General features: G+C 32.8%; 1 protein-coding gene across 1 annotated transcript; it reads right to left on the reverse strand.

The window, feature by feature from the left end:
• Positions 1–13,078: 13,078 nt before the first annotated feature.
• LOC116422098 (protein mono-ADP-ribosyltransferase TIPARP-like) lies at positions 13,079–38,828 on the reverse strand. The gene is made up of 5 exons (XM_031957236.1): positions 38,186–38,828; positions 28,942–29,098; positions 26,372–26,544; positions 14,109–14,363; positions 13,079–13,761 (listed from the first exon to the last, which is right to left on the reverse strand). Exons 1-5 carry the CDS (start codon positions 38,545–38,547, stop codon positions 13,329–13,331), a joined length of 1,380 nt encoding a protein of 459 aa, XP_031813096.1. The 5' UTR covers positions 38,548–38,828; the 3' UTR covers positions 13,079–13,328.
• Between the last annotated feature and the right edge of the window lie 33,261 nt (positions 38,829–72,089).

Raw genomic sequence — 72,089 nt, forward strand, 5'->3', positions numbered from 1 at the left:
AGCTGTCAGAGAGCCAATGCAAATAAATAAGGCAAAAAGTGAATCTCTGAACTCCAGAATAAGAGGTGACTTGGCCATGTCCACCCATCACAGAAAGGAAACCAGCAGCACAAGTCTAGGGCAGCCACTGTCACTTATAGAGGATGCTAAGGACAATTTCCCCTTTGATCCAAGAGCAGACCTCAACCTTTAAAAAAATGAGCAAAAAGAAGGAAAAATAATTCTGACCATAGATAATTTTTATGGAGAAAAAAGATGAGACCTCAAACTAAAAGCAAATCATCTCCAGATGAAGCCTTAAAGCATCATATGAGTTAGTTTCCCAACTTACAAGGCTCTCTTGAAAAAACTCAGAAAAGATCTGAAAAGACAGTTAGAAGAGAAATGGGAAAATGTAATGAGAATATTTCAGGATAGTATGGGAAAGAAAACAGAAATTATCAGAAGAAAAATACTTACAAAATAGATTTAGCAAAACAGAAAAAGAAAACAACTCCTTGACAAACAGAATTTGTGAAAAGGAAAAAAATCAATAAACAAAATACCTCATTTAAAAGTTGAATTGGCCAAATGCAAAAGGAGCTAAAAAAGCTAACTGAAGAAAATAATTCACAAAAAAAATTAGCATTGAACAAATGGACATGAGTTACTCACTGAGACATTAAGAATCAATCAAACAAAACTAAACAAAAATGAAAACTTAGAAGAAAATGTCAAATACCACATTAGAAAACCAACTGAACCAGAAAATAGAACCAGGAGAAACAGTCTAAGAATTATTGGACTTACTAAAAACCATGTTGAAAAAAAGAGACGAGACATCATCTTTCAGAAAATCTTCAAGGAAAACTGCCCTGATGTGCTACAACCATAGGATAAAATATCCAATGACAGAATTCATAGATTACCTCCTGAAAGAGACCCCAAATGAAAAACTCCAAGGAATATTGTAACAATTTCAGAATTATCATGTAAAGGAGAAAATATTGCAAGCAGTCAGAAAGAAACAATTCAAATATTGAGGAGTCACAATCAGGATTACTCAGGACATAGAAGCTTTTACTTTAAAGGACCAAAGGGCATGGAATCTGATATTGTGAAAGACAAAGGAACTTGGATTGCAGCCAAGAATCAACTACCCAGCAAATTTAAACATTCTCTTTTAGGGGAAAAGATGGGTATTCACTGATACAGTTGAAATTCATTTATTTCTTTTGAAAAGAAAAGAGCTGATCAGAAAATATGATCTTCAAATACAGAACTCAATAGAAACATAAAAAAATTAAAAGGAAATAAAAAAAATAACTGTTTCTTTTAAAAGTTAAAAAGCTTATATCCCTCTATGGGAAGATGATATATTTAATTCTTGAGAACTGTATCTCTGTTATGGTTATACTTAGAGGGTATAATTTGTTTTTATTTTGATCGAATAAAAAAAGAAAAAAAATAGGTGGAAAGGGGATTGTAGTGAAAGAAGAGGAAAGTAAAAGTAAAATGGAGTAAATTATATCTCATGAAGAGGCAAAAAGACCTATTACAATTAAGGGAAAGAAGAGAGAGGTATGAACATTTGTGAATGTTACTCTCTTCAGATCTGGCTCAAAGAGAGAATATCAGACATAGAGAAACTTGTCTCACCCTATAGGGAAGTAGGAGCAGAAAAGGGAAAAGAAAAGGAGAGTCTAATAGAAGGGAGAACAGAAATAGAAGGGGAAAGGTATAAGAAAGAGGGAGTGGCTGTAAAAGAGGAGGGCTGTTTGAGGGAATTGGAGGCTAGAAATAAAATACAGGGGATGAGATAAAAGGGGAAAGGAAAAAGAAAAGCACAACTTGGGGAAAACAAAATACTGGGAAATACAGAATTAGTAATTTTAACTGTGAATGTGAATGGGATGAACTCTCCCATAAAACAAGTGAAAACCAGGCTGAATTAAAAGTTAGAATCCTGAAATGTATTGATTAAACATATTTAAATCAGAGTGATAAAGACAGAGTAAAGGTAAAAGGCTGGAGCAGAATCTATTATGTTCAGCTGAAGTAAAAAAAAAAAAAAAAAAAAAAATCAATGGTAGTGATCCTGATCTCTGATTAAGCAAAAGAAAAAATAGATCTAAGTAAAAGAGATAAGGAAGGAAAGTACATCCTACTTAAAAATACTGTACGATAGCATCCAAATTCCTAGAGGTGAAGTTAAAAGAGTTACAAAAAGAATTAGACAGCAAAACTACACTAGTGGGGGATCTCTACATTGCTCTCTCAGAACTAAACAAATTGAACCATAAAACAAATAAGAAAGAAGTTAAGGAGGTAAATAGAATTCTAGAAAAATTAGGTATGATACAACTTTGGAGAAAATTGAATGGAGATAGAAAGTAACATACCTTTTTCTTGGCAGAACATGAAACTTTTACAAAAACTGGCCATGTATTAGGGCATAAAATGCTAAAAATCAAATGCAGAAATGCAGAAATAATAAATGCAGTTTTTAAGATTATGATGCAATAAAAATTACATGCAAAAAAAAGTCAGGAGAAAATAGACCAAAAATTAATTGGAAGCTAAATAATCTAATCCTAAAGAATGAGTGGGTGAAACCACAAATCATAGATCAAATCAGTAATTTCATCCAAGAAAATGACAATAATAAAACAACATAAAAATTAATGGAATGTAGCCAAAGCAGTTATTAGGGGAAATTTTATTTCTCTAGATGCTTACTTGCATAAAATAGAGAAAGAGAAGATCAATGAATTGGGCTTGCAACTAAAAAAGTTAGAGGAAGATCAAATTAAACCCCCTCCAATTAAATATCAAATTTGAAATTCTTGAAATAAAGGAGAGATTAATAAAATTGAAAGTAAGAAAACTATTGAATTAATTAATAAAACTGAGTACGTGTTATGAAAAAACAACAAAATGGATAAAAACTTTAGTTAATTTGATTAGAAAAAGGAAAAAAGAAAATCAAATTATAAATATCAAAAATGAAAAGGAGAACTTTCCATCAATGAAGAAGAAATTAGAACAATAATTAGGAGTTATTTTGCCCAATTATATAGCAATAAATCTGATAGTATAAATGAAGTGGAGGAATACCTACAAAAGTATAGATTGTCTAGATTAACAGAAGAAGAAATAAATTACTTAAATAAATAAATAAATTAGAAAAAAATAAAGAAATAGAACAAGCTATTAATCAATTCCATAAGAAAAAATCTCTAGGGCCAGATGGATTTACATGTGAATTCTACAAAACATTTAAAGAACATTTATTTCCAATACTATGTAAACTATTTAAAAATAGGGAAAGAAGTCCTACCAAATTCCTTTTATGACACAAATATGGTGATTATACCTAAACCAGGTAGGATCAAAACAGAGAAAGAAAATTATAGACCAATTTCATTACTGACTATTGAGGCAAAAATCTTACATGAAATATTAGTAAAGAGATTACAGCAAGTTATCACCAAGATATTAAACCATGACCAAGATTTATACTAGGAATGTAGGCCTGGTTCAATAGTAGGAAAAGCATTAGCATAATTGATTATATCAGTAATCAAACTAGCAAAAATCATATGATTATCTGAATAGATGCAGTGAAAGCTTTCCCTAAAATCCAACATCTATTCCTATTAAAAATACTACAGAATATAAGAATTAATGGAGTTCTCCTTAAAATGATCAGTAGCATCAATTTAAAACCATCAGTAAGCATCATCAATAATGGGGACAAACTAGAACCATTTCTAGTAAAATGAGGGATGAAACAATGTTACCCACTATCACTCTTCCTATTCAATACTGTATTAGAAATGTTAACTTTGGCAACAAGAGAAAAAAAAAGAGATTAAAGGAATTAGAGCAGGTAATGAGGAAACCAAATTGTCATTCTTTACTGATGATGTGATTTTAGTATACTTAAAGAATCCTAGATAATTAATTAAAAAACTTGGAAACAATTCACAACTTTAGCAAAGGTGCAAGATACAAAATAAAGCCACATAAATCATTAGAATTTTTATCTATTACCAACAAAATGCAGCAGCAGGAGAATTAAAAAAAATCCATTAAAAATAATTGTTGATAGTGTAAAATATTTTGGAATCTATCTGCCAAGGAAAAGTCAGGAACTGTATGAATATAACTACAAAATGCTTTCCACACAAATAAAGTCAGATCTAAACAATTGGAAAACTATCAATTGTCCATGGCTAGGTCAAGCAAATATAATAAAAATGACAATACTAACTAAATTATTCTATTCATTGCAATACCTATCAAACTTCCTAGAAATTATTTTACAGAGATAGAAAAAATAATAAAAAAGTTTATCTGGAAGAACAAATGGTCAAGAATTTCAAGAAAATTAATGAAAAAATTCAAATGAAGAAGCCTAGCGGTGTCAGACCTAAAACAATATTATAAAGCAGTGGTCATCAAAACAATTTGATACTGGCTAAGAAATACAGTAATTGGACAGTGGAATAGATTGAGTTGACAGCAAGAAAAATGTCAATGATTATAGTAATCTAGTGTTTGACAAACCCAAAGATCCCAGCTTTTGGAATAAGAACTCACTATTTGACAAAAATTGCTAGGAAAGTTGGAAAGCTTTAAATGGCAGAAACTGAGCATTGACCCATACCTAACATTATATACTAAGGTAAGGTCTAAATAGGTTCATGATCTAGATGTAAAGAATTATATTACAACCAAATTAGAAGAACAAAGAATAGTTTACCTCTCAGATCCATGGAGAAGGAAGGAAGTTGTGGCCAAAGAAGAACTGGAGTACATTATTGAACACAAAATAGATAATTTTGATTATATTAAGTTAAAAAGGTTTTGTCCAAACAGAATCAATGCAGACAAGATTAGAAGGGAAGCAATAAACTAGGGAAAATTTTTACATTTAAGGATTCTAATAAAGGCCTTATTTCTAAAATATATAGAGAATTGACTCAAATTTTTGAGAATTCAAGCCATTCTCCGATTGAAGAATTGTCAAAGCATATGAGCAGACAGGTTTCAGATGAAGAAATTGAAACCATTTCTAGTCATATGTAAAGATGTTTAAATCAATATTGATCAGAGAAATACAAATTAAGACAATTTTGAGGTACCACTACACACCTCTCAGATTGGCTAAGATGACAGGAAAAGAATATGATGAATGTTGGAAGAGATGTGGGGAAAACTGGGACACTAACACATTGTTGGTGGAGTTGTGAACTGACCCAATCATTCTGGAAAGCAATTTGGAACTATGCCCAAAGGGCTTTCTAACTGTGCATATTCTTGGGTCCAATAGTGTTTCTACTAGGATTATATCCCAAAGAAATCATAAAGGAGAGACAATGGTTTCACATATGCAAAAATGTTTTTTTGTAATGGCAAGAAACTGAGTGGATGCCCATCAATTGGAGAATGACTGAATAAGTTATGGTATATGAATGTTATGGAATATTATTGCTCTATAAGAAATGATCATCAGGATGATTTCAGAGAGACCTGGAGAGACTTAAATGAATTGATGCGATGCTAAGTGAAATGACCAGAACCAGGAGATCATAATACATAGCAATAGCAAAATTGTGCAAAGATCAATTCTGATGAATATGGCTCTTCAACAATGAGATGACTGAGGCCAGTTCCAATGATCTTGTGATGAAGAGAGCCATCTACATCCAGAGAGAGGACTGTTGGAACTGAGTGTGGATTGCAACATAGCATTTTCACTCTTTATTGTTTGCTTGCATTTTATTTTCTTTCTCATGTTTTCCTTTTTCATCTGATTTTTCTTGTGCAGCATGATAATTATATAAATGTTTGTGTATTGATTTAATTATATTTTAGCATGTTTAACATATATTGGATTATTTGCCATCTAGGGGATGGGGGGTAAGAGTGGGAAAAATTTGCAAGGATTAATGTTGAAAAATTATCCATGCACATATTTTGAAAATATGAAGTTGTAATAAAGTTAATTTTTTAAAAATCTGTAGTGTTGTTGTGATTCTTTACCTGAGAGCCTTCCAACTCCTGGCTTGCTCTCTTTATTTTCATTGTCTAGTCTTTCCTCCCCCCCACCCCACCACCAATCTTCAGTCTTATCGTATAGTAACCTAGAAATTCAATCATCCCAGAACACCATTTTTATATTTTTCATCCCAGTGCTTCACTGACTCCTCATAAAGTTCCAACTCTTTTTTTTAATGGAACTTGTGATTTTTGTAGCAAGCTTTTCATGAGTGTCATGTTCATAGTTGTTCAGTTTGTTTGCTTGGTTTGTTTCTTGTAAAATTTCTTTTTTAATCAAATAACTAGAAAGGACCTTAGAAATATAACTTCTTCATTTGAAAGTGGTGAAAACTGAAGTCCAGGAAAGGGAAACAATGTTTCTCCAGCTTATTTGAAGATGAGGAAACTGAGGCAAATAGGGCTAAGTGACTTGTGCAGGGTCATACAGTTAGCAAGTATCTGAGGCCATATTTGAACCAAAATCCCAACTTCAGCCCCAAGGCTGTGTGTACTTTGTTACTTAAGGCACTGAAGTGGTTTCTAATATCCTTTTTGACATCCTCTATCAAATTAGGCTAAGGAAGATTTGTTTCACTAAATTTACTGACTTATTTTCTATCCTACTGTGGCTGAACAAGATTTGAAGAGCTATTTAAAGAGATGAATGATGTGGTAATAATTCCCTTAAGGTTTTAGTTTGTTTAGCTAAACAGAAATTTGAGATTTTTAATAACACCATTTTGCTCTGCTCTTGTTTCAATGACTGTTGAAAAAGCTGGGATTGAATATCTAAAGGGTGCATGCTTTCACCGGGCATGCTATCACACATTGACAATAAAGAGAGAAAAAAAAAAAAGATAAACACAACTCTGAACTTGGAGCCATTGAAGTAAAACAAGTATAAGACCATGAAACTTAAAAAGCTAAATAATCTATCAGACATAAATAGTTACACAATAATAACAGGAGACTTAAATATATATATATTTCATGCTCCATTAATGACGAAGAGAATAGCTATCTGACAACAGGTATCAATCACCCAATGCACAATCATTAAATGTCTGTTATATCAGACATTGTGCTAGGTATCTGGAAGTTTCTATTTTATTGATTTTTTTAATCATATAGTTAAAGGCTTACTCATTTTATTTGTCTTTTCAAAGAATCAACTTTTAATTTTATTTTTCCATGACTATTTTGCTTTCAATTTGTCTATTTATTTCCATTGTAATTTTTATATCTCCTCTTTTGTGCTTATTTTAGGTTTATTGATTGATTTTGTTATTTTTAAAATTGTATAATAGCTCATTATTCTTTTTTAAAATTTTTCTTTGTTTATGTATATTGTTAAGAATATGGTTTTCCTCCTGAACACTGCTTTAGGTGCATTCCAGAAGTTTGGGCAAGTTCTTTCATTATTATCACTTTCTTCTATATAGTTTATTAGTTGTTTCTATCATTTGTTCTGTGATCCACTAATTTTCTTTAGTATTTCATTGTTAAGTTTGCATCTGAGTCTATATCTTTTACTTGTGGTCTCTGAGGCTATTTTCATGAACTATAATGAACATATTATATATTATTGCCTTTAAACATTTGCTTGTAATATCACTACAAAAGTATATAATCATTTTTTAAAAGTTCAATGTATTCTAATTTATATGTCAAAAGTTTTTTAATTCTAGCTCTTCCAGAAATTTGTTCAGTTCCATATTTTCCTTTTTGTTTATTTTTCTCTTAGACTAAAACAAATCTTATAGAGGGGTATTGAAGTCTCCTGTTACTATTGTGTTACTATTTATGTCTGATAGATTATTTAGCTTTTTAAGTTTCATTTTTTGCATTCCTTCACTAAAAGGATTTTTTCTAACTCTCTTCCTTACCTACTCTCTCTTTCTGTCTGTTCTAGACCATCATGCTATGACTCATGAACCCTGTAAATTATCTGGTCTCTCTCTTATCTCTGTACTCTTTATGCAATCAAAACTTCTAATTTATGCATCATAGTCTCTCCCCTTTAGGTGCTTTCTCTTCTGTATCATAGGATTTGCTCTATAGATCCCTTTTCCATTGTGCTTCACTGCCAAAACAAATACAGTTATTATGCAGATGCCAGAAAGGATACTATGCCATGGTAGTGTACTTCTTTACCACATCGTTGATTATAAGACATATAAGAGAAATATAAGAAAAATCATCTTCTTCTCTTAATCCCATAACCTTTCATACTCTCTTACATCCCTCTGCTATTTGCCTTTTAATTTACTTTCTAATGTTGAAATGAAACCTTAGCCCCCAAAAAAACAAACAAACAAAAAAAAATAAAAATAAATCCAACCAAAAAAAGAAACAAAGATTCACTTGGAAGCAGTGTGTTTCCAGATTCTGTCCACAATGTCATTTCTCTGCCTTTTACTGTTCATCACACTGGATTTCTGCCTTGACCCATTTTCTTGTGAACATTTAGAAAGAATTCTAGTCTCTCTTGCCACTCTTGTTTTTCTTTTTTATTGCAATTATTGACTTCTCTTGATTTTCTGTTGTCTGAAGTGTTCAGAAGTTTATAATCTCTTCAGTTACATTTTTCTTTCTAAAATGTTTCAAACTCTCCCTTATTGTTGAATGCCCACTTTTTTGTGTATAGCTAAGTTTATATTTGTGAGATACAGCATCCTGCTCTGCATCCTGAGCTCTATTGCTATTCAAAACACATTATTCCATTACCTCTTATGTTTTCTAGTATAGAATAATGTTGTTATTCCAATGTCCTTTCCCTTGCATTTGAAGCTTTTTTTTTTTTCTAACTGCTGATAGAATTCATTGTTTATGAACTGAATTGTTCAATTTAACAACTTTATCTTCAAATTTCCAGTCATTATTTTGAGGTTTTGTTTTTCAGGATGTAATCTATGAATTTTTTCTATTAGAATTTCATGTTCAATTTTCAGAAGTTCTGGGCAGTTTTGTTCTAATATTTCCTTCTTTAGCTATAAAGTTAAGATTTTTTTTTTAGGGAGAACTATTGTGTTCTAGAAAATCTATGTATTTCACCTTGTCTTCTCTATATATCTCATCTTCAAGATAAGTGTGTTTTGCTTACATGGTGAGCATATTTTCTTTTAATATCATTGCTTTCCCTACTTCTCTTTTTGTGGATTGTCCTTCACTTCTGTGTGGTTGCTTTTTCAGTTTATTTTTCTCTTTTGTTTCTTTGGTGATATTTGCCATTGCAGATTCCACTTTTTCTATTTTGCTCGTTCTTTTTGTTGTGCATGTGATAAACTCTGCTTTCATAATTCTTATTTCTCTTTCAAATCTTTTAAGAGCAGTGTGCTATAATTCAATGTTCTCAAAATCCCTAGGATCCTTTATTTTCTCAAATATTGGATCATATTCCTTTGCTTTGCAGTATTTATTCATAGATGACTAGATCTATTTACTAGATATGGAGGGCATATTTCTTTTTCTTGTCACTATGTCACCTGTTGATTTATCTGCTAATGTTTAAGGTTTTTGATTATTTTTTCTTGAAATCTGGCAATTTCACTTTTTTTTATTTCCTTCTTTTGTTCATTGCTACTTCTCTTCTCTCTGAATATAGATTCTCATTGAGACTATGGTCATCTGGCTGCTTATGGCCAGGGAAAATTTTCCTAATCAAGAAGTGGGATCTCCTCAGCACTTGGAAGCAGGAAGGGAAACTTGGGCCTAGAGGTGGGTTTTGTAAGCTCTTGTTATGTGCTTGAGTTTGCAAATGTACCCTTGCTGTCAGTAGTATAGTATGTGGAAAAGGGGTGCTGAGTGACCTCAGGGTCAATGAGCATCATTTTGTGGGTTTGCATTTTTTTAAAGCTTCTTTTGGATTCTGTGTATACTCGACCAAGGATATAGCTAATAGTGATTTAGTTTTGGTGTATAAATTCTGTTTGGAAAGATCTGAGAGATTTTAGCAATCAGAGAAAATGTCCAGTCCCCTGCCATTGTTCAAGTGACCCCACTGTTTTCCCTATTATATTTTAACCTATTTCAGGCTGTACTACAGAGTTTTTGGCACAGTCATGATTTTGATACCTCTGTGATGTATGAAATTTTCCAATGTATCATTTTAAGAAAGATTTCCATGAAAAGACTTTAAGTTGCTTGCCACTCTAGATTTTTACTTCAGTGACTGGAAACTTGGACAGAACAGCATGTGAAAAGATAGGGAGATTTCAAATGAATCTGAAACAAAAATCAGAAGACAATCAGTATGAGTGGAACCTACCCAATGTTAAAAATTAGAAGCAGATGATTCAAGTGATTCTTTAATCCTCAGTCTCCTTTTTTCTGTTTGTTTAATCATTTTCCATAATTTAACACTTCACTCTCCACAATCTCTCACATCTGTTTCCTTCTCTATATTCAAACCTCCACCTCTCTAGATCAGACCATTATCACCTCTCACCTGAACTCTTAATTGATCTCCTTGAATCAATTCTCTCTATTCCAATCCATTCTTTCTTCAGCTGCCAGAAAATGTCACTTTCCTGATCAATAAAACTTAAAATTAATAGCTCCCTATTGCTTCTAGAATCAACTGCAAGTTTCTTGGTTTAGCTTTAAAATTCCTTTCAGCATGGTCCCAACCTATATCTCTGATATTGTTATATTTTATTTCTTTTACTATATTATATTAAAAAATGGAACTTTTTTTTTACTGATAATCACATTTTCACTGACTAACCCCCATAACTTAAAATTGCAAGTTACTTTCAAAATTCTTCTCAAACAGTACCTAAATAAATCATTTTCTGAATATATCAAGTAAGTACCCTGTTCTAAACTTGTTTGCCTTTGATTATTTCATATACATTTCCCCCCATATTACTTATTTTGTACACAAAACAGGAGAAGAACAAAAATATATGTGTATTTTGGGGGATCAGATAATGTAGGTTCAAATTCAAAATGTTATTACTTTGGATGATCTTTAATCTCTCTCAAAAAGAATGGGTTCAGCAATATGGCTTTTCACTTCAGTTTTATCTGTGATGCCATGATTCTACATATCATCTCTCTGGATATAATGGAGGATCATAGAGGTGAGTGAATATCATGTTTTGTTTTTGTATCACTTGTAGTATTTGACATTTAATAGATGATTGATTTATAATTTGTAGAGAGAATTTCCTAACTACCAAAGAAAACTTTGGAGAGAGAGACAGAGACAGAGAGATTGACACAGAGATTCGGAGAAAGATGGACAGAAACAGAAACAGTCAGAGAGACAGAAATAGACATAAACACATATAGAGAAATAGAAGAACACACAGAGATAGAGATCCAGTGGATGTTTCCAGGGATACCTAAAACCAGAGAAAAAAATTAACTATGGACACAAATAAGAATTCGCCCTAGTAGTATATAGTTGAACTTCCAACAGGAAAAGTTATAAGGAGTCCAGCTGAATAATCTGCTTAATAGAGATACTATGCCCAGAGTGCAGTAGTGTGAACAATTGAAAAGAAAAAAGAATAGTATGGCTTTGTTTATATGAATAAATGAATAAATACACACACATATAATGCACATGCCTTCCAGTATGCTGTTTTTGTGCCCCATGTCTTCCCCTTGTATTTGTGGAAAAAGAAGTTCCAAGTATAGGGGATATGTTTTATACTGACCCTACTCTGAATTCCTTGGTAATTTTTTTTAAGCTTATTGTTTCTGTTAGCTGACTCAATACAATAATACATGTATGGGATCTTAAATTATATCTATATGTATATGAACTTTCAGGGTACCTTTGAATGTAGCAAAGTATTAACCTTCCTGGGGACCTATCCATGCAAATTGCTTGTTGTTTTAGCAAGGGATGATACATAAGAATAATATATCCATAAATAACAAATAATTATTTTCATGAAAATGGATATTTATCTCAATATTTTAGAAGATTTCCATATTTTGTCAATTCTTAATAAAGTACTCTTGCTTCACCTTAATTTTTTAGATTCCTAGTTCCCTTTATAGGTCAGCTTAAACAGTGTCTTCTATATGAACTTCTGATCTACATATTGCTGGTGCTCTCAGCACCTATTTTGTATATATCTATTTTGTACATATCTATTTCATATGTACCTATGTATGCACATTTCCTTGATAGAATTTAAATTCCTTAAATTCCTAATTTTTTTTCTTTGGATTCCTTGCCCCAGTACATAGAGTTTTACTTTCAATCTTGGAAGAAATGGATTAACATGGTAGAAAATGAAATGTGCCAGAGATGCTGGAGCAAAACTTAACCAATTCACTTGGAGACAGAGTTTTCTAACAATTTTAACACAGAAATATTATCAGAGAAAGAGAGGAGTCAAAAGAAAATCTCTCAGGTGGAAGATAAAGAACAAAGAGGAATGACTCATTAGGCAGTCAAGAAGAAAGAAATTAAGGATATCAGAGAAGCTTGGGATATACAGTCTTGTAGGCCCTCATGAAATATATTGAATGAACACTTCTTATCCTTCTCATGTGAAAATTCTCATGGAAGGTAGAGGTTTATGCTCATGCTGGGCATGAAGTCAGAATTTAATCAATGTGTGGATTGACTCTTATGGTTAGGGGAGGCCTGTGATTCTTTCTTAAGGGGAAGTCAGTTAAAACTTCAGCAAGAGAGAAAGAAATCACAACAGTGTGTTTGAAATCACAACAGAAAACTAGGATCAGACCTTTCTGTGAGCAGATTGTGGCAGAGCTCAATTAGTTCTCTTAGCAAAGTCCGGAGGCTAAGGTTAAGGCATCAAGGCTCCATCTCACCTTAAGCAATTCAGGTTCTGAAGAGTTCAGTTAATAAAGAGTTGGTGTGAAAAATTTTTGGTATAAAACATTTATTTCAAAGATTAAAAGCATTTAAATTGACAAATTACAAGAAGTACTACTGTGTAAAATTTGTATGCAAGGATGTCCAAACTCACTTTGCTTTCTGTTGAGTATTGATTCTTGCATCCCCAGTTGGGGAGGGGAATGGAAAAGTGAGAGAGAAGATGAGGAAGGGAAAAAAGGAGAAAGGAGTAAAATGGGAAAAGAGAAGAAGCACTGGAAATGGGAAGGAAGGAAGAACTGAATATTCCAACAATAGCATGGTTTAGGGAATGTCTCAGGAGTATCCCAGGTAGTAGATGGTCTGAAAATAAAAGTAAAGAAATAAATAAGGAGTATATAATAATTAAAAAGTTTAAATAAATAGTTGAGGAGTTTCTGATGTGTGTAATTCATTGGCAAGTGTTGGCTGAGCAATTGCTGAAGTTTGATTCTTTAAATCAGTTAGACATATAAATTGCATCTCTGGCATTCTTATATTGAATGACATAGTAAGGGTAGCAATAATGTCTATTGGACACTGCAAAGACAGTAGGTTTTAGTGTATTGTTTACATGACAATCAAATTGGCTTTCTTCTGAATTAAGAGGTGGAACTAAAGAGTCTGGTTTCTCAATTGTCATTTCTCCAATCAACACTTTTGCTAATACCATGTTATGTCCAAAGAAGGAGGCTTTTCTAGAGGTCATAAAAGTAGAGGCTTTGGCTTCTTGGGTGAAGTATACTGCAATTCCAAAATTATCCACACAAAAATGTTGAGTAGGTTCCAAGCCACACAAAGCTAGATCTTCCAGGTTCATGTCAGTTTGATGGAAGAGGTGGCGCTCTATGCAGTTTAAATGAGATCTTTTCATCACCATTATTTTTTTATTCCTAAGAGGTTAAGAGTGGGAGAATTCATATAAGTACATTATATATTTTCAAGCTCAATGCATTGTCCCTCTGCTTTTTCCCATAATAGTCCTTTATTGCCTCTCTCTGGCACCTCCCATCTACAAATATCTGCTGCTCATCACTTTTGTTTTCCCAAATGCCCAACTTAGAACTTTTTAATATATAAACCAAAAGATTTCAAACTTGGGAAGGACTCTAAACACCTTTTAGTCCAATTCTTACATAAATTGATACCCAGTCCCCCAGTCATCCTGTTTTTCCCCTCCATGCCATAATGGTCCTTTTGATATTTTTCCCCTAAATATTTCTCCCATTTGCTTTCACACCTAATATATTCTTTCCAGAGGTTTCTATTATAAAGCCGGAAGATTCTTAGCACAATAGTTTGCTGGGATGGCATAGAGTGATGAAAGAGTTGGCAACAAGTCTGGTATGCAGGATCTGAAGGTAGCATTTCCGTTAATGTGAATTTTTTTTTCTCATTTGTTTGAATCAGTCTGCTAATTCCTGGATAAGGTCCAAAATAGGAATCTTCTTCTTCTTCCCCCAACAATGGGGGAAAACTGTTCGAATCCCATGGCCTGGGAAGTAAATGGGAATACATCAGAAGGAAAAAAGAGAATATGAGCAACAAATTCCCATGTAGATAGTGCTTTTGAGGGATAGATTATAGGAGAGAATTCCAGAAGAGAAAGATACATATTATACTCAATTACCTCATTTTAGAAAATGTCATACTCTTCCATTTGCCTAGCCAAATAAGTCTAGAAATAAAAACCTTCATTAGCAACATCATTCCTTTAATGTTGCTTTACTTTTGATAAAGCATTCCAAATATCCCACCATATGTGTCTGTGTCTCCATCTGTCTGTCTTTTTCTCTCTCTCTTTCACGTGTCGCAATGAAAATAATAGAGGGAAGAAAAGAAACAAGCATTTACTAAGTTCTTAATATGCAGTGTACTAAGTGCTGGAGATATAGATATAAGTTTAAAGAAAGATAATCTCTGCCCTTAAGGAGCTTATATATTAATAAATAGAGCTAGGAATATGTACAAAAGAATTCAGAAAAGTACAGTAGGAAGGTTGAAATGAAGTGATATAGCAAGGGTGAGGGCATAATTTTTATAGCTATAAATAAGAATACAGAGGAAAATGGAGTTAGGATGACCTTGTACTTTTTACAAACTGGAAGCTTTAAGAGTAGCTCACCAATAGGAGAAAATGAGTTATCTTTACCCATTTTAGAGATGAAACAACTATGGCTTAAAATGGGGAAGTGACTTGTTCAGTATAAATATACATTATATTTTAGAAGCAAGATTTGAATACAGGCCACTTTTAATTCTACCTTCTAAACAATAATTCCTCATCCTCAGTGACACAGAAAATAAAGCCCTAATCTAAATTTAGGAATCCACATACATTTTTTGGGTGCATAGTTGTTTATATGTTGTCCTTCCTTCACTTATCACTACCCTATGATCTCTGTGAATAGAGATGTAATTTGGCTTTTTTTTTTTTTCTTTTTAATCTCTTAGAACAGTGCTTGGCTATGCTTGTCAATTGACAACCTATGGATGTCATTTGAATTCTGGATCACAGAGTATTCTAGGCTTAAAATCCTCATCCTGCTAATAAAAATATTCTTAGTCAAACTATTTTTCCTAAGTTTTCACATATTTAAAAAAAAGTTAGGGGGTTTTGGATGATGTTAAAGTCCCTTTTGACTCTAAATCTTATGTTGTAATTCTAATATATGCCCTTTTTCAAATGTGGAACAATTTGGTAAGGGATATAAGGAGTTGTTCTTTTTGTATGTGGACAGTCTGTAGAAAAATAATTTTTGTTCACAAAACATACTATAATTACAATGTATGAAAACAATTTTTCATATAATGTGAAAAACATTCACAGGAAGACAAATTAAAAAACTGAAAGGCTGTATTTGAGTACAGATAATCAACTGAATTTGGGGGGCATCAGGATTTTTTATCTTATTTTTATGTAAATCAAGAGTTTAAAATTGATAATATGTAAAAATAAAATATCTGATAGGAGTCTATGAAATATTGAATAAGGAACATTGCTTTCATAACTAGCAGAAAAGCTAGTTTTTTCTAGCTTTTACTTCATAAGAGAAAGATAAACCCTGACATGAGCTATAGACTAATGTGGAGATGGACTCCAGCAAAGATAGATTAGGAGGAAGCCCTTACTCAATTCCTTCTACCATACATCTCACTCCAACCTCAGCTATTCCAACAAAAATTTAAAAAGAATGTCAGAAAAAGTAGTGATCTGAAATCACAAGAAGAATGAAGAAATCACAGTAAAATGAAAAATAATGAGTCTTTTTTTCCTAACCTAATATTAATTCATCTTACAAGCAAATGACCAAAGCAGGATTTCTTTTTAACAATGTTGGATTGACAGTGAAACTTTAAAGCCTCAGCCCTCAGGCTCAATCTGGGAGCTTGGATCTATCTCTTTGACCCAAAACTGCAGATGAGAATTTGACAAAATGCATATCTATCCAGCCTGTAGGGGTTGGTCTACAGATTTCTTGTTTGGGACCCAGAACAGTATTGTGAATTCAGTTTCTTATGTTATACTATAGTGTTAGGGCTTTGATCCTCTGGAATGTTTCAGCTAGTTAATAAAACCTGAGGAAAGGAATTGTCTATTGGAACTCCACGCAGAGCCAAATATAATACTTGCTAAGATGTGAACCAGACTACAGGGTCTAAAAAGTCCAACAAGGCAGCAACCAGACTATATCCTAAATAATACCACAAAGGAATCACTAAAAATCAGTACCCAAACTGGCTTGTACCATTCCTGAAATTCTTAAACAACCCAGGATACAATGCCTGGAGGATATAGCTTGCAGGACCCCATATAAGAGAAAGTAGGAACATTAAAAACAAATCAAAACAAAACAAACAAACAAAAAATCCGGATTCCTCAAGAAAAGCCATGGAACTTGGCTATAACAGAAATTCTCAATACTAGAAGAATGATTTTTTAAAAAAATATCCCCACAATAAAAAGTTGTCATAGTACCACAGATGCTCAGTATTTAAAGGCACACAAACAAAATCCCTCTAAAACACCTAGAAGCAAAGACCATAGTTAATTAAAATTCTGTTAAGTGGTAAAATTTCAGTGGCAATGTCAAAATGGCAGAGAACAGGGAGCAACTCAATTGAACTATCCTAAAATTCCCTTTTAAACAACTTTAACACCTCAAATAAATTTATTTTGTGACAAAGACAACAAAAGATGAGGTTAAGGAATTTTCCAATTTAAGACAATTTAGAAAATCAGCAGGACAGGCCTGAGATACTACAGGGAAAGGGGCAGAATGAAAAGGTAGAGACTTAGGTGGTAGCAGTACTAGTAGGCTTTGGTGGAGGTAGTGAGGATAGCAGTAGGAGCAACAGCTTTAGGAGCTCTTAGCCCAAAGAAAGTGAGTGGGTTAAACAATTAATTAAAAAGAGATTACAGAGTGCCTTTTGCTGCTGTAGGTTTCAGGATCTATATAATTCCCCACACACAGTTCCAGGATGAAGAGGAGCACTAATACTTATGGTAGCAGGAGAAAAGGGATCTTGTTCACAACTACAAGGTAGACAGAAGCACTGGCATCTATGGCTGCAAGAGATCCTTTTTCACAGTTCCAGGATGGAGAAGAGAATGGCTGCTGACAATGGACTTTGGTCTGAATTCCAAAGCAAAAAGGAACACTAACCATTGCAGCCACAGGAGAATAGGGAACCTGGTTACAGTCCCAAGGCCAAGTAGAGCACCAGCACTTGTGACTTCAGGGCAATAAGATCTGGTATAGATCAGAGTAGAGATCACACTTCTTTTTGTATCATACCATCTTAAAAACACCAAAATCTTGCATATCCCCAGAACGAATTCTAAGTACAAAAGCACAAAAATCTGAAGCTTGGGACAGTGCTCTTCTCACCCTAAGAATAGATTCCAATTTTGAGATCAAGTTAAAAAAATCAAGAAATAGAAAAAATAAGCATGGTCCTGAAGTCAAGAGGACCTGAGTTCAAATCTGGATCTCAGACACTTAACGCTTCCTAGCTGTGTGACTCTGGGCAAGTCACTTAACCCCAATTGCTTCAGGAAAAAAAAAGCATTCAAAGAAAAAGCTTAATTATAAAAATTGACTATGGTAACAAGGAATATCAAAACACAAAATAAAAAGACAACAATGTCAAAACAACTACAAGAAAGACTCAAAGGCTGAAAAAAAAAAGTATATCAGACAAAATATCTTTGCCTTTGTTATCTTTTGAGTGTATATTTTGGTCTTCCTTGTCACCATAGTAACATTCTATAGTTAGAAACTTTTTCTGCTGTCTGCTCATGTTCCTAGCCTATGACCCAATTTTTAATTCTTTGTTAATACAGGGCTCTGTTTCCAGGGTGGAGACAGCATTTTCCCAAGCTTCAGGGGTTTCATGCAGCTGTTTTCAGAAATCCTTTTAGGCACCTGACCACAAACACTCTTTTCTGCTCTGGAGCTCTTAGGAGTATCCTCGACCCACAGTAGCTGTACAATCAAGTATGCTAAAGCAAGGGTCCTTCCTCAGTGTTAGTAAAGAGACTTCCTGTGAGCTGAGGCTTTTGTAAGCTGCCAGTGTCACCACTGCCCATGCCAGCCTCTGATTTGCTGGTTTCCCAGGACCTTCTCACTCTACTGACAAAACTTTCTTGCCAACATTCCAAGCTGTCTTCAGCATCTCTGGGCTGAGGTGTCTGGAAGTCTCCAGTACTGCTGCTGATTCAGAGGTCCCTAGGCCAGTTCCTTCTCAGCACTGGTGCTGGAGCTAGGGTCAGAGCTTTGTTGGCACATGGTCTGCTTGCTGGGCTCCTACCCTACTGCCACACACCTTTCCTGTTGTCTTTTAAAATTGTCTTTGGTGAGGAAATTGCTTCACTCTGTCTTTTTGTGTGTATTGATATTTTAAAATTTGTTTAGAATCATTATTTAAAGTAATTTTCAGCACTGGGGGGAGAACATGCCAGGTTTCTGGCTTTACTCTGCCACATTGGTTCTGCCTCTTCAATAGTCAATTTTAATAAAGAAGATGACAATAATTTAAAAATTGCCAAAATTAGTGGGATGGAGCCAAGGAAATAGGGGAAAATTTATATTTTTAAATTTTTATCTTAATAAAAGAGGTAAAGAAAAAAAATCAAGAAATTGGTCATGTAATTAATAAAAAAAAAAATAGGAGAAAAGGACACATTAAAAATCCTCAATTACATATGAAAATGATAATCCTAAAAATCAAATAAGAGATTAATAAAATTGAAAGAAAAAACATATTGAGTAATAAACAAAGCTAGAAATTGAATTTATGGGGAGGAAACAGTAAAATAAGCCATTGTTTAATTTAATTTATAAAAAGAAAGAATAAAATCAAATATTCATCTTCAAATATTATAAAGGTGAATGCATCCTCCATGATGAGGAAATTAAAACAATCATTAGGAGCTATTTTAGGCCAAGAATATGATAGCAAATTTGACAATTTAAGTTAAATAAACATTTACAAAAATATAAATTATCAGATTAGCCAAAAAAAAAAAATTAATAATCTACCTTTAATAATCCTCAGGACCAGATGTGTTCACAGATGAGTACTACAAAACATTTAAAAAACAATTTAAATATTTATAAAACATTTGGAAAAGTAGGCAAAGAAGGACACCTACTAAATTCCTCTAACAACCAAAGGTCAAGAATATCAAAGGAATTTCAGGGGAAGTGAAAGAAGGCATTCTAGAAATGCAAAATTTTAAAATGTTCCAAAATATTCCCAAAGTAGAGAAACAATTTAATTATGGCTAACAAAAAGGTTACTGGATTAGTGTAAAAGATTATGTACACATTCAAGAGTATATTAAATTACCATTGCAATATAGTATTTGATAAATACAAAGATCATCTCTTATTTCAAGGAAAGCTCCCTATACCCCTATGCTCTCTAGTGTTTTTAATAGGAATGGGTTTTGTATTTTGATAAAAGCTTTTTTTCTGCTTTTATCATATACTTATCATATAATTTCTTTTGGTTATGTTTTTGATATGATCAATTATGGTACTAGTTTTCCTGATATTGAACCAGCCTTGCATTCCTAATATAAATCCCACTTGGTTATAGTGATTACCTTGCTGATCAGTTAATTTCTTTATTAATATTTTATTTAAAATTTTTTGCACCAATATTCATTAGGAAGGTTGGTCTATAGTTTTCTCTGTTTTGGTTCTTCCCAGTATTTATGTATCAGTACCATATTTGTGTCATAGAAGCAACCTGGCAGTACTCCTTCTTTACCTATTTTTTCATTAATGTTATTAGTTTATATAGTCATGGAATTAATTATTCTTTAAATGTTTGGTAGAATTCACTTGTTAATCCATCTGTCTCTGGAGATTTTTTTCTCAGGAAGTTCATTAATGACTTTCACAATCTCTTTTTTCTAAATGAAAATATTTAAATAATTTATTTCTCATTTTCTAAATCTGGGCAGTTTATACTTTTGTAAATATTTATTCTTTAGATTGTCAGACTTGCTGATATACAGTTGGGCAAAAGAGCTCCTAATTCTTGCTTTAATTTCTTTGTCTTTGGTGGCAAGTTCACCCTTTTCATTTTTGATATTGGTGATTTATTTTTTTTCTTTCTTTTTTCTAATCAAATTATCCAAAGATTTATCTATTTTTTTTTCATAAAACCAACTCTTAGGTTTTTTTTTTTTTGTTAGTTCAATAGTTTTCTTAGTTTCCAATTTATTAATTTCTCCTTTCATTTTTAGAATTTCTGATTTGGTATTTAATTGGGAGTTTTTAATTAGTTTTTTTTTTTTTTTTTTTTTTTAGCTTTTTTCAATTGTTTGCCCAATTTTTTTTTTTTACTTCAGCTGAAGCATAATAAATTCTCTTCTAGCTTTTAGCTTTACTCTGTGTCTCTCTGTGTCAAATGTGTTTCATATAAACATAATGTAGGATTCCATTTTTTTTAATCCTCTCTGCTACTTGCTTCTATTTTATGGGACATGTCCTCTTATTCACATTCACAGTTGTGATTAATAGAGAGAAATACAAAGCTGATAATTTTTTTTAACCCACCACACCCACAACTTATCTTCTATCACCCTTTCCCTTTTCTCTTACCATTTTCACTAGTGTTTTTGCTCTCCCTTCAATCCTGCCCCTCCTTTTACTTTCCTCTTTCTCCTCCTATTTATTTATTGGGTTAGATAAATGTCTATAGGCAACTAAGTGATTAAATTATTCGGACTTAGAGTAGATGAGATCAAGCTTCAGATAATTCATTCCCCTCCCTTCTTTCCCTTGATTGTAATAGACTGGGCCTCTTCATGTTATCTAATTGTCCTATTATAGTTCTCCTTTTCTCTTTTCCCAGTATATAGCCCTCTTCCTATTCCTTAATTTCTATTATTTTGAAGTCATCACAGAGTCTATTTACAGTCATACCTTCAGTCCATGTGATGCCTTTCTTTATCTGTTCCAGTGACAGATACAGTTCTCAAAAATCCCCCATCTAGAATTTCCCATCTAGGGATGTAAACATTTTAATCTTCAAATAATATTTTCCCCCTCTTTACTTTTCTATGCTTCTCTTGACTCCAATGTATGTAGATTAAATTTTTTTGTTTAGTCCTAATATTTTGAATAGAAATGATTGAAAGTCTCATATCATTGAAGATCTATTGCCTCCCCTGGAAAATGATGCTGAATTTTACTGGATAGTTAATTCTTGGTTGTAACCCTAGGTCCTTTGCCTTCTAGAATATGGTATTCCAGGCCCTTTGACTCTTTATTTTAGAGATTCCAGATCCTGGGTAATCCTGACTGTTGCTCCTTGATATCTGAATTGTTTTTGACTGGCAGTTTATAATATTTTTTCCTTGAGATTGTTGTGAAACTTCAGAACTACAATGATCCTTGGAGTTTTTCTTGTGGGATCTCTTTTTGAAGGTGATCAAAGAATACTTTCAATGAGTATTTTCCCTTCAGCTTCTAGAATATTGGGGACAGTTTTCTTTAATGGTCTCTTGATGAATGCTATCCAAGATCTTTTTATGATCATGGACTTCAAGTAGGCCAGTAATTTTTAAATGGTCACTTCTGGATCTATTTTCTAAGCTGGCTGTTTTTCCAATAAGGTTTCACATTTTCTTCCATTTTTTCATTCTTCTTAATTTGATTGATTCTTGCTGTCTCACAGAGTCATTAGTTTCCATTTACTCCATTATAATTTTTAATGTATGATTTTCTTCGGTTACTTTTTAAGGTCTTGTTTTCTTCAGAATATATATATTTATTTATTTTGCTTTTCCAAATTGTTGACTCTCACGCATATTCCCATTTCCTTTCTCATTTTTCCTTCTACCTCTCTTGTTTATCTTTTCAGGTCTTTTATGAACACTTCCAAGAACCCTCTATGGACTTTAGACCAATTCATATCACTCTTTTAGATTTCTTCTGTGGACATATTGTCCTTTTCTAAGTTGATGTTTTGGTCTATCCTGTCACTCTAGTAGCTTTCTATGCTCAAGGTTCTTTTCTGTTTCTTGATCATTTTTTTTTTCTTTTTCTTTTGGTATTACACCTTTTTTTTTTTTTTTTTTTTTTTTTTTTTTTTTTTTTGACTTTAATTGTTGAGCTCTACTCCTGGGGTGAAGGTCTGGGAAAGCGTCCCAAGGTTCCTGTTTAGCTCTGAGCTTTGGCTTTGAGCACAGGGGTCCATTATGTTTGTAGAGGGTAGCTTTGACTTCTCTTTTCAAATAACAGCCTGGTTTCCCAAGATTTGCCTTCTGAGAGCAAACTGGAACAGGAAGCTGCTCCACTGATTTGCTCCAGTACTGAGCCAGGAATAAGGGTCTCAGATGCCGATTTGTTATGATTAAGACTCTCACCAGTTTTTCCAGAGTCAGTCTGAGCTGGACTGAACTTCCCTTTTACCCCAGCAAGACTGACTTTTCTTGAAGTTTGTCTATTCTATTTTGAGCTGAAGAGTAGTTTCATTTATCAGACTCTGTTCAGAGGTTTGGTTTCATGTAGTTTTCAAGGGAAACTAGGAAAACTTGAGTCTTGCTGTGCCATCTTGTCTCCTTCAGTAGTATTTGAGATCCTCATTTTTGAAAGAACAATTCATTATTTCACAAAAATGCTGAGGAAGTTTGACAGAAACTTATTAAAGATCAAAATTGTACACTATGTTTCAAGAAAATGTCAAAATGAACTTATGATTTAGACAATTAATGTAGCCTGAAGGATTTCCTGTTAGAAATATTTTAAGGGAAGAATTTATGACTAAACAAGAAATAGAAAGGAACATAGAAAACAAAAGTAATCATTTTGATTCTATTAAATTTAAAAGGTTTTGCACAAAACTCATGCAGCTAAATTAGAAGGAAAGCAAAAAATTGAGTAGGTAAATTATGGCAAATTTTATTGGTATTGGTTCTTTATATATTTGAGAAATGAAAACAAGTTAAATTTGTAAAAAATAAGATATATTACTTAATTTTAAATGGTCAAATGATATGAACAAGCCATTTTCAGAAGAAAAATAAACCAATGCTATCAATGTTTTCAGATGAAAGATTTAAGCCTGTATATAGTTATATAAACAATGCTCTAAGTTATTATTGATTAGAGAAATGAAACTTAAAACAACTCTGAGTTAAAACCTCATACCAATAAAATTGGATAACATGATAGGAAAAATATGAGAAATGTTGGAGGGGATGTGGAAAATTTGGGATAGTAAAGTACCATTGGTGGAGTTGTGAACTGGTCAAAACATTTTGTAGAATAAATTGGAACTGTGCTAAAAAGACTTAAATTGAGTGTATCCCTTACCACAATAATTTAAAACTAGTGGTTCTATAGCTCAATGAAGAAAAAATGTTACACACACACACACACACACACACACACACACACACACACATGCACACCATAATCATTTGGTATATTATTGTGATAGAATACACTTGTGCTGTGAGACATGATGAGCAGAATGTTTTAACAAAACTTAGAAAGATGCAAGAGCTGAAGCAAAATAGAAGGTGCAGTATCAGAACATTGTACACAGTAATAGTAATACTGAACAATGAGCAATTCTAAGTTACTTAGGTATTCTGACCAATACAATTATCCAAGACATTTCCAAAGGACTAATGAAAAAAAAATTCTATCCATCTCTAGAAAGAGAACAGATAGAGTTTGAGGTTAGATCAAAGCATAATTTTTTTACTTTCTATATATTTTTTGCATTTTCTTATGTGAACCACATAAGAAAATACTTTACGTGATTTCACTTGTAAAATTTTGATCTCATTTTTTGCCTTCTTAATGGATGGGGAAAGGCCAGGAAAGCAGGAAAAAATTTGGAACTGAAAATTAAAGAAAAAAAGAATGTTGAAAATAAATAACAAAATTATTTCAAAATACAAAATGAAGTTTCTCCAGCTTCACTCTCAACAAGCAAAAAAGCAATTATAATCTCAAGGTGAAATGATTTAGAATCAAAAAGACAAGAAAGCATGAACCCTAACACTGTATTAATGTTATGAATTAATACCATAGAAAACTATTCTTTAATGAGCTCACTTAGCATCTTCCCCCACTAACCTCCATCATCTGTTAGATGGCAAAATTAACTCTAGATCTTGTTCTTTCAGGTGTAAACAGCATTTAATATCTTATATTAGAAACTCTGCACCCATTGCTCTGATTTTCCCTATTCCATTGCAACAAGCAATGGAGTTGCAGTCCCTTTTTATTGGCGATTCTCATGTTTGGAATCCACCCTTTTCCTTTGCTACAACTTAGAATATCTAGCTTTTTCAAACATCAGGTCAGTTGTCATCTTGGTTGAGAAACTTTCTGATTATTCTCATTCCACCAGAAAAAAATATTTAATAAGTTTCTACTATCTGCCAGTTACTGTGCTAAGTACCATACACACACACATACTCTGCAAATATACACAAAAACTGATTTGATCACAACAATTATGCAAGTAGGTACTATTATTGCCCTCCTTTCCTAACCAAAGAAAAAGGAAGACCGAGTTTAAGTTACTTGTCCAGACTCATACAACTAGTGTCTAAATCCAGTGCTATTACTATTGTACAACCTACTTGCCTAAAAGAACAGTGGCTGCAGAAAAGATATAGAAGCCGAGCTATAAAAATCTGTGAAAATAAAGAGAACTTTTTTGGTGATGAAACTATTTTCAATTTTATCTTTTGGAAAAAAAATATTTCTTTTCTTTGAAAAAAACTGATTTTTTCCACCAATGAAGACAATTGACATAATGAAGATTATATGATGTTTGTTATGGAATTTCATGCTAAAATATTGACAATAGTTATGTATGCCTATTGATTTCATCTGTTAAATTATAATAATCATTTTAATATTTGATATTATGATATTGCTCTTTATAAGAATTACTAAATAGTAGGTAGAAGGACAGGCATGAGTTTAAATCTGACTTCAGATGCTTTCTAGCTGGGCAAGTCAAATACTCTAAGCTGCAGTTTCTTTATCTGTAAAATGATAAAGAAAATAGCACCTACTCTGGCAGGGTTGTGGTGAAGACCAGATGAGATAAAAATATAAACCATTCAGTACACAGTTCCTGACATATAATAGCTATAAAATTTTAGGTTTTATTATTATTATTGCTATTCAAAGTAGATTAATTAATATGAAATTGGCTAATTAAATTAATGCAATTTAATGAGTTGGATTAAAAAAATGAAAAAAATTGTTAGTGAGAAGGAAAATACCCAAACCTATATCTGTCTCACTGTAGAATTCAGAAATAAATCAAGTGCTAAAAATTGAGCAATGTGTCAATTTCCTGATTTTATTTTTCTTGCTTACAATGATATCTATGACATAGGAAAAAAAGGCAGATTAAGAATATTGTTCAAATTTATATGAAATTAAATGTACAAATAATAGCCTTGTCCATAAATTTCAAACCAAATCAAACAAACAAAAAACAAAGAATAACTATGAAAACAAACATGGAGAGGTACTAAAAATTGCCAATGAATTAGTTACATCACAACTTGACTTAGAAGAAGAAAGTAGGTTGAAATTGCTTTTGGCAAACAGGAAATGTACTATTCTTTTAAATGGGCTTCTTCATATTGATAGGATACTGTATTTACATGATCTACGGAAGCAAGATGTTGCTAATACTCAGTACTTAAGAAATACTAAAATTATTGAAGATGGAGATTATATCCCTAAAGAAAATCTAAAAAGGAGAACATTTTATTTTAAATGTATATTTGGTGGAGAGGGGAATAGCTAATTAAAATTCTTGCTCCAAAGAACTTTTCTTGTGGCAGTGGCCTGTCATTTCATGAGCAATCATCCTGGGGAAATATAGTATTGCATTCTCTTTCCCACTCAGAAAACAAAAGTAAACAAACAAAAAAACCCAGAATATAGGTAGAGAGACTATTCTCCCAAGGAAACATCCAAGGTTGGTAATTCTTACTTGATCTTGCACACAATTTGATGCAATGGTAAATACTCCTGTTTAAGGAGCAGTGGATATTTTGAATTCTTTGTCATTTGCCAGGATTCCTTCAGGTTAAACAAGGTTTTCTCTCCATTAATTGTAATCTGAAACAGATTATCTTCTCCAAAATTTATTTTTTCCTGCACTTCCTGGAAGAGAAATTATGAAAGGAGGCTGACTCTGGGTTCCATGTATCACTTTTTATCACCCCCCCCTTTTTTTTTAATAGCAGGTATTCATGGAAAAACTGTATCATCAAATTGGATAATCTTTGTTTCTGAATTCCTGTGACTTCACTTTAAAATTAAAAGACCCTTACCTCTCAAATAAGATGATTATATATTTATTAGGGCCCATTAGAACCTGACAAATGAACACATTTCCCTAGAATTGCTGTTCTTCCAAGGAATGTATCAGTGAGAACTCTCTTAATATTTTTGTTTTTGTTTTTGTTTTCCTCTAACAATCCAGGGCTTAAATCTTCTTTTAGGCCTCTGATTAATTCTATTTTTAACCTCCCCCCAACCCCCCATATATAAACCCTAAAGCAAACTTGGGGCACTTGATTAGGCTTTCAATCCATTCAGAAGATTTTGCATTGTTTCTTTCCCTAGTATTTGCAGGCTTATTTATACACTAACACCTTTCCGGGAACCTTTAGCAACTTAATTTTTTTTCTTCCCCAAGCCTCTGGCAAGTCAGGTTCCCAGAGATAAATATAAATATAAATACAATTTTAATGTGTGCATATGTACATGTATGTTTGTATACACATGCGTTACCTGCATTTCTGACCTGGTATACAACTTTTTTTGCTTTTTTTTTTTTTTTTTTTTTTTTTTAATCATTGCTCTCTGCTTTTGCTTTGTTTTGTTTTTCAGATAATTAATAGAGTTTACGTGTTCCTATAACTCATGAGTTATATGACTCATTCATGTTGCCTACTTAACTAAAAATTCAAAAAATCTGGATTTTTAAGCCTGCTTCTAACACTAGCCTTGGGGCAATGACCATAATTCTATAAGCCTTAGCTTTTCTAAGTTTTAATAACTATACTTACTTCACTGGACCAATACCTTAGATTTACAAGGCATGTGAAGGTCACAAGAGATAATATATGTCAAGGCCTTAAGAGAAGGCACACTGGAACATTCCTTGGAAGAATAGGAATGAATTCTCAGGATCTGAACCCACACCAAAGGGCCATGCAGGAGACCAGCACAATGTTGGGCCTTGGAAAGAATACAACCATAAACAGACCAATTTTTGATGAGTAGTATTCAAGGAAAAGACAGATTAGCAGAATTTAGCACTGCAGTGAACTACCAAAAAACTAGTCAGTAATTCAGGACCAAATACCAACCACCTTTTCTGGAATGACAACAGCATCTAGATCAAAAAAGACTGTACAAAAAAAAAAAAAAATGTAGATTCCAACCCCTTCAATAATGCCATAGAAGACAGAGTACAGTCCTGATAAAAATTCCTATTCTCAAAACAGTGTTTGCAAATATCACTAAACAGAAGAAAAACGTGAACACTATTAAATACTCTAGATTGAGAAAACTCCCAGTGGTCCCTGTATGGGAAAAAAAAAAAGAATTTTACAAACATAAGCAAAGAGACACACATACACACACACACATACACACACATACACACACACACACACACACACACAAGCCTTCAGCACAATCAACTCTGAAAGTTGCTGGAAAAAATGAAGAGATAAAAAAGTGAAATCAGAGTTCTATTTATTTCTAGAGGGAAAAGAGAAAAGAAGAAAAAATAGCATTGTGAATAGAAGCTGTAAAAATCTTACAACTCTTTGGGGAATAGGAGATTCCTTGGGCAGAACAAAAAAGGTCAGTCAGAACTCAATATTTCTATGAGACAAGAAATTTCTGAAAAAAATAAAAAAGTTGAAAATATAAGATAGATGTCAGAAATAACCTGAAAAATAGGTCAAGGGGAGAAAATTTAAGCTTCAGACTAGTTATATACCATGTCCTAACAAAAATCTGGATATACTATTTCAAGAAACTATTAAGAAAATTTCTCAGCTCCATTAGACTCAGGATATAAAGTTAAATTAAAATCTATTGACTATATCTTTAACAACAACAAAATTAATATACAAAGAAATGAATAGCTCAAATTTTTAACATCAAAATCAAATTAAACATTCTCTGGAAAGATTTCAGGTACCAAAGTAACAGCAATCCAACTTTGCTACCACAAAGACTAAGATGCAATTGACAAAACTGGAATAAAATATGCAAAATGATATTCCAAAAGGCCATATAGTAAGGCTTTATTCTTAAGACTAAGTCACCTTACCAAACTGACTATACAATCCCATAAAGGGTATGGAAATAGATTTTTAATAGAGTATTTTAAAAATTTCTGATGAAAAGACCAGGGAATAATAGACATTTTAGAACAACAATAACAAAGAAAACCAAGAGAAACCTAGAAAAGTATATATTTGCATTTGAGTACAATTTACTATGAACTATACCTCTTCCTACTCTAAAAACACTTACCTTTTTATGTTGAACCCAGAAAAAATCTTGACACCAATAGAGAACTTTGGAATGGAACAATGAACTAGATGGTAAACAGGAGAGCCTCCGAGCAGCCTTGTATAAATGAGAATTCACTAAGTTTAACTGCAAGTCCAGAATAAAGGAAATACCCATGCTGAAGAAAGAAAAAAAAAAAAAAAAAGAAATAAAAAGCAGTATCTAGAATTCTGTGTTTATAACAAAATCTTTTTTGCATTTTCTTCCTGCCTTTTATCCAACTCCCATTATATGATATTGAAGATCCCAAAAAGAACTTTAATGTGTGTTCAAAGGGTAAAGGAGGTTTATTCAGGAAAGACCATGATCAGTTTGGAAAGCTTTCTGGAATAATCTGATAACAATTTAGAGCAGTTTGTTAAGAAATCTGAATATAAAATATGATAGGGCCAATCTCAATTCAAAAGATTTCTCAGTCAAGTTGATGGGATTATACGGTGCTGACCATTAGACAAATCCAACTGATGGGGAATGGAAAGTGTCTTTATATTTCTTGAGCAATCACCTGTCAGGTCTTTAAAACTTCTTTTAGCCTGATTCTGAGTGTAGATACTTAGGTTTTTAAGTCAGCTCTTTCTTGAGTATAAGCACTCAACAATCACCAACTCACTCGTTACTTTTTCTTATATTCTTCTTCCAGAATATAGCTGTTGGATTGATTTCCCTTATCCTCTATTACCAGAACAGAAATGGCAGCTTCCAGCAGTATCACACGACTGTGAGAGACATGTGCTTAAACACACAGCTTTAGGAACTAAAAACTTTGTTTCTTAGAATTTACATAGAATGTTGGAAGTCTATGTAGATTTTACACTTGCTCTCTGGTCCCCACTGCCTGGAGGCCAGGTATATTCAATTTCACCCCTCCCCAGTGTTGGCCAGTATGCTTAAGAGGATTTGGGAGTGTTTGGGCTCTCTGAAATAGTCTCCAACCCCCACTGATAGTGTTCCCATATATGATAAGGGTCTCTTCTCCCCAATTCCATTAAGCTACTAAGAATTTTTTGCAAAGGAATATTTATTTCAAAAAGAATAATCACAAATATACAAATAACTTATTCCCTACACCTGTAAAGCTTAATTCTTCCCAAGTAGTACCTCAGATTTTAGGGAGGGAAAAAGAAGTTAGGTTTAGAGTTTAGTTCAATTCTGATAGTGAATAGTCTCATTTCTAAGTCTAAAACTCTCTTTGTGGTCAAGTACTAGGCACTCTGACTTGCCTTCCAGAAGGCCTGGCTAGCAGTAACATCCCACCTGTAATCTAGGTCCAGTACTGTCATGGTCTGAATTCTCAAATTGGGTGGAAGTCATTACCTCCACCTGAAACTGAGGAGGAAAAACAAAACAGAATGGAAAGAAATATTCCCTAGGCCCATTTCTCAGAGTTGGGGTAAAAATAAAATAGGAAGAAAGATGTTTTCCCTTTCAATTTATGAACATAGCAAGAAAGAGAATGCAGAAAAGCTATAAATTGTCCCAGTCTGACTAGTTTTAAATATTTATACTTTTTGGGCTATCAAACTGTGCATACCCTTTGATCTAACAGTGACTCTACTATCCCAAAGAAATCATAAATAAGGGAAAAGGACCCACATGTGCAAAAATGTTTGTAGCAGCCCTTTTTGTAGTGGCAAACAAATGGAAACTGTTTAATGTGGATGCCCATTAATTGGAGAATGGCTGAATAAGTTATGGCATATAAATGTCATGGAATATTATTATTCTATAAGAAATAATCAGCAGGCTGCTTTCAGAAGATTTACATGAACTGATGTTAAGTGAAGTGAGTAGAAAAAAGGGAACATTATATGTAGCAACAAGATTATATGATGATCAACTCTTTTCAACAATGAAGTGAATCAGTTCCAATTCCAACAGACTTGTGATGGAGAGTCCCACCTGGGTCCAGAAAGAGGACTATGGGGACTGAATGTGGAATGCAACAAAGTATTTTCCCTTTTTTTGTTGTTTGCTTGTTTTTTTTTTTTTTTTTGTTTTGTTTTCTTCCTCATTTTTCCCCCCTTTTGATCTGATTCTTCTTGTGCAGCATAATAAATATGAAAATGTGTATAGAAGAATAGAAGAACATTTAACATATATTCGTTTACTTGCTCTCTAGGGGAGGGAGTGGGAAAAGGGAAAGAGAAAATCTATAATACAAAGTTGAGCAAGAGTGAATGCTTAAAGATATATTTGCATATATTTTGAAAATAAAGCTATTTTTTTTAAAAAGAAAATACATGCACATATTAAAAATATACAAAATAAATACAAAGTAAATATAAAAAAAAATTAAATGTAGCCTTTTTGGCCATATAGCCAATCAAAAGAGAATGGCCTTACTGATGTATTTTGGAAACAGACCTCTATGTAAGGCAAACTGGGCATTCTCTAAAGGCATTTCATTTCATTACACTTAGGATGATTATAGAATCTAGCCTTAACCTTACAAAAGAAACAGGAGATTTCTGGCAAAACACTAACTCTATGAATTGCTGTATAAGTAACTCAACTTCCTGAGTTCCTGACTTTTGAGATTCAGGAACTATATATTCCCTGAATACATATCACTAAATGTATATTACTGAATGTATTCTGCTCTTTTCCAAAGTAGTCTTTCCATATAGTTACTGGATCAACTTACTGGAAGCAAAATGTTCAGTTGATCCAGATACTGAAGGTAATGGGAAATGCAGGTAAGCAATAGCCAGAAATTACCAACAAGGCAGCAGTCAGCAAGACCAGGAAGAGGACATTAGAGTTCTTGAAACATCTGAAATATGTATTAGCTAAGATGTACTTTTTAGGATTCTGTGCCATCTCTAAATGTTCCTCTTTAATAGTATGTGCTCTCATAATGTTTTTGCTGGATTTCTTTGTGAGAGAATGCACAGTAGCTTTAGAGAAAAGATGCTTTCTTCCTATGAAATTTCAATAAATACCTTAGCCTAGAGCTCATAATTTTCTCTAACTTGATTTTTAAAAGCCATATAATACAGTAGAAATTTATAAGCTACACTTTTAGGGAGTATAGACCCACAAAATAACTTGAAACATATATAGCTATCCTCTTGACAATATATCCCAAGTTGAAAGGAGCCCTAAGATTATCATATAAGATATGAGTTGAGGGAGAAAGTCAGATAAAATTTGGATTTTTTTTTTTTGTTGGTAGCATTGATGCTTCTTTTGAATAGAACCAAGAGAACCAAGATTCATGGCCACAGCAAGATTATATGATGATTAATTCTGATGGATGTGGCCCCTTTCTAGCAATTTGATGATTCAGGCCAGTTCCGATGATCTTGTAATGAAGAGAGCCATCTACACCCAGAGAGAGGGTTGAGGGAACTGAGGGTGAATCACAACATAACATTTTCACTCTTTTTGTTGTTGCTTTCTTTCTCAGTTTTCCCTTTTTGATCTGATTTTTATTATACAGCAAGATAATTGTATTAATATGTATGCATATATTGGATTTAACATATATTTTTACCATGTTTAGCATATATTGGATTACTTGCCATCTAGGGTAGGGAATTGGGAGGAGGGGAAAACTGGAACACAGATGTTGAAAAATTATCCATGCACATGTTTTGAAAATAAAAAGCTTTAATTAAAAAACATACAAAAAAAAAAAAAAAGAACTTTCTTCTTTGCCTTTAAAGACATCATGATCTAATAGAGAAAGTAAGTTATGTGCTGTTTGTGTTCACTTGTATGAACAAAAACATGTGCTATAAAACTGTGACAAATGATACAAGAGAGTATTCTATAGTAGGCACTGGAGTTCAAAAGAAGCAGAGAAATCCCTTCTGGCAGATGGTTGGGAAGAATACAGAAAATAATATGTTTTCATATCAGACTCCCCTTTACTGTCAAGTATTTAAAATTTTGAGAGGTTGAGCCAATGATGTGGTGAGAATAGGAAAAGAATATTCCATGTACAGAAAGGCAGAAAGATGGGCACGAGAGCTATATTTGGGTGGTGGTTGTTTAATTATATTTAACTCTTCATGACCCCATCTGAGGTTCCCTGGCAAAGATATTAGAGTAGCTTGCCATATCCTTCTTCAGTTAATTTGACAGATGAGTAAACTGAGGCATACAGGGCTAAGTGACTTGATTAAGGTCACATACCTTGTGTCTGGAGTCAGATTTAACTTAGAAAGATAACTCTTTTTGACTCCAGCCCAGCACTCTATCCACTGCTCCAATTTTCTTTAATTTTCATAATTATTACCATATTATTGTCTATAAAGAACATTTAATCCCAATTTTTGACTTTCTTTTTAATCTAAGAAAATAAGTTCTTGAATAAGTCTCACAGGAAACTGAAAAATGTACATTACTAATATTCTCATTCAGAAGAATCTATTAGCACTGACTTAGTTTTTTGTAACTTTTTATTCTTTTGTAATTTATTTCTGTTAGTTGTCAAGCTTTGACAAAAAAAAAAAAATATGTTATCCTAAATTTGTCTCTTCTCTAGGTTTTGTTTTTTGTTTGTTTGTTTGTTTTGGTTCATTTTAATTAGCTTTTCCTTTAAGAACTTTGTTGCTATGCCATTTGGCACACACATTCAATATTAGTATTCTTTCAATTCATTATTTATATTGACATAAGTAGGTTAGTATCCTTTTTGTTTTTGTTCAATTGTTTAAATTGTCTGACGTTTTATGAACCCATCTAGGATTTTCTTGGAGAGATACTGGAGTGGTTTGTCATTTTACAGATAAAGAAACTGAGCCAAACAGGATTAAGTAATTTGCACAGTCTCACATATCTAGTGTCTAAACCTAGAATTGAACTCAGGTCTTTCTGACTCAAAGTTCAGCACTCTAATTCCTGTGCAGTCTATCTGCCATATATATCATATCTTTTCTTATCAATAGGATATACTTATAAAGCAAATAGTATTGTCTGCCTCAGAATGAAATCTAGTGCATTGAATGTCTCTCCCAATTTACTAACAATAATTACTTAATACATGAAATGTAGAGAAACCCTTTTCCCCACTGGCAGGTTTTACAATAATCCAAATTATTTAAGAAGAAGTTGAGCTAGGTTAGTGATTGTTAGAGAAATTAAATAGGAGATGGAATCAATAAGATTTTTGTGACTTCTAAACTAGGGAAGGTGGAGAAAGAAGGCAAGAATGATTTCACTTTGCAGTGCAGGTGACTGACAATAGTAGTTCCTTTTACATAAATTAACTAAAAACAGAAATAAAATTATCTAGAGGAAAATATTTATTTGTAGTTTGAATATGTTCCTCTTAAATGTCAGATTGCCAGTCATGCAGAGATGTTCTTGGAGATAGTAGGAAATTTGTGGATGAAATTCATGAGTAGTCAATCACTGCTGATTTGAGAATCAACCACAAAGAAGTACTACATGAAACTTTTGAAATTAATGAAAATACTCAGAGCTATAATGCAGAAAGGCAAAAAGATAAGAGATTTTACTATGGAATAGACTGTTAAAAAAGAGAATGTTCATGAAATTATGAGTCAGAATTTCAGGATTCAAATCAAGGTACAGAAATCTATTATAAGGGGTATTGATGAGTGTGACCACTGATTTTCTCTTTCAGCTCTATCTAGGATATCATAACCTTGCAGAGTCTCTAAATAGAGATATTTGTATAGGTAAAAATAAAATGAGCTGGCAAAGGAGAACAGAGGAATGGTGAAAGATTTATGGGGAAAACTTGGATAATATAACATCATTGAATGCAAAGGGAGGGAAAATATTTAAATTATAATATGTAACTGCAAAAAGAATCAAGAAGGATAAAATTTAAGGGAAAAAGCCAATAGAAAAATCACAAGGTACCAGGGTTAGTAAAGTGTTAGTGCTATAAGACAGATTGCAGAGAATTAGTTGATATAGTAAATGTACATATGTCAAAACATTGAAATGAAAGAAATATGTTAGTTCATGGTTAGGCAAAGACCAAGGGAGGAAAAACTTATTTTGTTTCTTTTTTTTTCCTTTTTTGACACAAGAAAGGTAAAATATTTGTACTTATTAGGAAGAAGATGGGGGGATAGAGGGATTGATGATGCATGTAAGGTTAGGAATTATTTATGGAACAATGCCTCCTGAGAGAGAGAGTTATAAAACCTAGATCAGAAGTTAAATGGTTAGCATTCAGCTAGAAGAAGAGTATCTCTTTCCTCTGAGATAACATGGATAGAAGAAGAGATAAAGGTTTACTCAGAAGTTCTGATAAATATACAAATGGCCATAGGTTATGAACAAAATGTTTTCAAAGAAGAAATAATGAAAATGTAAAAGGTTCAAAGTTGCTTAAAGGAGATAGGTTTAAAGAACTAAAATCTTACCTTATAAATATAAAAGTTCAAAATGATTCAATATTGAATGGATTATACACAAACTGGCATAATCATTCCTTGGTGGCGGGCAGTGAATTGGTTCAAACATTTGGAATAATTATATATAAGTTACTCAAGTATTTATCCCCTTTCATTTAATGATCCTATCACTGGTCATTTTTTTTCCAACTGGTCAATCATAGAAAGGCAATATTTACTACAAAATATTAATAGTCGGAATTTGTATTTGTATGTGGGTGTTAGCAAAATACTGAAGGAAATGAAATGCCTATCGACTTGTAACAACTGAGCTATTTTGTAGAAATATATGAAAATTTTCTTACATTATAATATAGATATAGAAAATTTAAAGAAACATGGGAAGATTTGTATAAACTGATGCAAAGTAGAGTACACAGTGCCAGGAGTACAACCTGCACAATGACTGTAATTGCCCAATCATATAAATGAATTTAATGTGAAAGTCAGTTTAGCTGATTATTATTAATGACCAGTCTTTTCCCTAGCGAACAAAGGATAAAACATGGGGCGTTTCTCCATGGGAATTTTGTGGGGCTATGGATGAAGAGTATTGCAAATGATTTCAGATATACTAGCTTTGTTGATTTTACTTACAATTTCTATTTTATAAAGAAGGACTCAACTGTAGCAGAGAAGTATGTTAGTAAACAAAGTAATGTAAAAATAAGGGTATCAAATACAATTTTAAAAAATGAGAGGGAAATTTGATGAAGCTCATGTCAGACAACCTCAGTCTTGTCATTGATGCAGGATGGGAAGGGAAAGAGTTGGATTTAAATATTTAGGATAACCAAATCGAGTAACAATATGAATTCAAAATATGAACAACTAAACTAATACTATTTTAACACAAGGCCCAAACTTGGGGTTGAGAGTCCAGATTCTAATAGATCCAATGAGAATACATATATACATATATATGTAATGTTCTCCAATCCAACAATGACAAGTAGTTCAAAGGATTAGAATTTCACAAGAAACTGATATTATGGGTAGTCAAGGGAGGGAGGAATACATGGGTATCATCTAAAGTATGATTGAAATATGTGGCCAAAATGTCTCAATTTTCTTTTCCATTCTAAAATTTGAATTCTATGTTAGACTTCTCTACCTCTGAGGATGAGGAGCAATATATATCTCTTACAAGGGAAGAACAACTTTAGGACAGTTTTCAGGAACTCATTATTTTAGTTTCCCCATTCTGTGAATAACTGTTACTCTGTACCACTAAGTCAGAACTTTTCTCAGGCTTCATATTCCTTTGATCTTTCTGCATCCCTTACCATTATTCAATGAAGTTTTGTTTCTTGGCTTTAGTCACACTGTATCTTCCTTACCTCTATATTGGATCATGAATGTTTTTGCCTCTCTGCTCTTTAATTATGATTTTACCTCAAGCCTCAGTTCCTTTGATTTTCCTTTTTTTTATAAATGTAGTTTTAAGTGTTCCTCCATTCATTCTAGTTGTTACCATATGATCAACATAAATCTTGAAGTACCTTTCATATGTCAGGTCAACATTTCCAGATGCATATTGGATATCACTTGGATGACTTGTCATTAGCTAGTTCGAATTATGATAAATAACCTATCTTTTCAATTCCTCAAGCAGAAAAAAAAAAGAAGCAAATAAACAACAACCTTGAGCTTACATTTAATCCTATTTTTACTAATACCATTGTTAATTTTCCTTATTACACAAGCTCAGACCTCCAGTGGCATCTTTGCTTTTCTCCCTCTTCAGTTCATCCATGCCAGCCAAAAAATTCTGAAATATTCTCATCAAAATATTTTGTAGTCATCTTCACCTTAGTTATGTATAGGTAAAGCCTTTCTCTGGACAACTCAAATAGCTTAGATTTTCTACATTTAATCTCTTTCTTTTCCCGACTTAAGCCCTTATTACTCCAGTTCTAGTCTAACCTATATTTGGCTGGCAATTTCATCTTCTTCAGAACCTCTTGTTATACTATCACCACTGCTCCAATAGCTCCAAATTGCCTATAGAATAAAATCTCAACTCTTTTTCTCTTTACAATAGGGCATCATGATATTTAAGCTATATAATCTGATAATGTTTTACATTATTAAATTTCCATGACCTTTCTCATAGCATTGTCCTTATCTGGAATATCTCTTTTATTCTTTTGCACATAATGATGCTGTCTATTTTTAAAAACACAGCTCAAGTCATTCCTATAATATATAATATGAAGTCAATTAGCTCACAGAGTAATTGCAATTATAGTTCTGGGTTTCAAGACTCAAAGTTACAGAACCTTTAGGCATTGATACTATATATTGAAGAAAATCAAAGAAATATGAGAGGTCTTCCCAGAGGATGAAACCTTCTTGAAGAAATCTGCCAGTTACTGACATAGGTGATAAGACTTCTTCTGAGAAGGATATGACTTGATAACATTTAGAGAAATGAGATTTATTGTGGTTTTCCTCAAACATTCTTGAGATACACTGCATTGTGTCTTGATCTCACAATATAATACAAGATTTTGAAAGTTAGGAAATAAAAAGGATATTAAAATAATTTAGTCAAACTCTCTCACTTTACAATTGAGGAAACTGAAGATCAGAGGAGGAAAGGAATGTGCCCAATATTCCATAGCTTGTCAGTGACAAAACCAAGACTATGGACAAAGCTCACTGATTTTAAAGCCAATATTTGACTTTCCACTATGGTGTACTGATAATCCCCTCCATCTCATTATCTTTGGCTAACATCCAAACCTTCCCAGAGACAAAAATACCCTAAGTCTCTCCTAACTCATATACATTTCAAAGGAAATCTTTTGCATTCTACTCACATATTATTGAGGTATAGAATTCTTCGGTTGGGATCAGAATAACACATTTCCAAATGAAGCTGAGTTACCAAGGGTATACTGTGCCACGAGCCATCATTCTTAGATTGAAACTGCCAGTGGAAGGGTAGCAGGGTATGGAAGGCAAGGCAGTGTGTCCCCAGAAAGCATATTCCCAACAAAAAATCTTCACAGATATGTAAACGTTCCCCCTTTTTCACAAGCCCAGAATATGTGGCTGACATAATCTTTACTATATCACCATTTTTTCTGTGTAAATAATATGGGGAAAAAAATTGAGGTAGCCACATATTTTCCTTCTCATATGTTGACAGCGCGGATTTAGGATTTGAAACTTTTTCCATGAATGACCTCTCAAATATTTTATCTTGAATAAGCTTTTGTTCTGGGATCTTGGTCCGATTCTCCAGAGGCCACCTTTGAAACTGCCTGAGCTCCTGGGAATTTGTTATAGATGATTTACCTAGCAAGTTCCTAAGTTGATATATTTGATGATAGTGTCCAAAGTAAATGAAGACTCCATTCAAAGTTCACTATTTCAAGGGTTAAGGAAATAAGTCAAAACCATATGTTCTTCACAGACAGATGTTAATGAGACAGATCTTTAAAATAGGTTTTTTTTAAAATCTTCTCCCACCTATTACTTATATTGTAGATCACCTGCCACTTAAAAAAAGTCCCAATTTCTCCTGAAAAAAACATTTATTTTTGAAACCTTTCAGCTGGGACCTTTTTTGATTTAAGAAATCAATTAACCTTTCTTTCCGTCAAAGATGCACATTGACCAAAAGTGTGGTAAATGAAACTTCTGCATATAAGGGCATTATCTTGTGTCTTCTGCTAGAGTTTTTATCTCCTGCATCTTTCAGAGATTAATTAAAATAGAAGAGAAACTGGATCTTTTAAAAGGTTGGAATGATGTTTTAATCAAATCAACAAGTATATTCTGTGAAATTCTTGAGAGTAGAGACTGTTTTCTGTCATTTTAACACCTTGCTATAACATTTAGAAAACTGCTTGGTACATAGTAGATAATTAATGTTTGTTGACTTGTTAAGGTTCATAATTAAGAAAGAAAAATGTAAAAACTTTTATGGATGGGATAGGATTGTAAAGCATTTCTTCCCTGAGTATTCTAATTGGGTTATTAATCATGAGACAGCTGAATTTCATCAAGGTCCTTCTTCACTATGAAAGAAATATATTCTTTTTTTAAATTGTTATTTTCTAATCTATTTATTGACTTTTAATTTTGTCAATGTTGGGATCCCAATACCTATGAGACCATGTCCCGAACCTCAGACTTTTTTATATTGCTGTTTTCACTACAAGTACTAAGATTTTGCAAACATTTGGTGCTTCCAAGGTGGTTTGATTTACAGAATTGTGGTCGCTGCCCTCCCTGTTTTGTTTTTGTCCTTACCCAGGGAGGAGTTCTGTACTCTTGAAACCACAAACACTAGCATTCCTCTCTGCCCTAGAACAGTGATTTGGAACTGGGAATAGGCAATAGATTTAACAGGGTCTGGTCATATGTTTGCTGCTAGCACAGGAGTTCCTTGTAATGTTTTCTGACTATCCAATGCCCTTATCATCTCTGGGCTGAGTTCCTGAAGCTACTTTTGTTGCTCCTGTTGTCTCTGTCACTTCCAACTCCCAAAGCTAATGTTGTCATTCTATATGCTTCAGGACAGAGAGAAAGAGAATGTTATGAAGAGAAGTAGATGATTAATTAGTGAAACTCATGAATATGCTTTTAAATATATTCCAAGTATCTTGTAAATTTGCAACCTTTTCCCTTTGGCTATTGCCAAAATACATCTCAGCAGTTCTACTCCCCCCCACCCTCAACTCACTCAATAAGCTAATTATTGTTGTTCGATCATTTCAGTTCCCTACTCAATGGCTCCCTATAATTTCAATTCAATAATGTTTGGCATTTAAAGTCCTTCCAATTAGCTGCTCCCTACTTTTCTAAGCCTATTATACTTTCTCTTATATCCCCATTGTATGATCCTCTTACTGTTTATCACACAGGACACTCCATCTTCTAAATTCAAGCCTTTGCACTCTTCTCTCACAGAGTTTTCCTTATTACTGGGCTGTTTTCCTTATTACTCTTAGTTTTCTTCCCTTCATTCATAACTCAGCTGAAACTGTCACCTTCTGAAGGAAACCTTTGTTAGTGCACCCAGATGCTACTCCCTTCCCTTTACTATTAGCTTCCATCTATTCTGTAGATATCTAGTATTTTGCCTTTGTATTTTCAGTTATTAGCATGTAGTAAATACTTGATAAATACTTATTGATTAATTGAGAAATATATTTTAATTTTTGCCATCCAAACATATATATATATGCCATATTAAATATACATATATGAAAGCTTTAATATTTTAATTTGTCTAACTTCCAAATTTATTACTATGTAGGGTAGGTAGAGTGTTTATAAATCCACCAATGCTTTGCAATTATCTACAACTTTTGATTTTTTAAAATAAATGACCATTTCAATAATTAGGCAAGTAAACATTCTTTGGTCATTTGTTCCACTGAACACTCCTTGGAAGAAGGTAAAAGTCACGGGCACAAAACAGAAACAAAAGTCTTTTGGATTATATAAGCCAAAGACCAGTTAAATTTTCATATACTGAGCATGGAATGCTGGAAATGGAGAGAGCTCTCCAAGCTTAATAGGGATCTCTGAGATGAGTACTGTTTTGTGAATTGGAGTTAAAGAAAATTACTGGAGATACCTGGTGCCTAAAATAAAGCATGAGAATAGATAATTTTTTAAATGTAATACTGAGGAAAGAGGAAACCTGGAATTAAGCTTCGAAATATCTTTGTTCTTGTTTGTCAAGTTGCAATCAAGTGCCCTCTTCTGGGGTAGAATTACTGCAAAGTAAATTACAGTCAAGAAGCAGAGAGAAAGCTACAGCTGCAAATACAAGGCGCATAGGATATTCAAAAAAGAGCAACATGTCTTAAGTTTAAACCAGTTGGTGTAGTCACAAAGCATGCTGACTTCGCTTGTTGCTATCGAGATTTCTTCAGGATTTGAGGTTGGTGGCAACAATCAGAATCTTATTAAGATAATTTCTTGAAACTTGCTCTCCAGGCTCTTTCTACTGATTATGGTTTTCAGGTAGTCCAATGATCTCTTCTGGATCTATTTTCCAGATCAGTTATTTTTCAATTAAGTATTTTATACTTTCTTCTGTTTTTTCATTCTTTTGATTTTGTTTGACTGATTCCTAATGTCTCATAGAGTCATTAGCTTCCCTAATCCAAATTTTTAAGGAATTATTTCCTTCAGTTAGATTTTTTGCCTCCTTTTTCTCTTTTAAAGAAGTTGTTTTCTTCAATGGAACCCCGCCCCCCCCCCCAATTTCCCCAATTGTACTTTTAAAAAAATTGTTTTCTTTAGTCTATTTTGTTATTTTCTTTCCAAGCTGTTGACTCTCTCTTGCATTCCTTTCATTTCTTTCCCCAATTTTTTCTCTACATCTTCTATTTAATTTTTAAAATCCTTTTTTGAGCTCTTCCACAAAGGGTTTATAAAATAGAAATAATTCATGTTCCCCTTTAAGGATATATATGGAGGTAATTTGACATTGTAGTCCTCTTCTGAATTTGTGTTTTGATCAGGACTTTTTCTGTTTTTTTTGTTTGTTTGTTTGTTTGTTTGGTTTTTTTGCTCATTTTAAAAGTTGACCCCTCCAGGTCAAAGAGGGCACTTTCCCACATTTCTTCCACTGGCATCCTGGCTCCTGCTCACTAGCTTTCTGTTCTGAGGTCAGATGTGCTGGTGGCTTGCACACTAAGCTGGAGTGACCTAAACTAATTGCACCTATTGTGCCAAAGATTCCAAGGTTGGAATCTTTCTGCTAAGTTTTTCTGCTAAGGTGGGAATAGAGACATTACAGCTGGCCTACTGTGTCACTAGCCTACAAGGCCAGCATAACAAGGCTTAGTTTGCTCATCTGTGCTGATCTGAGCCTCCCACTTTATTTCCCAGACACCCCCAATGCTCTGGGCTGTATTTGCCTTTTACCCAAGTGAGACTTATTTCCTGAAGCCCTTCTCAATTTTCTTGAATTGGAAAACTGTTTCATTCTGCTTTCTGTGAAATCTGTCCCTCCAGAATTCTTTCAGAGGCTTGATTTAATGTTTTTTTCCAAAGGAAAGCTTATGAAATTTCTTGATTTCTTTCTACCATCTTTGATTAATTCAAATGTAATCAGAATTAGATAATTTAATTCACATTTATTGCACCAATGTGATTTTTAAGTTTTGGTAGTGACTTAGACTCTGTGTTTTACCTGAAGCTTTTTGATTTAAAAAATGATGCTAGGTGGTACAGGGCCCTTGGTCTAGAATCAGCAAGACCTTCTCATAAGTTCAAATCTGTCCTCCATCATTTGTTGACTGAGGACCTTGAATAGTCTTTTCATTCTGTTTGCCTCAATTTATTCATCTGTAAAATAAATTGAGAAGGAAATGGAAAGCCAGTTCATTACTTTGTCAAGAAAATCAAATGGGATTATGAAGCATCAGACACAACTCAAATGACTCAACAAAAACAACAGTAATAAATGTGTTTTAGGGGAAGCTGGGTGGTGCAGGAAATACAGCACCACGCCTGGACTCTAGGAGATTTAAGTTCAATACAGCCTCAGACACTCATTAGTTGTATATGACCAGGGGCAAATCATTTAACCCTATTTATCTTAGTTTAGCTATAAAATAAGTTGAAAAAGGAAATGACAAGATACTACAGTGTCTTTGCCAAGAAAGACCCAGGTAGGATTACAAAGAGTTGTACATGACTAAATAGCTAAATGATATCACAACAAAACTGATTAAAACAACAACAAAAAATTATTCAGAGGGAACTGCCATTTTCACAGGTGCTAACATACAAACCTCCATGGCTGCTAAACAAATTCTCTTTTATTCTAGAAATATCTAAGGAAAATAGAAGAAGCAGTCTAAAGGAGAAAATGCTTCAACCATTTAATATAGTGAGGCTTAAAATGCTAACACTGCCCTCTCCCTGTGAGTCATGTGCATTTCTAAGTTCAAAATGACTGGCTAATGATTTCTCTTTGGTCTGGTTATTCTACTCATTTTTAATTTACTTCATCATAGTAAATTTAGTGCATAGCTCTCTATCATTTCCACAAGGATATCATGACAAATTTCATCATATGTTTCCCTAAAATATAAGTAAATTACATTAATGGTGTTCTCTATCATCTTAACCTAAAAGCTGTCAGAAAAAGGAAATAATGCTAATTTGTCATGAGTCATTCTTAATGACACCATGCTGGCCTTCAGTGGCCACTACCTTTTTTTAAATGCTCAAAACTTATCTCTTTAGCAATATATTTTAAAATTAGGCCAAGTTTCAAAATCTATTTTTGTTTAAGACATTTTACAAATATATTTGAGAGCATCTAGGCAAATAGCCCTCATTATGAGGGTTATGAACTCACTATGAACTACATGTTTACTATTTTTAGACAAAATTAATTGTTTTTCATTGGTTTTATTTAGTTGTCTAGATTTTCAGATACTTCTTAATCAGTTGTTTACTTTCCATATCTCTATCTTTCACTTGTGAAGCTCATATCTTTGAATAGTAGCACTGAGGAAAATACCAATTTAGTCCTTAATATCTTGAATTCCTTTCCTGGGATTTAATAGTTACTTGTGATATTTTCTAGTTTTCTACTACATATGGCAATTATCTCCTTTAAATTGTTAGGTTTGATGAATCTCAAATTACTTAAAATCCTGGGTTTATGTCCCCAGAGAATATACCTCTTTTCTTCATGTTAGATGGACAAATAGTTTTTTTAGTTTCCCTTATCAGGTTATGTAACAGTGGTACATACAGAGTAGTAAACCTACTAATTTTTCACTCTCATTTTTGGGAGAACAAGAGACATGAATTTTCAATTAAGTCTTTAAAAGTTCATACCAATAATATGGCTAATATTTTGATGCATAGTGAAATACACTATTATTTTTACCTACTATTAAAGGGTATTGTCAAAATTATATTAAGTTTGCTCAAAATGACCATGGATTAAAATTCTGGGTTAAGTAGTAAGTATTTCATTTTTATTTGGGCACAAACACTATGAATAAAATATAAGCTCAGCTTTGGACATCTCATTATCAAAAACATATAGCTGAACTCATTGGAATTTCAGAAAATATTTTCTTTAAAAAGCATGATTAATATCTGGGATAAAATGATCAGTGGAAAAATATGTTAAAAATTTCCTGAATATGTGGTGAATGACATATAAAAATGTATGAATAATAGATTTCTCACAGAAGGAGGACTGTTTGATGTATTTTATAGTTAATTGTTTCCATGTACAGTAGTGAAAACATTATCACCCGAGCCTGACTTGATTGATGTTTGTTCACACATCAAGTATGAAATGCAAATGATGGTAAGTAGAATGTAATCAGACCTCTATTTTATATTTTTCTGGGTATTGGGGAAGGATATTGAAAAAAATAGAAAAATAAATCTTTAGGCTACTTAAAGTATTGATTAGTTTGTTACTTGGAAGCAGAGATATATAAAATAATCTGTGCAAAGACAGAAAGGTAGAAATGGAATATGATATGTGAAAAACAACACATCAGACAATTTGGCTAGAGTAAACAGTAAGGGAAATGACTAGAAAAAACAGTTAGAATAAGTCAATCAATAAACATTTATTAAGCAGCTATTATGTGTCAGACACTGTCCTAAATTCTGGGGATATTAAAAACATACAGATCCTGATCTCAAGGAGCTCATTGCCTAATCAGAGAGTACTGTTAAGTTATGAATATCAGGAAGATTCACTCTTTTTAAAATTTTATTTTGTCTAGTAAATTTATTTATTTTTAATACATATTTCTTTAAAAATAATGTTGGGAGAAAAAAAATCAGAGCAAAAGGGAAAAACCATGGGAGAGAAAAAAAACCCAGGAAAAAAAAGAAATGAACATACCATGTGTTGATTTACATTCAGTCTCCGTAGTTCTTTTTCTGGATGCAGATGGGATTATCTATCCAAAATCTATTGGTATTGCTTTGGATCACTGAATTAGTTAAAAGAACCTAGTCTTTAATACTTGATCATCATATAGTCTTGCTTTTATTGTGTCCAATGTACTGCTGATTCTGTTTGCATTGCTTGGCATTAGTTCATGCAAATCTTTCCAGGACTTTCTAAAATCAGCTTGTTCATCATTTTTTTATACAATAATATTATTTCATTATCTTCATATACCACAACTTGCTCAATTGATGAACATTTGCTCATTTTCTAATTCTTTGCTATTTCATAAAGCTGCTACAAATGGATTTAAACATATAGGTCATTTACCCTCCTTTATGATTTCCTTGAGATATAGACTCAGTAATGGCACTGTTGGGGTAAAGGATATGCACAATTTGATACCCCTTTGGCATATTCTAAATTGCTCTTCAGAATGATTATATCATTTCACAACTCCATCAATAATGCATTAGTGTCCCAGTTTTCTTACATCTCTAACATTTATCTTTTCTTGTCATTTTAGCTAATCTTAGAGGTGGAGGTGATTCCTCAGAGATGTTGTAATTTATATTTCTCTAATCAATGGTGATTTAAAGTATTTTTTCATATAAGTATAGATGGCTTTAATTTTGCCATCTGAAAAAATGTATAGTCAAATCCTTTGACAAATTATTGAAAAATGACTTGAATTCTTATAAATTTGACAGTTCTTTCTACATTTTAGTAATGAGACATTTATTAGAAACATTGGCTATAAAGATTTTTTCCCTTTTTTTTCTTTTCCTTTATTTTTTCCTTTTTTAAACTTTTTCTTTCATTTTGTTTTTGTTGTTTTGTTTGTGCAACAATTTTTTAATTTAATGTAATCAAAGTTGTCCATTTTGCCTTTCATGATGTTTTCTAGTTCTTCTGTGACCCTCTCCAAAGATCTGACAGGTAAATGATCCCTTGCTCTCCTGATTTGGTTATGGTGTCATCCTTTATGCCAAAATAATGTACTCATTTTGAGTTTATTTTGGTATGGGGTGTGAGATGTAGACCTATGCCAAGTTTCTGACAGATTATTTTCCAGTTTTCCCAGATTTTTTGCCAAATACTGAGTTCTCATTCCAGAAGGTAGAATTTGGGAATTTATCAAATGTTAGATTGCTATAGACCTTGATTATTTTGTCATGTCTATCTAAACTATTCCATGAATCCAGCACTCTATTTCTTAGCCAGTACCAATGGTTTTGATAACTGCCGCTTTATAACATGGTTTTAGGTTTGGTATTGTTAAGCCCCATCTTTTGTATTTTTTCATTAATTTCCTTGCTATTCTTAACCTTTTCTTCCAGATGAATTTTATTATTTTCTCTTATTTTATAAAATATTTTGGCAGTTTGATTTGCATGGCATTAAACCAAGTAGACCAATTTAGGCAGAATTTTCATTTCAAATTAGCTAACTTTCTCCATGAGCAATTGATATTTTTCCAATTGTTTAGATCTGACTTTATTAGTGAGGGAAGTATTTTGTAATTGTATTCATATAGTTCTTGGGTTTGGCAGGTAGATCACTAAGTATTTTATTTTATCTACAGTAATTTTAAATGAAATTTCTCTTTCTATCTGTTATTGATGGGCTTTGTTAGTAAAGTATAGAAATGCAGATAATTATTATGGGTTTGTTTCATATATTGCAATTTTGCTATTCTTTTTCTTTTCTTATTGCTAAACCAACATTTCTAATACAATGTTGAATAATAGTGGTGATAATGGACATCCTGTTTCATCCCTGATCTTTTTGAAAATAAATGCAGTTTTACTCCATTGCAAATCATCTATTGTGTTTAGATAGATACTACTTATTGTTTTAAGGAATGTTCATTTTATTTCTATTCTCTCTAGTGTTTTTTAATAGGAATGGGTGCTGTATTTTGTCAAGAGTTTTTTATGCATCTATTGACATTATCATATGATTTTTGTAGTTTTGTTATTGATAAGATAGATTGTGGTAATAATTTTCCTAATATTGTTCAAGCATTACATTCTTGGTATAAATCCCCTGCTGAAAGTTGTTGCAATCTCATTGCTAATACATTATTGAAAATTTTTGTATCAATATTCATTAGGGAGATTGTTCTGTAATTTTCTTTCCTTTTTTTGGCTCTTCCTGGTTTTGGTATCAGTATTGTATTTGTGTCATAGAAGCAATTTGGAAGAATTCTTTTTTTAAAGTATTTTTTCAAATAGTTTACTTAGAATTGAAATTAATTTTTCTTTAAATGATTGGCAAATTTACTTGTGAATCCAACTGACCCTGGAGATTATTTTTCTTAGGAAATTCATTAATGCTTTTTTTTTTTTTCAATTTATTTTTCTAAAATTTCCTGTTCTGTTAATCTGGGCATTTTATATTTTTGTAAATATTCCTCCATTTGGGTTAAATTGTCAGACTTGCTGCCATATAGTTGGGGAAAATAGTTCCTAACTCTTGCTTTAATTCTTTTTCATTGGTGGTAAATTCATCCTTTTCATTTTTGTTGCTGGTGATTGATTTTTTTTTTCTTTTTCTAATCAAATTAAACAAAGCTTTAGCTATTTGGTTGTTTTTTTTCATAAAATCAACTTCTTAGTTCAATAGTTTTTCTTTTTTTCTTTTTTCTTAGTTTCAATTTTATTAATCACTCTTTTAAATTTCAGAATTTCTAATTTTATATATACTTTTTTAAAAATTTGTTCTTTTTTTAGGTTTTTTTTAGTTGCATACCCGATTCATTGATCTCTTCTTTCTTTATTTTATTCATGTATTTATTTAGAGATATAAAATTTCTCCCCAAAACTGCTTTGACTATTTCCCATAAGTTTTTGGTATATTGTCTCATTATTGCCATTCTTTTGGGTGAAATTATGGATTGTTTCTATGATTTATTGTTTGACCCACTCAGTTTTTAAAGTAAGATTATTTGGTTTCCAATTAGTTTTTAGTCTATCTTTCCCTGCCTCTTTATTGAAAATGATATAATTTTTATTACATTGTGGTCTGAACAGGAAGAATATACTATTTCTGCCTTTCTGCATTTGATTGTGAAGTTTTTATGCCCTAATATATGGTCAGTTTTTGCATAGGTGCTATGTCCTCCTTAAAAAAAAAAAAAAAAAAAGATATTTTCCTTTTTGTCCTTATTTAATGTTTTCCAGAGTAGTCTATGATATCTGTTTTTTAGGATTCTATTAATCACTCTAGTTTCTTTCTTCCTTATTTTGTGATTAGATTTGGCCAATTCTGAGAGGAGAAAGTTGAGGTTCCTCACTAATATATTTTGCTATTTCTTCACGTAACTACCTTAAAATATTCTCAAGAAATTTGGCTGCTCTACCAGTGAGTGAGTACATATTAAATATAATTGCTATTCCATTCTTTATGGAAAACTTTATCAAGATGCACTTTCCTTCCTTATCTTTTTAAATAAGATCTATAATTCCTTTTGCTTTATCTGAGATCAAAATTACTACACTTACTTTTTTTTTTTTAATTTCAGCTATAGTATAATAAATTCTGTTCTGGCCTTTTATCTTTACTCTGAATTTGTTTCTTTGTGTCAAACTTGTTCTTGTAAACAGCATATTGTAGAATTCTGTTTTTGAATCCATTCTACTCTATTTGCTTTCATTTTATGGAGTTCTTTCATTTCACAATTATGATTACCTGTTCTGTATTTCTCTCCATACTATTTTCTCCCCATATATGTTTTTGTTCTCTCTTTCTGCTCTGTCTTTAGATGTGTTCTTTTTAAACCCATTCCACATACTACCTTTTCTTTTAGCATTCTTCATACTTTTCTTACTAGTGTTTTTGACCCATTCCTTCTACTACATTATCCCCTATCACCCCTCCCCTCTTTATGTGAATTAATTGTGTGCTTATATCTTCTCTTTCTTTTTTTCCACAGCACAGACCTTTAATATCTTTTTTAATTTAATCACATCAGAGGCAATTCACAACCACACTCTCAGTACATATAGTGACTCAGAACATATAGTTCTGTCCCAGTAACAGATATAGTTCTCAAGAGTTACAGAAATTGCTCCCACCTAGGGAAGTAACCAGTTCGACCCTTACATAACACACATTTTCCCCCTGTTTATCGTTCAATGGTTCTCTTGAGTCCTGTGTTTGTAGACTAAATTTTCTTTTTAGTCCTGCTTTTTTTTTTCAAAAGAAATAATTGAAAGTTTCTTACTTCATTGAAGATCCATTGCCTCCCCTGAAAGATGATGCTGAGTCTCACTGTAGTTATTTCTTGGTTGGAACCCTAGGTCCCTTGACTTCAGGAATATTGTATTTCAGACCCTCTGATCTTTATTGTAGAAGATACCAGATCCTGGGTAATCTTGATTGTTGCTCCTTGATATTGGAATTGTTTTTGTTTGGCAGCTTGCAATATTTTTTCCTTGAAATTATAGTTCTGGAGTTTTTAAAATTATATTCCTTGGGGTTTTCCTTGTGGAATCTCTTTCCAAAGGTGATTGATTGTTGGATTCCTTCAATTGGGGTAATTTTCCTTAATAATCTCTTTTTTATTTTTTTTTATAACTTTTACTTTACAAGATATATGCATGGGTAATTGTTCAGCATTGACTCTTACACAACCTTCTGTTCCAACTTTTCCTCTCCTTCTCCCCCTCCCCTAGATGGCAGGTAGAGCAATACATATTAAATAAGTTAAACTATATGTTAAACACAATATATGTATACATAGCCATACAGTTATCTTGCTGCATACAGAATAATCGAACTTAGAAATAAGATAAGAATAAACTGAGAAGGAAAACAAAAATGCAAGCAGACAAAAACAGAAGGAGTGGAAATGCTATGTTGTGGTTCACACTCATTTCCCATAATTCTTTTGCTGGGTGTAGCTGATTCTCTTCACTATTTCAGAGGCTGAATTTTCTAATCAGTAGTGAGGGTAGAAGGGATCTCAGAATGAAGCATGTATCTTTTCCACCATCTTGGCTCTGCCCCTCCCTTAATGATCTCTTGTAGAATGCTATCCAAGCTCTTTGTTCTTTTTTTTTTTTTTTTTTTTTTTTTTTGGTCATGGCCTTTAGGTAGGTCAACAATTTTTAAATGGTCTCTTCTGTATCTATTTTCTTAGCTGGATCTTTTTACAAGGAAGTAGTTCACATTTTCTTCTCTTTTTTTATTCTTCTTAGCTTGTTTGAATGATTCTTGTTTTCTCACAGTCATTAACTTCCATTTGCCCCATTCTAATTTTTAATGTGTGATTTTCTTCACTTAGCTTTTACATCTCTTTATATGTTTGGTTAATTCTAATTTTAAGGTCTTTTTTTTCCAGACAATTTTTTTTTCCTTTTCCAAGTTGTTGACTCTCTCATGTGTACCCTCATTTCCTTTTTTCTTCTACCTCTCTTATTTGATTTTCAAGTCTTTTATGAATAGTTCCAATAAGTTTTTTTGGGCTTGAGACCAATTAGTATTACTCCTTTAGATCTCTTCTATGGACATGTGAAAATCCCTGGCCCAAACTCCCTAAAGTTTTGGATGTGAAACTCTTCAGTATGAAAACAAAGTCCTACTTTCACAAAGAGTTAAAAGTTAAGTTATATCCTGGGAAAATGAGCCAACAATAAAAAAAAATGATTCTGACCATAAAAAGTTAGTATGGTGACAAGAAATCCAAACATACTCAGAAGAAGGTAAAAAAAGTCATTTTGTATGAACTAATCTAGGACTTCCTAGGTTTTTCTGAGTGAGAAATTCACTCAGCAAAAAATAAAATAAAATAGAAAGCTACCAGATGACTAATTGGATTGTTTATAGCCAAGTTTGAATTTGTCAAATTAACTACAAGGAGTTACTTATATAGTCAGCTGTCATTAGAGAATTGATTTTGGTACATGTTGAAGAACAAAAATTCTAGCACATGAACCCTGCTCATCATTTCTTATAGAACAATCATATTCCATCAAAATTACATGCCATCATTTATTGAGCCCTTGCCCAGTTGATGCGTATTTCTTCAATTTCCAATTTTTTGCCCTTAGAAAAGAGTTGCAAATGAGCAGGACCAAGAGATCATTATATACTTCAACAACAATACTATATGATGACCAGTTCTGATGGACCTGGCCATCCTCAGCGATGAGATCAACCAAATCATTTCCAATGAACCAACTATGCCCAGAGAAAGAACTTTGGGAGATAACTAAAAACCATTACATTGAATTCCCAATCCCTATATTTATGCCCACCTGCATTTTTGATTTCCTTCACAAGCTAATTTGTACAATATTTCAGAGTCTGATTCTTTTTATACAGCAAAATAATGTTTTGGTCATGTATACTTATTGTGTATCTAATTTATATTTTAATGTATTTAACATCTACTGGTCATCCTGCCATCTAAGGGAGGGGGTGGGGGGTAAGAGGTGAAAAATTGGAACAAGAGGTTTGGCAATTGTTAACGCTGTAAAGTTATCCATGCATATAACCTGTAAATAAAAGGCTATTAAATAAAAAAAAAAAAGAAAAAAAAGAAAAGATTTGCAATGAATATTTTTGTACATATGTCCTTTTCCTTTTATTTTTAAATATCTTTTGTGATACATGACTAATAGTGAACAGATTCAATCATTCAATAGAGCAATTTGGAACTGTTGTTAAAGGGCTATAAAATCTTGTATACTTTTTGACTTAACAATACCAATGATGAGCAGGATGCTCTCAGAAAAACCTAAGAAGTCCTAGATTAGTTCATACAAAATGAAATGTACTGTGTCAAAGCAATAGCAATGTTGTTATGAATGACTTTGCTTTTCTCAGCAATAAATTGATCCAAGACTACTCTGAAGGATTTATGATAAAAAAAAATCTATCTATATCTAGCAAAAGAATAGATTATGTCTAAATCTCAATTGAGGCATGCTTTTTTAAACTTTATTTTTATTAAGGGTTTTTTTTTTTTTTTTAGTGGGGATGGGAGATTTGTTTTCTTTTGCAAAATGCCTTTTATGAGATATTTTGCCTAAAAAGGGGAACTCTGGTGACCATGATTATGTCCTCCAGTTACAGAGTCAGTTGGAGGGGTAGAGAGTCCTGATAGCTTGTAAATATTAGGTAGATTCAGGAGGAACTCTGTCAAATAGGAGTTTCTATTTTATCCTGTAGACATTATGGAATCACTTTAATATCCCGAGCTGGGGAAATGATGGGTCAGATCTGTGTTTTCGTATTATTAGTTTGGCACTTTACTGGAACATGAAATTAATGATTGATGGGCTGAATGCTGGCAGACCAATAAAAGATAGAAAAGAGATTTTGGTCAGGGTACAACAGTCTAGAAATCAAGTACTTTTAAGTCACTTTGATATTTGGAGGGTATATAAGAGGGACAAAAATACTGAAGCCAAATTGATTATTTCAGTCTTTCTTGAAACTTTGAGCATAATGGAGGGAGGGAAGGAAAAAGTTGGAACAGAAGTGAGTGCAAGGGATAATATTGTAAAGAAATTTTTTTCAAAATTAAAAAAAAATTTAAAAAAAGAAACTTTGAGCATAGCAAGGTGATAAACAAAATTGTAACCAACAACTAATGTGGTGTGAGTGGAAGGTACCAAATGCTTTTGCCCATTATTATATTTCCCACTGATCTGCCTTGGCATTTGGTCTTTGTCTTTCTTCTGAGTATCTTCAAGTATTTCATCCCATTAAATTTTTAATAGCCATTAATAACCTGGGAAAGAACTTTGAGATAGGAAATGAGGAGCTAGCTTAAAAGACAGGAAGAACTTGCTTCAAATCCTCTCTCTGAGACATAGTAGTGGTGATCATCAGCAGGTCATTTATCTTCTCAGTGACTCTGGAAATTTTGTAATGTAATTTCAAATCTCTTTGTCAAACTAAGATGTGATTAGTATAGATGAACTGTTGATCTACATTAATAGAGGGAATTTCCACACCAGAAGCTCCCTACCCCTACAAAAACAGAAATCTGAACTAGATAGACAGACAGACAGATAGATAGACAGATGTCATACATAGACTTAGATGTAAGTCAAGATTTATATATATATATATATATATATATATATATATATATATATATATATATATTCAGGACAAGAGATCAAAATTTCCTTTGAACTGAATGTTTGATAATAAATCTTATGATACTATACCCTGATAAGGTTCTGAAAGAATAGAGACATAAAATGGTCCATTTTTAGGGAGATAGAGTTGTCACAAATAGCTTGGAGTATGAGTACTAGCAATAGTCAATGGAATGCTGTGGATTGTTCTAATGATGTGGGACACCATCAGAATCTTGGACACATGAGTATGAAAGAGAGAAGGGTCACAAAGATAGTTATCAAATTCACTGAAAGGGAGATTAAATAATGCTGAAGACAAGACTTGTGTATTTTGCAAAGGGTGTATTTGTGTGTGAGTGTGTGTTTGTGTGTGTGTGTGTGTTCTACTGAATGAAGCAGACAAAACCTACTTACACAGGAGGGTCTATGTCCTTTGTCTTTTAATGTTTCCCAGGGTTTAGCAAAGGGACTTAACTAAAATCAGTTGGCATTAAAATAAAAAAAAAATTTTCATCACTTTTAAAAGTAGCAGTCATTAACAATAAATCAGTCCCTGATTCCTAGCATTTGCTTATTTCCGAATTGTAAATATTATTACTGAATATTTTATAATCAATTCTCACTAGCTGGTTTGAGCTGGTTGCAACATACCTCTGGATAACGACATGGCTTCATCTTTTGAGTTGAAATTGAAAAGCTATCCTTCTGTCACTTTACCCTCAATATAACTTTTAGATTCTAATAGTTAGCCCTATGGTTTTCCATGAATGAACTGTGAAAGAGATTTTCTTTTCAGGGCTAGAAAAAGCTCTATAATAGAACTTCCAACTAAATTCTTCTCACTATATTCAATTCTCAGAAATTCCACATTCTGTTTGGCAGGGAAATTCATATTTTCATAAATTACTTGTCCTTAGTCCATTAATTCTATAGCCCAGTACTATTTTTTTCCCCTGTGGGCCAGTTGAGATCTAGGTTATAACCTGGGTTCTGCCATGTAATTCCATTTTTCTGGGACTTGGTTTCCCGTATGTATAATTAGAAGTTAGAATATTTGATCTCTGTGGTTCCCTTCAACTTTAAAATTCATTAATTCATCAGTGGCAGAACAAAAATCATATTTTAAAAGGTTTTAAATATTTTAAGACATCAGGAAAGGACTGTCAGATAAGAGTAAGATAGCAAATTAATAGTCTGTACTCTAGTCTAAAGAGGTCTCATGGAAGGTGAAACAATGGTAAAATTATGGAACAATATGAAATATTGCAGAGTTTTGCATTCTATGTCTGGAGACTAGATCACTACTTACTCCATGTGAATATAACCTAGTCATTTAACTTCAATATTCAATAAATTTTAGTTCCTTCATTTGTAAAAGTTAGATTAGGTAATGCCTAAGGAACATTTCCACTCTAAATTCAATGATTACTAGGTGATGTGTGTTTTCTTTCTCCTTTCTGCAAAGATGCAATGAGTATGGGCCTGCTGATAATTTGTTACTGCTGGCCAAATTTAGAGGTATCAAACTTAGATGACCAGGTCCTGACAATATCTGTTTCTTTTAAGCATCATAGAAATAGAGTTTAGCATCTAGTTGAAAAGAATAAAAAATAAAATAAAATATAAAGCTACTAGATGACCAATTGGATTGTTTATAGCCAAGTTATGTCAAATTAACTACAAGGAGTTACTTATATAGTCAGCTGTCATTAGAGAATTGAATTTTGGTACATGTTGAAGAACAAAAATTCTAGCACATGAAAATCTCTTCCAAATCAATTTTATTATTTTCCCAATTAACATGCTCCCCACAGCAGTCTTCACTGTATTTGGATATGAATGAGACTTGATGAGTAGTATATCACACTAGGAAGGGGAAATAATATAAAAAATCTCCACAGTGTTTGGAGAAAATAAATAGATTAATTGAGTTTGAGTGAGGTATTTTTAGGAATGCAGGAGATGATAACATTTTTAGGGGAAGGTAAAGATAGGATTGTATTCTTGACTTTGCTGCATGATTTTCCCAGCCTTTACCTTAGTTTTAGAATTCCACACATTTTTTTACTTCATACTGATACTGCTTGTGTTTGATATGACTCTGATGACAGAAGTCCTAAATTCATAATTTTCTGTATCCACAAAATCTGTACACTGGAGACTCATTATAAATGGTTTTTTATTATTATTTTTATTATAATTGTGCTTTTTGCTTAACCCTGTTTTCCTTCTGGAATCACTTAATTTTCCTAATCTGGACATTTAAACAAACATTCTTTCTTCTTTAACAGAAACCATACTGTGGAATGAGGATTAAGGATATATAGGAATGCAAAAAGAAACAAACAAAAATAAATCCATGTTTTGAAGTAGCACACAGATTAATGAAGAAGAATATAAAGGTAAATGTATACAAAAAATATGTAGACATTAAAGGAAGATGGGGAAAGATTTCATGTAGAAAGTGGAATTTCATTCAGACTTGAAGGGTTCCAAAGAGCTAGGAATGAAAGAATTCAAGCTATAACCAGATAAAATGCCCATAGTCAGGAGCTAGAGTCTTGTTTGAAGAAAAGCATGAAGATCAGTATAAGAAAGTGAGGGAGTAGAAGGGAGTAAGATGTAAGCAGAATGAAAAACTAGGAAATGGCAAGGTTATAAAACTTAAAAACTCAGCAATTTTTATATTTGATTTTTGAGGCAATAGAAAGCCACTGGAGTTGGTTAAATGTGTGTGTGTGTGTATGTGTATGTGTGTGTGTGTGTATATGTGTGTTATTGTTATACTTGTGATTTAGGAAGAACAGTTTCATAGATGAATGAAGGATGGCTCTGTCCAAATTTCCATCACAATTCAATTCAGTTCAATTCAACAAATATTTATTAAGTATTTATTATATTCCTGACAATGTGGAAAACAGTGGGAGTGCAACAACAAAAAAAAAACATATAACTGTCATGCTTTAAGGAATATAGACTGTATAGGTTTTGTAGGGGGAGATACAACATGTATTTGCACAAAGATAAAAATTTACAAAATAACCAACTACAAGGAAAATCAAGACCTCTTGTAGGATGTAGCATTTGAACTTAACTTTGAAGTGATATAAGGATCTGAAAAATTGAGATGGAAAGTGACAATATTCTAGCCATGCTAAACAATCTGTGTGAAGATCCAGAGACAAGGGCTAAAATGCTAGATAGAAGGAAAAGCAAGTTAAGTAATTTTGGCCAAAGAGTAGGGTAATTTATGAGGATTTTTAATGAGGATTTTATGAGAGGATAGACTTTAATGAAGATTAATGAGAGGATGAAGGAACAACAATGAAAAGACTAGTAAGATCCATATTATAAAGAGCTTTAAATAGAAAGAAATAAAAAATAAAGTAGGGATTTTCTTTTCTTTTTTTTTCTCTCAAAGCAATAGTGAGCTACTATTATGAAGCTTCTTGAATAGGGAAGTGCCTTGGTTAACCTGCACTTTTGGCATATTGGTTTTGTAACTCTTTTGCGGATGGATTTGAAAAGCTTCACAAGCTTAACCTTCAGGGTTTTGCCCTGGAAATCTGTCCAGCCCTCTCCAGCTTGATCATATCGATGACTGGCTATATCATCCTCAATGCTCAGCATCTGATCAATTTATTTTTGGTTTAATAAACTTGGTGGAAATCTCTTGAAAATGTGCTGGTGAGATTTCTGCTACCTGTCACTTCCATCTAGATTAAACATAGCAAATGAACAGCCTTTTCCACACTGGAGCCCATTGTACATCTAGCGATCTATGTTCTTCTATGACAGCTATCATCTCAGCAGTTAGTTACAGAGGGAGATGAGACAGATGTATCATAATTATAATCCTTCTGAATCTAACTGGAAGGTACAGAATTATGTAAAACAACATAAAGAAGCAACTGAGTTGTGTTTTTGATTTCCCTATAATGTAAGCCCCAAATGTAAGCATCTTATTCTATTGGAACTGGTCATTTATTTTCATTTGCATTTATCTTGACTCCCATTCATATACCTGGGTATATTCAAGCATTAACCTCTATTTCTTGATAAAACTTAAGTAGGGTATGCAGAACCCAGGTTACAAGTGAAACATGTAGAAAAATGACAGAACTTTAATTTTGTCTTTTTTTCCCCCTTGAACAAATACTAAGTACATATCACATGTAATCATTGAAGTCAAGAAATCAGAGCTGTTGCTTTCACACAGTGGTCAATGTTATAAGTCCATGCATAAGCATGAATAGACAGTGTAATATAAAAAAAATATACAATGTATAAAAATATCAGAGTTTTCAACATTTTAAATACATTCAGACTATGTAACAGAGCTTGGAAAGTATATATAATAACTGGAACAGAGGTAATTCATTGAAGTCCTCAGGATGCTGATTTAATGATTGAATAAAATTAATTTATAATTAGTACTGGTGTGCTCCAGAAGTTCTCCATTTTGAAAATTGCTTCATTTTGTTTATAGATATGTCTGTACTCTCCCATTAGTATTTCCAAGGTACATATATAAAATAGTATGTGCCATAGTATGTTATTGTGCAATTTCTTCTGAGAAATAATTTTCTGCAGAAGCAGAAACCCCTAATGCTGAAATTGGGTAAAAGAGTTATTGCATTAGATCAGCTTTCAGACCAAGCGCAGTGAGGTCATTGATCAATTTTTACTCCATCCTGCTCCTCTATGGCCTTATAACAAACATTGCTTCCTCCACTAAATAGTGTGACTTTACCTAATTCAGAAAGCCACAATTACAAATTTCTGATCTATTTACCTGTTTATTTCCTTCATTGCTCCCCCCACTGGTTAACAACTCTTCATTCTTTGCTTGCATTAGAAATAAATCATTGATGTCTCTTACTTTGTTCATCATCGTGATGCCCCTTTATTTGCTTCCCATTTTTGCAACTTTCCTTTGTTAAAAAACAACAGGAATTTAGCAATCTCATCTTAAAGTAAATTTAACTTTCCACTGTCTGAATTGAATGTTGGGCAGGATATTTTATTATGTGACCTCTTAAATCTCCTGCATTTATTTTGTTGTGGTGTTCTTAGAAATATCATGTTTTGTATCACCCTCTCAAATGTTAATTATTTAGATGAACACATTCCAAGACCTTAAAGCAAGATTTGTTGCTTAAATGTATACAGGCTCCATGCTGAATGGGAAAGCATTTTATGTCTCTTACACCTCTCAGCTAAATTCCATGGCAAATCTACCTGAATTCTGCGCCTTTGTTTCTTCTCCTCTCTCTTTCTTCTAAATCCTCTGCAATCAGGTTTCTGAAGTCATCACTCAAATGAAAACTGTTCCTTCCAAAGCCACAAATATTCTCTTAGTGCCTAATCTAAAAACCTTTTCTGTTTTCATCCTTTTGGACCTCCTTTCACACAGATATTATTGATCATCTCCTCCTGAATAGTCTTTCCTTTCAGTTAAATAACTGCCTTCTTCATGGTTTCCCACACTGCTCCTTCTCAGTGTCTTTAGCTAATTCCATATCCACATCATCTGTCTTTTGTTTTCTTCTTTTGTCTACACTTACATTCCATCCTTTGGTGATTTCAACAAGTGCCATAGATGCAAATATTAGCTATAGGCAAATAATTCCCTGATATTTATATTTATCCCTGACCTCCTGGGTTCCTTCACCAATTGCCTTTAGGATATCTCAAGCATCATGTTCTTTAGGCAGCTCAAAGCCAACATTTCAGAACTCCTGATGAAATTCTGATTCTTGCTCCCAGCCTACCCCAGCCCAAATTTGGCCCTGACCCAACCCCCACAGAAAGCATTGATCATTTAACTTAGTAGAACAGGCCAGCATATTCTATAACCATATCATCAGTTTAACACATGACAGTTACCATAAAACATAACACAGAAATCAATCAGTAAGAAAGTAGTACCAACAAGATGTGGAACAGGACATTGGACACTGCAAATCTCAATAAATCGTTCCCTTAAAATGTTTGTGTATTTCCCTTTCTTTGCAGTCCTTAGGTGGACCTGTGGTAATTATAATATCATTATCCTATATTATTGGTGTTATTGCTGGTTTTTCAGTACTGAAGAAGATCATGACATCAGGGGAGTGATTCCATGACATGCAAGTGAATTGTATTTAAATGGGGAAAGGATGTGCAAGATCATTTGTGCTTCATTTCCCCCTCTAGAGCCATCTGGGTCCACTAGTCAGTTATATATCAAGATGAGTGGAGATGACCCTGAATGCAATGTGAGGTTTTCCATATACATTCTTGGGCACCACATGCATAGATCCACCAAGGACCTCCCCATGTAGCAAACTCTTCCTATAACCTCAAAATTTACATTTCGTGTAATCAGCACCATTTGCTCTTAAAAAATTCTTGTCTTGCTTTGCTGATTTTTTCAGAGAGCATCATTTGTCCACTGAGTGCATAAATCTCTTTAAAATGTCTTTGCTCCTGCTAAAGACTGAGTCTGAATTCTGTCAGAAGTGACTCCACTACACAAGGACACCTCAACATTATCATCTTTTCTGTTACCCAGGCTCAAAAACTAGTATAATTCTCATTATTTACCCTATATACAAATCTATTACCAAATATTGTCATTCTATTTTTAAACGTATCTTTCTACTTACTGAACTAAACCTCCCACCCCAGTCTCCCATCCCTATTCAGGCTTTCATCACTTTTCATTTTGACTTGTGTAATTGAATTTTAATTAATATTAATTAATATAATTACACATATATATATTTCTCCACTCAAATTAGTCCTATGTGTAGTTGGAAAAGAGGATTTTTTTGTCTGTTTGTAAAACATAGATCTGAAAATGTGGTCTTCCTTCCAACCCTACACTCAAAAAACTCTGATAGATCACCAATATATCACAGATAAAATAAAAATCCTGTGGCAGTTAAAGCTTTATTTATACTTGGCCCCTTCCTATATTTCCACTTGACTTATATTTTACTCCCCTTATATACCATATGATTCATCCTTATTAGCCTAATTATTTTTCCTTATATCTGGCTCTATCCCCTGTCTTGATGCTTTGGTACTGGCTTTTTAAATATTTGGAATGCCTTTCTTCCTCATTTCCCCTCTTTCCTTGACATTTCTCAACACTCAGCTCAAATCCCTCCCAATACTTTTTGCAGGAGGATTTCCTTGTTCATCTCAGCTATTTGTGCTTTCTCTGAGATTACTTTCCCATATTATTTATATATGTACACACATACATATACATATGTACACCAACATATATAAATATACATACTTGCATACACACATATATACATGAGTATAAAATTATATAATGCATGCAATATATAAATATATATGTATGTATTTATATCTATATATTTTCTATAATTAGTTATTTATATATCATTTTTCCTCCCAATAGCATTTATGAATTCTTTGGAGGCAGGGACTATTTTTTTTTTCATTTCTTTGTATTCCTAGCAAAAGTATATGAAAGATAGTAAACATCAACTATTCATTTACAGGGTGAATATCACCCTGATAGATAAAGTATTCTTTGGTTAGCAGTTGCAGTGAGGAGAGAAATATTCCTTCAAGGGCCAGATGAAATCAAGCTATTGTACAAAAGTTCTTCTATCCTGTTGTATGTTTTATTCTTTTCTGAGTTATAAAAATTATCTCCAATGATCTTTTCTTAAAAACTCTTATCATTATATCCCTAATTTAAGGTAATTTTGTTAGGACCATAATACTTCAGTCTGAAGTAGGTTTTTTCCTCTCTTGATTATTTTCCACATTTTCTTCCCAACTCTATAAATCCTTTTTTCTTTCCTAGGAGTTCAGGAAATTCTTAGAGGAAAAGAAAAAAAAAAAAAACAGACGAACAAAAAAGCCACAATCCAAACAAAAAAAACCCTAAAATATTCAATTCCAAAGTGAAACACTTTTAAAAGAACAAATTAATTTGAAACTTGTTTCTACTTCCTTTTTCTCTAGTTATATTTTTCTTGTCTTTTTTCATAGACTTCTAACATTCAAGTCTTTACTTGCTCTTTCCTAGTTTCTAAGTTGTTTTGTAGGATAAATGTTAACTGAGTTTCTGAGAAGGTAAAAATGGAGTTTTTATCCTCCCTATTTTCTCTTCCCTTTCTGATTTTTACATTTTTCTTTTTTTTTTTTTTTTGCTTTCAATGAAAGTTTCCAATTTCCTCACTCCCTCTTTCCACGATCATTTCCATTCTATGATCATTGAAGGAGTTTTCAATATTCATTTTTTACCTCAGAAGATTCAATCACCTTGAGTTTTTCCTGTGGGTTCTCATATCTCTGTGAAGTATAGTATACATTTTATAAATAGTGAACATCAAGCACTCAATAGTTACTTAACTCATCTCGTTTTCTCATCAAATAATGGTCAAACTAGAAGTGTTTGAGCATAATAATGGGAAAAGTCTAACATGATAACATTTAATGCAATGATTTTTTAAAATGTTTCATAAGCCCATGAAATATATCTGATGAAAATACTTTGCAATATTCAAGGGAAAATGATTTTTACAATTTAAGTCCTAGTTATTATCTAACAGATAAGTGATTTAAAAATATGACCAAATATGATTTTAAAACTTAAAAACTATTGAAAACATACAAAAATCCCCTAAATAATATTAATATGACTATAGTACACATGGCTAACCTTTCAATAAGTATTCTGGTTTTGATAGACTCATAGATTGATTACATCTTGAGAATCTGACACTTAAAAGAAATCGAGTAGGCTTCTTGCTTTCTCTCTGTGTCCTGTAGTCGTCACCTTGGAATAACTCCTAGGAAATCTCTAAAACAAAATTTAATTATGTTTCATATTAATAGCCTCTTCCAGGGGAATTCATGGTGGCCTTTCTGGAAATCATGATCAAGTTAACAATATGAATAACAGGTAGAAGATGGTAGTCTATTTCCTCCATTACAGAAAATTTTTAGTATGGAAAAGAACACAAAGGCATACATTTAAAATAGACAGACATATAAAACAATGCATTTTAAACTCCTAGAAGTAAAGGCCATTTTTGTAGGTTTGTCAAATAGATATTTAAAGGATATTTTATAGCAACATCAGCTATATATTGGGTAACTCAAAAGATCCAGATTTCCTTGCCAGACAGGATGTAGATTTGGTTTTCTTTAGTTCTGCTAAAGATTCCTCCTGGATGTGGTAGTGTCCCCCAGCCCCTAAGAAGATTTTGCAGAAATTACATTTAGTTTACATTTAGTTGGATAATGTAATGTCTGGGCTTGCTCTCTGGAGGGCCTCAGGATCAGTTAGAGTCAAGATCAGTCAAAGTCCTTGATCTTTAGGAGAAGTGAAGGAGGCAGACAAGCTGCCACATGGCTCATCAAAGATAGATCCTGGACTCTGGAGTCTGGAGCCTGAAATCTTCCTTGCTGAGTGTGCTGCTGGGTAGAGACTCTTGACTCTCCCCTCAGCCCTCCAATTCTCCCTTACAATTACCTCACCACAACACATTCAGCAGGCTCCAATCTTGAGGAGAGCCATCATATCACCTTCTCATTAAGTATATGTTTATAGAAGCATTATCTCACATTGAGTAGGTACTTAGCCTTAAATGCTTCTAGATTTAAGTATACCTTTTCAGAGTTCTAGCACTCTACAGAGGGCCACAGCTCAGAGCCGACTCTGAAATTTTCAAACTCTTCAGATAACCATTGAGGCAAAAAATGTTCACTGTATCTATTCAGTAATGTATCAGTATCTATTTGGTGATTTGTATTAAAGGTAAGGGACAATAAAAGCAGAAGGAAGCCAGGAACTTGGGTCCACTCAGATAGGTACAAGTTGCCACTGCCATGTGCTTGCAGTAAAGAAATACCCTCTTCTATCCCTTGCTGAAAGTATAAGGAAAATAAGGTACTGTATATAGGATGATTTCAGAAATTCCTGTAGAGACTTACCTAAACTGATGCTTAGTGAAGTAGCTAGAACTAAGAAAACATTGTATACAGCAACAAGAGGATTATGTGATGATCAGTCTGATGGATATGGCTCTTGTCAACAATGAGGTGATTCAGGCCAATTTCAGTGAACTTGTGATTGAGAGAGCCATCTGAATCTAGGGGGAGGACTGTGGGGACTGAATGTACATTAGAATATCGTATTTTTACTTTTTTTGTTGTTCTTTGCTTGCTTTTTTCTTTATAGTTTTTCCATTTTTGATCAGATTTTTCTTGTGCAGCATGATAAAGGTAGAAATATGTATGAGATAATTGCAAAAAATAAAAAGAAAGAAACTCATAAAAAGAAGCAAAAGACGAGTAGAAGAGGAACATATCAGGTTCCTGGCAAAGGGGACATGGAATAGAAAGTCCAGAGAGTCAGCAGAGCAAATTGGAATGAAATTAAGATATGACCTATTTGGACATCTTTCTTAAAATGGAAGTTCTGTAAGGAACTATCAAATCAGAAAGAGAGTTCACAGTGAGCAGAAGGTATTTCCAGCAAACTACTGGAGTACATTCTCTGAAGAAAAACTACAACAAACTTAGTGAACCTGCCTAGCTCCATAAAAGGTACCCTAATCCAGATTATCCAGCATTTACCTGATTAATCTCATTAAGAGTTGCAAAATAAAGAAATTGCCAAGTTTTATTTCAGAGTAAATTGCAAAAATTATTAGACATGCCAGGACATTTTGTAATTCTTGGGAAGACCAGTGAAGTACTGACCTCAGATATTTTTATTCCTCTTAGTACTAAAATGATTGAATGTCCACAATGAGTTTAGAACCAATTTAGAGTTTAGAACCTTGGGGTCTTGGTGCCATCAAAGTTCCTGAGGAGGACTGAAGCAATCCAGATGAAGAATAGAGCAGTTCAAAGTTTTGGACTAATTAGCAGTAGGGTTATGCAATGACTGGCTGCAATACTTAGATCTTGGATGAAATAGAAAGATACATTTCAAAAAATTGATACAAATAAAAAATTCAACATACATAAGACAAACATACTGCAATAGCAGATTATTGAAAACAATTTTGAATTATTCAGATAAAAAGTGATAAAACAGAACAGAAATAGCAAATTTTCATTTAGCAATCTACTATTGTACACATAACACAAGATTAAAGACAGAATGTATTAAAATATTTCTAGAAGGACCTTTCGTGGAAACAAAGAATTGAGGGGAAAAGAATATAGCTATAATTTAGGAAATCATTCAGCAAATAGTACTAAGAAGAATATGATATAATGTTATTTTCAGTAGGAAATACTGACTATGAAAAATTCAGAGACCATTCTAACACTTGTATGAGGTCGAATAGAATGAAGCAAAAAGAATCAGGAAAACAATTAACCCTAAAAGGAAGTCTAGCTGAGTAAATGTAATGACACAAAGAACACATAATGAAATTGATATTTACTTTAAATAATTTTAAAAGATATATTAATAGGATATACATATTATAGTGTATATATTCATATAATTGTGCCTCTGTGTGTGTATGTACATGTGCATGTGTATAGAGGACTAAAAATAGAGAATATTTCCTGTTATTAAATTCATTTATTTTGTGTTTATTTTGCTTTACTATTTCATTCATTAAGAGGGAGTGTTCAATGTAGGGAAGGAGTATCATATTTTGGAGGGAATGGTTAAAAAGTAATAGTTTAAAATTTCTTCAGAAGTACATCTGAGTGAAACAATTTTAATGAAATAGATTCAGTTGAATAAGCATACCTCAATCCTCTTTAAAACAAAGAATCAGCATCATTTTGACTATTTTTCAACTACCAGTTTATTTGGTATGAAAACAAAGAATTCCACTGACATTAGGCACTGAGTGAAGGTGAGAGGAAAGTGTTTTTTTCTTTTCTTTTTTTTAAAACAGTCATTAAGTGACAAATTTCATCCATGACCAGAAACTTCATTGCTGGCCTAGGTATGAGAAAAATAATGAAATTTCCTTAAGCATTTTAAATTATTTAAATATTAAAACACCTCGCAAATCTTAAAGTCACTGCAGAACAGAGAATATTTCTCATCCTGAGGAAATGGAGGAAGACAGATTTCCATCACTGTACATACCACAGGTACAAGCTGGAGGAAGCACTAACAGATGCTTGGATTTCTTCACCCAGAACTCTATAGCTTGTTAATTAATTCTCCTTCATCTATTTTTCTCCCTAGGGCTGTTATGCACAAAACTCACAGCTGATGACAGAGGTGCTTCTCTAAAAATAGCAGAAAGCTGTGAGTCCAACCAGTGAAAAGTGGTTCACCCAGGGATGCTGAATTTCATTTCTGCATATGGCAATGAAAATGGCTCTCCTGATTGTGTCTGTAGAGTATCCCAAAAAAGATTGGTTATACAATATAAAATATGATTCCCTAAGGTAAAACCAAACAAACCTCTTTGTTTCAATAAATTTGTATTTTTGTTGTTTTAGATGGACTCCCACCTTCCCAGCTGATTATTACTTCCTGAAAACTAACTGTAACACATGGAAATATGCTTTACTTTGTGTAAAAGGTACAAACATGGGAAATCAGAAGACAATAAAATTATATTTTAAATGTTATAATAGGACTCACTGTCAAAGCATTTATTTCTTCTGTAGTTTAGTTCTTCTGTAGACTAAAAAGTGTTTTCATAAAAGAAATAATTCTGTTTCTCTCTTACATGCACACATAGGAGACAGAGAGACAGAGAAAGAGAGAGAGATAGATAGACAGACAGACAGACATGGAGAGAGAGATGGAGAGAGAGAGAGATAGAGAGAGAGATAAAGTAGAGAGAGAGAGAAAGTGGAGAGAGAGAGAGAAAGTAGAGAAAGAGAGAGAAAGTGGACAGAGAGAGAGAAAGTAGAGAGAGAGAGAGAGAGAGAAAGAAAGTGGAGAGAGAAAGAGAGAGAGAAAGAGAGAGAGAGAGAGAGAGAGAGCGAGCGCACGCTGGAGAGAGAGACACACAGAGTTTTCAATGCAATTCAGATTTGATTATAAATTTGACTTCAAATATGAGCCCTTTTGTAGAGGTAAGCAAGGAGGGTTCATAAGTATGAGACTGTATATAGGTTTAGATTTTTTCTAAATAGATATTTATTTTGCTGGAATGTTATCTTCTTTTTCTTCTTTTCTTAATTTTTTCTTAGAAGAGATTGCTTTTTGGGAGGCCGGAAGGTATGTAGGGAGAGATCTACGTGTTGTACCTCCCCAAATCAATTAAATCTATTTTAAAATAATTCGAATGTTTCAATAATGGCTTTACTTATATTGAAGGAAATTTGTGGTTTTCTAATTGTGTGGTTTGGGTATGTGATTAGTAAATCCTTATTTATTCAGATGTGGTAGAAAATAATATAGGCCAAGCAATCTAGGACTTTTTGTTTTCAGAAATCTGATTGAACAAATGAAAAGCTTCAAAAAATAGTATTGATTACCCTAACCATGTCACAGAATGTTCATCATCTAAGTTCAGACTACTCAAAACTTCAGACAACTTTTAAAATGTCCTAACTGAAGACTTAATAACTTACATAATCTGATAAGAAATATACCAAGATATATAAAGTCATCCACAGACATCAACCACTAAATCCAACTTGTTCTACCTCACAGAATTCTCATCTGGCTTTGATCAGACTCTCTCCCTTCTTTCTTCTTCTCACAGGATAATGAGCTATATATCCACATTATCTTGTAGATGAAGGTAGTCAAACAAAAATCCATCAGCTCACAAGTTCTCCCTATCCCTGATTTATCTGCTGCCTGAGGGTACTTTCAGATTGGGAGTGAGGCTGGCATTCTTCTTAGGGCTATTGATAACAGATGTCACTTTAATGCCCAATTCATGAATCTACTATTTTGGATTCATGGTTATGTAATAAATAGAGTTACTTAAACAAATTAAATATGTTTAAAAAGTATTCATTATCTATGGCTTATTATAAGATATAGAAGTAATATTCTTTTATAATAATATTTTTCAATATTTTATGATTTATTGGAAAGTAATGTTTTTGTTCTGTCATTCCTTAGGAGCAGGTTGAGACTTATTGGTGAAAGAGCTCAATCAGGAGGACAATTTTTATTTTAAAAATTGCAGTTCTTATTAACTTTTTTCAAACAGGGACTCCAACAGAAATTTGGCTAAAGGGAAACAAAGGTCAAAGATGGCATTTTGTCTTTGGAAAAATAAAATTTTATTCATTTTTTGTTCCTATTAGGTCATAATCCAAATAAAATAATAGCCTCTGTGCAGAATATTTCTGAAAAGATTACCTTAAACCAATGTTTGTAATTAATCCTTTAAGTAAAGGGAAATAAAAAGGTAGGTTGACAAAAGTAGACTGTTTTTCTACTATCACAAGATCATAAACCTTTTGGAGGAGAAGCAGAGAATAAGAACTCAGTATATTGTGTGGAGGACATAATGTCCTTGGACCTTGGAACCCACTTATCAAATGACTGGAAAAAGAAGAAAATGACCTTTGGCTATGTCATGAGGAGCTTGTGGGGAGATTTTGTTCTGACCCAATAGGGCACATGGGATCAATTCTGTGAGAAAAAAGAAACAAATACTAAGATATGTGTGTGAGGAGTGGGAAAGGTACATTATAAATCCCAAACATACCTTGAAGCAACTCTATGTAAAAAAGACAGGATTTCAGGTTTTAAGTCCAGAAAGGCAGGAATATGAAGTTATCATAAATTATCAGGATCTATTTCATAGACTATTTCCTAAATATTATTACTCCACAGTGGGCTGTATATTTTATGACTATTTAATAGCAATGACTAAAAGTGGCAACTAATGAGAAATGGTACAGAGTAATGGATAAATTACTAGACTCAGCAACAGATACATTGGAATCCTGCCTCAGACAATGAATAGTTTTTTCAATATGGACAAGTCACTTTATCATTTGAATCTGCAGTTTCCTTATATTAAAACTGGGAAAACAATATAGATAGTACCTATTCTAAAAGATTATTGTAAGAAAAGTGATTTTCAAAACCTTCAAGTTCTAAGAAAATATGCATTAAGTCATAAGTATAGTGAGAAACTCAAATAATGAATATTTAGGTCTGGGCAATCTATTGGATTCAGTTCATCCTGTTGGATTCATTTTTCCCACTTTTTTATTAAAGCTTTTTATTTATAAAATATTTGCAAGGGTTATTTTTCAACATTGACCCTTGCAAAAGCCTTCTGTTCCAAATTATTCCCTCCTTCTGTCCATTCCCTTCACTAGATGGCAGGTAGTCCAATACATGTTAAATATGTTAAAATATATGTTAAATCCAGTATATGTATACATATTTATAGTTATCTTGCTGCACAAGAAAAATTGGATCAAGAAAGAAAAAAAACCCAGAAAGTGAAATGTTATGTTGTTGTCCATTGCACAATTGGAATTAGTTTGAATCCTCTGATTGTTGAAGAGAGCCACATTCTTAAGAATTGAAAGTCATATAATCTTGTTGCCTTGTATAATGATATCTTAGTTGTGCTCATTTCACTTAGCATCAGTTCATATAAGTCTCTCCAGGCCTCTCTGAAATCATACTGTTGGTCATTTCTTCCAGAACAATAATATTCCATAATATTCATATACCATAATTTATTCAGCCATTCTCCAATTGATGGGCATCCACTCTGTTTCCAGTTTCTGGCCACTACAAAGAGGGCTGTAGCATAGCTCCAAATTGCTCTCCAGAATGATTGGATTCATTCACAGTTCCACCAACAATGTATCAGTGTCCATAGTCCTTCCAATATTCTTCATTAACTTTTCCTGTCATCTTAGCCAATCTGAGAGGTATGCAGTGATATCTCAGAATTGTCCTCATTTGCATTTCTCTCACCAATAGTAATTGGGAGCACCTTTTCATATGACTACAAATAGTTTCAGTTTCTTCATCTGAAAATCATCTCTTCATATTCTTTGACTATCAATCAGAGAATGGCTTGAATTCTTATACATTTAATTCTCTATGTATTTTAGAAATGAGACCTTTATCAGAACTTTTGAATGTAAAAATATTTTTCCCAATTTATTGCTTCCCTTCTAATCTTGTCTGCATCAGTTTTGTTTTTACAAAAACTTTTTAATTTAATATAATCCAAATTATCTATTTTATGATCAATAATGATCTTTAGTTCTTCTTTGGTCACAAATTTCTTCCTCCTCCACAAATCTGAGAGGTAAAGTATCCTATGTTCTTTTAATTTGTTAATAATATCATTCTTTATGTCTAGATCATAAGCCCATTTCGACCTTATCTTGGTTTATGGCAGGAGTCCTCAAACTACGGCCTGCAGACCAGATGTGGCAGCTGAGGATGATTATCCCCCTCACCCAGGGCTATGAAGTTTATTTAAAGGCCCACAAAACAAAGTTTTTGTTTTTACTAGAGTCCGATCTCCCCCAACAATCTGAGGGACAGTGAACTGGCTCCCTATTTAAAAAGTTTGAGGACCTCTGGTTTATGGTATAAGATGTGGGTCAATGCCCAGTTTCTTCCATATCAATTTTCAATTTTCCCAGCAGTTTTTATCAAATAGTGAATTTTTATCCCAAAAGCTGGGGTCTTTGGATTTGTCAAACACTAGATTGCTATAGTTATTGACTATTTTGTCCTGTGAATCTAACCTATTTCACCAATCAATTGCTCTATTTCTTAGCCAGTACCAAACGGTTTTAATGTTTGCAGCTTTATAGTTTTAGATATGCTACAGCAAGGCCACTTTTATTTGTTTTTTTTTTTTCATTAATTCCCTTGAAATTCTTGACATTTTATTCTTCCATATGAATTTTTTTGTTGTTTTTTCTAGATTGGTAAAATAGTTTCTTGGGAGTTTGATTGGTATAGCACTAAATAAATAGATTAGTTCAGGTAGTATTGTCATATTTGTTATATTTGCTCGACCTATCCAAGAGCACTTGATAGTTTTTCCCAATTGTTTAGATCTGACGTTATTTGTGTGGAAAGTGTTTTGTAGTTTTGCTCATAGAGTTTCTGACTTTCCTTGGCAGATAGATTCCCAAATATTTTATACTCTCAACAGTTATTTTAAATGAAATTTCTCTTTGTATCTCTTGCTGCTGGATTTTGTTAGTGATGTATAAAAATGTTTATGATTTATGTGGATTTATTTGTATCCTGCAACTTTGCTAAAGTTGTGGATTATTTCTTTCTTTTTTTTATTTTAACTTTTTATTGACAGAATATATGACTGGATAATTTTTACAACATTATCCCTTGCACTCACTTCAGTTCAGACTTTTCCCTTCCCTCCCTCCACTCCCTCCCCTAGATGGCAAGCAGTCTTATGCATGTTAAATATGTTATAGTATATATGTGTGCAGAATCAAAAAGTTCTCTTGTTGCACAGGGAATTGGATTCAAAAGGTAAAAATAACTTGGGAAGAAAAACAAGAATGCAAACAGTTTACACTCATTTGTTCCTTCTCTGGGTGTAGATGCTTCTGTCTATCATTGATCAATTGGAACTGAGTTAGATCTTCTCTTTGTTGAAGATATCCACTTTCATCAGAATACATAGTTATGGATTATTTCTAATAGTTTTTCAATTGATTCTCTAGGGTTTTCTAAACATACCCTCATATCATTTGTGAAGACTGATAATTTGGTTTCCTCATACCTATTCTAATTTCTTTAATTTATTTTTCTTTTATTACTTCCAAAGCTAGCATTTCTAATACAATATTAAATAGTAAAGGGGATAGTGGGTAACCTTATTTCACCCCTGAGGTTATTGCTGATGGTTTTAAATAGATGCTACTGACTATTTTAAGGAAAAGTCTATTTATTCCTATACCTTCTAATGTTTTTAATAGGAATGGATGTTGAATTTTATCAAATGCTTTTTCTGCATCTATTGAGATAATCATATGGTTTTGTTAATTTGGTTATTGATATAGTTTATTGGTTATTGATATGCTAATGGTTTTCCTAATATTGAACCAGCCCCACATTCCTGGTATAAATCCTATTTGGTCATGATGGATGGTCCTGGATGATTTTCTGTAATCACTTTGATAATGTTTTATTTAAGATTTTTGCATCAATATTCATTAGGAAGATTGGTCTATCATTTTCTTTTTCTGTTTTCGTCCTACCTGATTTGGGTATCAGTACCATGTCTGAGTCATAAAATGAATTAGATAGGAGTCCTTCATTTCCTGTTTTTTCAGATAGTTTATATAGTATTGGAGTTAATTGTTCTTTAAATGTTTGGTAGAATTCACATGTAAATACATCTGGTCCTGGGGATTTTTTGTTAGGGAGCTGATTAATAGCTTGTTCTATTTCTTTTTCTAAAATGGGACTATTAAAGTAATTTATTTCCTCTTCTGTTAATCTGGGAAATCTATATTTTTGTAGCTATTCCTCCATATCATTTAGGTTATCAAATTTATTGGCATAAAATTGGACAAAATAACTTCGAATTATTGCTCTAATTTTCTCTTCATTGGTGGAAAATTCTCCCTTTTCATTTTTGAGAATAACAATTCGATTTTCCTATTTCCTTTTTCTAATCAAATTAACTAAAGATTTATCTATTTTGTTGTTTTTTTATAAAACCAACTCTTAGTTTTGTTTATTAATTTGAGTTGTTTTTTTACTTTCAATTTTAATAATCTCTCCATTTATTTTTAGAATTTCTT

This window comes from Sarcophilus harrisii, chromosome 3 (genome assembly GCF_902635505.1).
Source record: "Sarcophilus harrisii chromosome 3, mSarHar1.11, whole genome shotgun sequence".
Taxonomy (NCBI): Eukaryota; Metazoa; Chordata; class Mammalia; order Dasyuromorphia; family Dasyuridae; genus Sarcophilus; species Sarcophilus harrisii.

Excerpts from the sequence above, each read along its gene's own strand:
- LOC116422098 (XM_031957236.1), bottom strand. The coding sequence starts at position 38,547 with ATGGAAAAAGTTTCAAATCCTAAATCCGCGCTGTCAACATATGAGAAG. Across the intron at positions 29,099-38,185 it reads ATTCTATACCTCAATAATAT|CATGGGTATTTCCTTTATTC; the intron begins GTGAGTAGAATG and ends TTCTTTCTTCAG. Across the intron at positions 14,364-26,371 it reads CAAATTGTGTGCAAGATCAA|GCCATGGGATTCGAACAGTT; the intron begins GTAAGAATTACC and ends TTTACTTCCCAG.